Here is a 72,089-nt window from a genome sequence, read left to right as displayed (position 1 = left end):
TTTTGGTCACTAACGTTATCGAAATTTAATATTTTGGTCACTCATCTATTAAATAACTAACAAAAGCCTTTTTTATTGGCATAATAACAATATTAGCGCTCCAATGTTTACAGATTCTATCAATTTTATCCAATTTCTAAAAATTCAACAAATTTAATCATCAACTTTACAAATTCTGTCAATTTAATTTTGATTCTTAAAATTTTAAAAATATATATATTTAAAAGTTCATTTTTCGATAAAAATATATAAGATGTTATAAAAAAATACATACACAATTATAAATAAATTAATATCTATTTTTTCTACTCCTCACCAAATTTACCAAGCGTTGGACATTGTCTTCACCAACAACCTCTAGCACCAATAACCCTTATTGCAAATTCCTCGATTTTCACATCCTCCGCCATTGCACCATCCAACTAAAAATCAATTGTGGAGCTGTCGGTATGGCCTTCCATCTAATGGGTCTTTAAGACTTTATCCTCACCTATATATCCCCAATTGTGCCCACCACTGGGCTGTAGTTTTGACCCAACTTGAACGTAATGGTCTTTAATATTGAAAAAAGGGAAGAGTTGAATATGCTTAAGTTTCTTCCTGGTTTTTCCCTTAAATTGGTTTATTTATAAGATTATTATTTTATTTATAAAATTATTATTTTAATAAATAAAATTCATGTTAGAAAAATAGAAATTTGGTTATTCATTTGTTTTTAAATATTTTTATAATTTTGTATGTACTTTTATCGAAAAATATATTTTTTTAAATATTTAAAATTTTAAATTTTTAAAATTTAAAATTTAAATTTTTTATTTTTGAATGCTTAAGCATCAAAACTAAATTAACAAAACAAATAAAGATGAGGGATAAATTTGTTGATTTTTTTTAGAATTAGGATCAAAATGATAGAATCTGTAAATATTAGAGGACTAAATTTGTTATTATGCCAATTAAAAAAGGTTTCCGTTAGTGATTTAACAAATGAGTGACTAAGATATTACATTTTGATAACGTTAGTGACTAAAATAGAAACTTTAAACCTGAGTGACCAAAACAGAAACATACTAATAATTGGGTGACTATTTTTATAGTTTACCCTTAATTTTTTAAGTTTGCCCATATTTTTTGACTTATTCCATAAATTGATACTTAAACTATATTTTTTTCCTAAGTTGGTACCTAAATTTTTTTATGTTAAAAGTGATACTTGATATGCTCTAGAGGTGCTCATGGGCCGGGCCGGGCCGGGCCAAAAAATTTTGGCCTGGGTCTTAGGCCCGGGCCCAGCCTGACCCGAAATATGGGCCTAGAATTTTGCCCAGGCCCAGCCCGGGAAATTCATAAGCCCGAGCCGAGCCCGGCCCGGCCCGTTTTTTAAATAAATACCAAAAATTTATTTTAAAAATTAAAATAAAAATTAAAAAAAATATTTTAAAAATATTTTAAAATTAAAAAAGTATTTTTAAAAAATTTAAAAACTTTAAAAAAATTAAAAAAGTATTTTAAAAGTATTTTAAAATTAAAAAAATAAAAAAATAAAAATATTTATTATATTCGGGCCGGGCCGGGCATGGCATGGCCCGGACCAAAAAAGTGGTGCCCGAGGCCCGGCCCGTTTTTTAATCGGGCCTCGTTTTTTTGTCGAAGCCCATATTTCGGGCCTATATTTTTACCCAAACCCTCTCATATTTCGGGCGGGCCGTCGGGCCGGGCCGGGCCGCCCGGCCCATGAGCACCTCTAATATGCTCCATTACTCAATTAAAATTGTTAGCTCAAATAATCAAATTCAAATTGTCAAGAGTAGGGGTGAATTGACTTTTAAAAAATTTGTGAAAGCTAAAGAAAAAGGATAGAAAATTTTGACATAAGAATTTAGAATGGTTCGGCCCTAATTGCCTACTTCACTACCTTAGCTTTTCACTACTAAGGATTTTTCCAAATTCACTAATTTGATAACCTTTGAAGATTTGAATATAGTATTTAACCTTAAAAACTCCCTTAAGGTTTCTACCTAAACCTTAAGATACAAACCCTTTCAAAGAGATACAAAGAAGCAAACAAAGAAATAATCCTTACAAGATCAATGCGTTTGCAAATTAAGCTCAATTACAATGAAAAACACTTGAGCAAATAGAATGAAAATAAATCTCCCAAGTGTATGAAAAAAAAGTATGGAAATATTTGGCACAAAGGTTGTTTGATTGATTTTTTTTTCGCTTGAATCTGTTTTCTTGTTGTTGTAGAATATTTAGAAGTTGGTATTTATACCCCTTAATTGATTTCCAAAACCGTTGTGGTTGTTGGAGATATGAATAGAACTATTGGGATGTGAAAACCAGTGCATTTAGTTCACTTACAATAGCGAGTATCGATACCAGATAAAATGGTATCAATAATTTTTACATTAAATGCAAAATTTAGTGACTGTTGGAGCTAAAATATCGATACCAGACAAATTATTTCGATATCATATGAAAAATATCGATACCAGATTGATACTTAGATGAATTTGTGAAAAATAGAATGTTAATTTGGTATCGTTTTTAAAAAGGTATCGATATTTTGAAAATTATCGATACTTAGCCAAAAAGTATTGATACTTTTTGGTTTGGAGCTATACTGACTTGTTTGAAAAATAGTTTCAATAGTTAAAAGAATTTTTACTAAAAGAACTTTTACTTGATTAAAATCATTTTAACTTGATTTTAAAGTTGATTAAAAAATTTTCTAAGAGTTCAAAGTAATGATTGAAAATTTTATCTCTTAGACTTTATTTGAGAAATCATTTTTCAATTTTGTTCAACTTTAACTTTTATCCAAAAACACTTTAATTTGTTATATCAAAATATATTATCAAATAAAACTTAGTTTAAGAAAAACACATCACATCTTTTTTGTCTTAAAAAAGGGGTTAACTACCCAATTGGTCACCTAACTTTTAGGGCACTTTCATTTTGGTCACCTAAAATGAAATTCTTACAATTTCGTTACTCAAGTGTTAAATCTCTAACGGTGGTTGACTATACATGCCACATCATGTTTATACTTTCATTTTGGTCATCCAAAAAAAATTCCTTTTTAAGTATTATTGAGGTAAAAAAGAACATTAAGGATTAAAGTAAAAAAGTGGTAGAAACAAACATAATGCATTAGAATAACTTTCGAATTGTACTTGTTTAACCCCTTTCCTAAAGTTTTGAATTTCTTTTTTCTTTCGATATTGAAATTTTAAATTTTAGAACATCAAAATCAACTAAATAAAATAATAATAAAAAATTATCCCTTGATAGTATTAGCTAATTTGTTATTATAATATTGAAATAATTAATTTAATCTCCTTCTAAAATTTTAAATTTTATTTTATATTTTTAAAATAAAATAAACTCAAATAAATCATATTTAATAATTTCAGTATTATAATAACAAATCAATTGACATTATGAAGGGATAAAATTTTTTTCAATAATTTATCTATTTGATTTTGATTTTTGAAATTTAAAATTTAAATATTGAAAAAAAATAAAGAACTTTTAGCAAGGGACTAAACAAGTACAATCTGAAAATTTTTTAATGCATCATTTTAGTTTCTATCAATTTTCACTTTAATCCTTAAATTTTTTTACCCCCGATCAATACTTTAAAAAAATTATTTTCTTGTGACCAAAATGAAAGCGACTTGGAAGTAGGATAACCAAAATAAAAGTGTAAACATAATGTGGTGTGTACAGTCAATTGTTGTTAGAGATTTAACGCTTGGGTGACTAAAATAAAAGCGTCCTAAAAGTTGGATGACCAACTAGGCAGTTTACCCTTAAAATGGCTAAATTAGCAAAAAAAAAAGCCAATTTTTTTTAAAAAGTAATGGAATGGGTCGATTTCTGTGATATTTATTGGAATATGCTAGTTTTGGAGAGAGAAGGTGAAAATGCTCCAGTTGGACCTATTTTCACCTTCTTTCTCCTCGGGCAAGTTTAGGGTTTTTTAAAGGGATTTATGGTTTAGGTTCGGAAATATGGGGAGGCTGATTTAATTGTGTTATAGTTTGAGGTAGACATTGTGAAAGTTTAAAGGTATATTAAGTTGACAGTGATGCGATAGCATTGGGAGACCTATACATTTCTACTGTTGTGTCGGGATGGAACCATTGCCTTAGAAACCCATCGTATTGAAACTCAAGCTCTGAGTTCGCGATGCTTATACGGTCATGGGTTGTAGTATAACAAGGGCTCATAGTTAATGGATGTTAATGTGGGGTCAGGGTTTGGAGTATAACTTGGGAGTCCAATTGGCAGTGATTATGTGGTCACAGGTTCAAGTTCCACCTTACCAGAAGATGATGGTTTGTAAACCCGATATAGAAGTTTGAGATGATAATCGTAAGGAAAAACCCAGGGACTTTCTAGTATAACCAAGTTATAATTTTTCTTCGTCACCACCAAAAGCAAGATCCATAACCTTCATATTGTTTGAAACAATGACAGAGTTGGATACAAAAGATCTGTCAGGGGGTGAGCGACAATGGCGGTGGAGAGAAGCTGGAGGTTGAGTCCGGGTGACAATAGTTGTAGTTATTAATGAGTGATTTAATCACAGCAACCGCTATCGACCCAAAATGGACTCTAACTTTTGTCCGACACGACAATCATTCGCCCCCTGACTGTGCACTTCCCCCCAACTTCATCACCGGATTCAGATAAGAAGGAGATTACTAATACTGCCTTTGGTGGTGATGAAGAAAAAGAATAAGTAGATTATACTAGAAAGCCATTGAGTTTATCCCTACGATTATGATCTCAAACTTATGTATCAGTTTTACAAAACTTGAACTTGTAATCGAATAACCATCATCAAGTGGGCTCTCGAGTCATACTCCAACCTATGATCGCACATTAACGTCTGTCAACTAGGACTTGTTGTTAGACTATAACCCATGACCGTATAAGCACCGCGAACTCAGAGCCTAAGTTGCAATACAATGGGCTTCTAATGCAACGGTTTTGTCCCGACATGATAGATGAAATGTGTGGGTCTCGGAGCGCCACCACATTTCCTGAACTCAAACACACCCTTAAACTAGCACACTATCTCCCTCAAACATAAATAAATTTGTCTGTTGAAAAAATTAAACACTTGAAAGTAAAATATAAACAATGGTATACAAAAGTTTTTACGGGTGAGGGGAGGTGGTTGAGAGAGCTGGTGGAGTAAGGGGAGTAAAAACTCCCTCTATATAGGCAACCAGGTGGGCAATGAGTGAAAAAGAAAATATAAATGCCTCGGTTAATTAGAAAATATCATTAGATTCTTGGGATATTTGAAAAATAAGTTGAGATTTCCAGGTTTTGGAAACTTTTTAGGCAGTGAAATTGGAAGGAGGAAAACACCCCACTAGGCGCGCGCTTTTGGTGATATGGTAGAAAGATGCAATGAAAGCGCACCCTACCGGACACATTTTCAGCTGACATGATTGAAAACGCGCACTTAACGGGGCATTTTCCTTCTCCCAATTTTACCGCTTGAAAAGTTTCCAAAACCCGAGAATCTCGATATTTATTTTTCAGATATCTCGAGAATCTTGGGGATTATTTTCAGACATCTCGGTCTACATCTGTTGTTTTTATTTTAAAACGCTTCTAACAACACATCTCTCAGAAGTGTAATTTCTAAACTATTCTAGCCATGTCAAGTTATGTTCGATATCCAGGGTAGTATTTGCTATAAAATGAGTGGCCAATCTATTAAAGACGTTCTAACCTGGAATTTCGAGCAGACTATCACTAGAAGGATATTTGCGTAAGGATAAGGTTGTTTATGTGAAAGAATTGAATTTCATAAATTGACCAAAACATGTAATTATATCAATTAAGTTTCGTTGTTGTTGTTAATGGATAATTAATACTCTACTTTTCTGCATAATGTTTTGGTTTTAAACATGTGAAACAAGTTATTTTGTTGAAAATGAGTAGACGAGTTAATGTTGTTGTTTATTACGACGGTGAAATTTGTGACACAGACCTTGTGTTCATTTTTTCATCAGCCTACACAACACAATTGGCTTTCAACCTAAACATTCAATTCTCAAAGCTCTGACCTGCCATAAATTGTAGTGGCAGCTTAGGTACTTTTTGGCACTTAACGAGTTTGTTTTCTAGCTATTTTAGTATCTTTTATTGCATTTTCAGTTTTCTTAACTTAGAATTGAATTATTGCAAAATAAGTGTTTTTGTGTAATATTTTGTGTTAGTTGACCCATTGGGCCAATATCAGCCTTAAGGTAGTTTTAATACTTTAATTGAGTGTGCAAGCCATCAATTTTTAGGCTCAAAAGTAGCAGGAATCATAGCCGAGTCGCAACACAAGCTTCCAGAGTTACAACATGATCTATCGTAATTTGATATGTCAAATTAGGCTTCCCCATTATACTTAAAGAGATTTTTTTCGAGTAATTTCATGTATTTTTCATAGTTTTTAGGTTTCAATTGAATAAGTGAAAATTGCCTTCTTTTACTCATATTTAGACCCAAATTAGCCAATAGTGCCATTGGGGGCCTTAATGTTCTATTGAGTGTTGTAAATACGTGCCGAATGCCCGAAATCATGCGAAAATATCACCAAAGCAAGGGTACCATGACATCAAGGCATTGTAATTGTAATATCCCCATCAGTCTCAGGATTAAGGTAAGCTATAGTGGTATTGCGATATCCCCCTTGGGTATCGCAATATCCAAGTGACAAGAAGACTCCCATTTCAAGACTGAAAACGATAGCGTGATATCACTATCGTCAGAGGACATAAAATGACACCAGGGGTAATGGTTGTCCAACTGAAGCACCAATCAGGAGAGGCTAGTTCAAGGGCATTTCAATAATAATTTTGGGTTAGAAATTGTTGTTAAATCAGCCAAAATTGGCTAAGGAGAGAGGAGGCCACACTTAGGATAGTTTTTTCTTTAGTTTTTTTAGATTTTCTCTTAGTTTTCTGTTCTTCTTTTCTAGGGTTTCATATTTTCTATCTTCTTCCTTAGCTAAAGAATTAAAATTTTTGTAATTTTCTTCTTGCTTTAGTTGTTCTTCTTGTTAGTTAAGTTAGTTATTACTATATCAAGGGTTTGTTTACACTTTCAGCCTATTTATTTTACTTGTATTGACATTTTCATCTTTGTTTAATGCATTTAAAGTTTTATTTTGTAACACCCTACACCCGATCCAATCATCGAACCCAAGCTATAGGATGCTACAATAATAAACCGGAACATTTACAAGCAAATTATTCAATAATATCAATAATCAATAAATACAAGTTAATTCCATGTTAAACATGTATTACAATCAAAATTGAGTCTTAATTGGGCTTACGAAAGCCTTTGAACAAGTTTGGAACTAAACCGGGACCAATCTGAAACATTTACAAAATAACAAGTAAAAATGCAAAACAGGGGTCACACAGCTGTGTGGCCAGACCATGTGGCAAGGCATAGACCGTGGGGTGCAGGGACATGGTCATGTGGCCAAACCATGTGGCAGAGCTCAGACCATGTGAAAGAAGACAGGAGGCCGTGTCTCCAGACCATGTAACTAACTGATGCTGTGTGAACCTAAAATTTCAAATTTTAAACACAACACATAACCGTGTTACAAACCGTGAACACAACTGTGTAGGGCACAAGGCTGTGTGGCAGACCGTGTCACAGGTCGTGTGTACCCAAAACACCTTCAAACTCAAGCAATGTCATCCATCGTTTCTTAGAAATCAAGCCATACCATTTACATCTATTTATATAAATTCAAAACTCACTAAAACATGTAAAACATGCTAATTTAACATTCAATCTAAGCCTAACCAATATGCCTTATTTGGCTCCACAAATTCAATCATGCAACAAAAAGCATTCATCACCATTTATATCAAGACAATAATGTTCTAGCACACATATACATTCATCATTTCTTTAGTTAAAATATCAATAAGCAAAGCTATACAATAACCTGAAATATAAGTACCTAACTCATCAAGCAAAACATACCATATTTGCTATTGCCTTTAATCAATTCATATCTCAACTCAAAATACACCAACCTAAACATTTGTATAGTTCAACCAACAATCAAATACCAAATCATGCCATTTCCTAAACATTCAAATAATTCCATTTGAAACTTTACCAACATCATCAACCTACTAAATATCAAATTGGTACCAACCACTTAACATAACCAGATTACATATTTAAACTTATACACAACCATAGTGACAAAACATTTTCATTATTTTCGCAAAGTGTGATCATCCTATATACATGCCACAAGTAACCAGCTATCAAACTTCAAAATTCTACCGAATTGATAGGCTGATCCGATTAACACGTTCTGGACGTCCAAAATCTACAGAAGAGTAGTAACTCGAGTAAGTATATAAAATACTTAATAAAATCATAGAATATAAACAAATATCTTAACTTAACCATTCAACAATTACATGAATCAATATGAAACAAATTCACCTATCATAGTATTCAAAACATCAACCGTAGTAGTTTAAATGCTAGAGACTAGTCAGCAGGTTTTCCTGTTTCGCCTAAGTCAACAACTTGATCTAGATAATATTTAAGATTCGAAATATCAATACCAATCTCATAATACTACTCAAATTCATGCTTGTAATCTTTAAAATTTCATTTTATAGAATTTTCCTGAACTTTTACATTTTATTCAATTTAGTCCCTAAAATAAAATTATCATAACTTTCAAATTTGGACTTCAAACTTTAAACCAATTTCAAATAAATTCAATTACAACCACTTATTATCAAAAATCATGGAAATTACATATCAATTTCAAGATATTAACAATTTAGTCATTTTATTAAAAATTAACAAAAATCACTTTATAAAATAGTCCTTAAACATTTCATAGCTTCCAAACCTACCATTTTCTATCAAGAATATCTAAGATTCATCAATGGCAAGTTTTAAAATCTTTAATAGTTTAGAAATCGAAGATACATGTTTGCTGGACCTAATTGTGAAGATTTCAAAATATAAAAATTATTAAAAACAGATTAAAATTGCTTTCCATGCAATATGATATAACTTAGACTGAAAATTTTGAGTTCTCAACCATGGTGGTTTAGTGGAACAAAGAAACAAAGAAGAAGATGATAAGAGTTTTTTATGTTTTTATGTTTTTGACTTATGTTTATAATTTAAATTAATTAACAAAAACATTATTTTAATTAAAACAATATCAAATACCGTCCACCAACCTTAATAATGGCTTAATTGTCTTATAAGTCCTCTCACAAACTTATGCACTTTAGCTAATAATAATCAATAATGATGAAATTTTGTGTCTTTTACGTTTTAGTCTCTCTTTTTTTATTTAATTAACTATATAAACATTAAAATTTTTGGACCAAAATTCAATATACCTATATAGTAACTCCATAAATATTTAATAAAAATATTCACGTGCTCGATTTATAGAAACGAGGTTCCAAAATCTCATTTTCTAAAACCACTTGACTTTCGGGACAAACCACTTATACTTAACTATTTGTTCAATTAGTAAAATTTAATCAAATCAAAATTCGTTATAAACTATATTTGACCCGTATGAATTAAATAATAATTACGGACTTACTCATCAAATTTGTGGTCATAAAACTACCATTTCTGACACCACTGAAAAATGGGCTATTACATCGTTAAAGCTTTCAACTTTAATGTTCCTTGCTTCTTATTTTATTGTTAGATGCTCATCTTTACTTTATTTTTAAGTTTTCTTCATTAAATTTTTCTTGAGCTGTCATTTAATGGCTGCCATGTTTATTAATTTTATGCTTGTTAGTTTAGTTTTTTTTTTATCATGAGTAACTCAACTCTTAAGGGGGTTGGTTGATGGAGATGTGGGTAAGCTAATTTCTGGTTAAGGGACTAAATTGCAACAAATTGGACTAAATTGAATGAGCAAAAAAACTTAGAATGGATGACCCTAAGGGAATATTTAGGCAAGTGAGACTAAGAGGAGATCTTTTTGAGCACCGATTCTTTAGTCTCGAGTTAGCCGGTAAGATCGAGAGATAAAACCAAAATAATTTTTCTAATTTGGTAAAGTTGAGACCAAGAGGTAAACCGGAAACATTTTACAAGTTTAAGCAATTTAAAACATTTTAAAAGTCAACCGACCACCATTTGTTAGTTATTTGTGAATTTCATAACTTTGCGTCATTTACAATTTAGTGTTTTAGGTAGTACTCAATAGTTTAGTTTAAGAACTTTTTATTTTATGGTTTGTCATAGTATAGTTTTTAGCAATTAGTTGTTTAGACTCCTTTTGCATGCTCTTAGCTTAGAATTGCTCAATGGCCTCCTCCCTTGAGTTCGACCCTTTGGAATACTCTTATCATTTGTATAGGTTCTTGATCAAACATATTCTTATTTATCGATTATACATGCTGAACATACATCAAAAGGTTTTAAAATAATAATCAAACATGCATATGGTCCATTTAACAAAATCTTAAAACTGTTACGTAGGTATCGATGCTCGAGCGAAGGTATTGATACCAAATCTATATTTTGACTTTTTGGATGTCTCAAAACATAGATGTATCGATTTTAAAACTCGATTATCAATACCTCTGCTCTAGACCTCAAAAATGTAGAATACATAAGCAATTAATCCATTCCAATTTAGTTCCTAAACATTATACATCAATTGCTTCGATAATGAATCATTCAACGGCCTAATTAAAAATTCAATATTGCAATATCGTGTTCGAGATAGTAACGTCAATCCCTCATCATGTTCATGAACTCAAGCATAACAATAACATGTAATCCTTATAAACTGAACCAAAAACCAGTAAAATTTTTAGAAGTTAACATGGCTATATACAGCTCTACCACATTGCCTCATTCCCCAAAATGTAAATAAATGTAGAACACATACGAAATAACAAATAGACTTCCTTGGATCACCCTTGGAACCACACCGCTTACACCGACACACAACTAATATGCAATGGTTTAAAAAGAGTGGGTGAGCTTAACAAGCCTAGTGAATGCCTATAACAACTACTATGCAAACAATTCATCAAGCATTAACGAAACAACTATATAGCACAACCTTGACAACTCCAACTTTAGTGTCATAATATACTTACTCATGCATTGTTTTCTAGTTCTTTTACATGGTAAATATATTCACTTTTAAGCATATACCATGTTACACATATAATCACCTAACATACAAGCATATCACCATACTTATATAATCTCATCACGTTTGAGCATATGTTACATTACTCGTAAAATCACATAACATTCAAGCATATACCATAATACTCTAAAACATCTTTATAAATAATTTGCATAATTGTCACATGTCATATAAACATATCACAATACACACATATTCATAAGTTAAGATAATTTGACACTTAAGTTATGAAACATGAAAGTGAGCTCTATCATCACTCATCGGATGCACGGATCTCCAACACACCAAACATAGACTTATAGAGTCAAACATGTCCCAAAAGTGAAGCATAAAGCTAACATTCTCCTTATTTCCCCTCTCATGTCCCGTTGAATGGAGCTTAGCTCACATTCCCTTATCCCTCCAACATGTCTCAGGGCTTCAACGACCAAAATCACTGTACATATAGGTGAGTACTCACAATCCTATGGCATACCAACTATATTAACGATTTCAAGATCATAAGGCCAAAATATCTGAAATTAAACACATATCACTTACCGATTATCCCTGCACTATCACTGCATATTTGCATCTTTAGCAAAACACTGTCACTAACATTTAACATATACATATCATGTACACATTTGCGCTTTCACAACAATTAACCTAACCACATACTACATGTTAAAAAATCTCATCTCAATTCACATATTCATAAATGCATAAGTACATTATTCACAATATAGCAGAGGTATGAGAAAGCTTACACTCGGAATTTAGAGTAGGGGTTTAGCTACTACCAAATTCCCAAATAACACATTGAATCATGTGCACAAGCAATTACTCCAAACACTCGCCGATTATGCTTTCGCCTAAAAGTCGAAAGCTCAAACTAGCTTTTCCTTACTTTTATCTCTACTTGTAGAAGGTTTTATTGGATCCGAAACTTCAACACAATAAATTCACACAACAGTACATCCAAAAATCAGCCAAGGACTCATTACAAGCATACAAAACATAAGTCTAAACTAAGTTCTCATGTAACCGAAACTTATAACATAACAAACTTTAAATTCGATATCTTGATCTATACTTAATATTTTCACCTAAAACCAATTCTGTTCATCTTATAAATTACCTATGACTAATTCCCAACCTTTAAACTACAATAAAATACTCAATTCATGGTATCAACTTTTTTGACATGTTTTATGACTATTTTCTGAAAATTCATTAAAACTCAAGAATTCTTTAACAAAACGTCAAAGTAAATTTAGAAACCTTTGAATCATGTTAAAAATAATTAAAAAACACTTTGAAACCACGTTTTTATGCAAAATCCCGAAATCCACCATTAACGACTCAATTTTCAGCTTTTATTCAAAACATGCAATTTAATGGTTAACACTTGGTTTTAAAGACTAAATAACATTTAAAACTAATAGGAAGATGAATCGTTACCTTAGTTAACAAAAAAACTGAGCGTTTGATTGAAAACCCAGAAAACTCGAAAGCTTGACAATTGAGAAAACTATGATATTCTTGGGTATTTTTCTTGGTCTTTTATAGAGGTTTATAACTTAAGTGATTATAGAAATCAAAAGGAATTAGGATTTGGAGTTCAAAATTGATTGAAATAGCAAGAGAGAACAAGGGATGACTAGAACAAGTTTTGGGGTTATTTTTACATGAAATAACTTGGAGAATAGAGGTATTTAGCTTGGATTTTAAAATCTGGTTAAATTGCTTCATAAAAACTCTCAATTTTGACTATTTTACAATTCAATCCTATTTTCAAAATCAAGGATATTTAAAACTCGTTTTCAGAAATTGATTTGATTTTATGAAATCCATTATTGAAAACATTATTGGTTACAAAACATTATTGATTACCAAACTTATGAAATTCTGAGTTCATGTAGGCCAAAATTCCTAAAATACCCCTAAAACTCTCAGGCCCTATTTGGGGTGTCACAGTTTAAAGTATTTTTATATTTTTCTTTCACCTCTTAATTTTCAACGATGAAATCTCACTAGCAATTAAAGGATTTTGTGGGACCAAGCACATCCAGTTTATCAAACGAAAAAATTTCTATCCTTCATTTATTTTAATTTTTTTTTGTGTGTTGTGCATAATTGAATTGATTCTAGGGAATATGGAAATTGGATTCATGAATAGCTAAGTCCTTTAGGGAGATTAATGAGTGGATGTGAGAGTGATTAGAGGAAGAAAAAAGGTTTCCCATATGAATTAGTTAGTAAAAATTAGTAGAGGCTGACAGGTAATACTGGTTAGTTAATAACTAATTCTCTAATAAATCCCGAATTCTGAAGTTAATTGCAACCACTAAAGCGAGTTGATCTTCTACTTGTTATTCGACAGTTTTTCGTTTGTCAATATTGTTTTAGTAATTTAAATTTTACTTTATGCCCTTAATTGTTAGCATTAATCATCATAATATAATTTTTAGTGATTAATATTTATTCCTGCTACTATAAATGATATTTTTAGATTTAATCTAGCCTCCATTAGTGCGATCCTCGAAATGCTTACCGGTGTTCCGTTGTAACACAAAACTATATTACAATTTGACCTGTTCGCTTGCAAATTCCGCATTCCATTGGATATTTGATTTGCAAAATTTTTACTTTAAATGTTCGTACGTTTAGAGGCGGTCAAGCTCTGGGCAACAATTAGGTGAAAAGTGGGCAATCTGAGCCATAAAATATCATCATTGAAATATAGATGTTTAGCGTAAGAGGACCTCATGAAATATGAAGTAATGCTGGAATAGAAGAGGAAGCTAAAAGTCCAACCACAAGGTTGTGTGGTGCGTTAACGACTTTGTTACAAAGCTCCCATTATGAAATCTCAGAACCATCAATGAGAAGACATTCATATGTTTCAATCCAAGATTTTAACTTTGGCACACTGTACATCCACCAATCGGGGCTTGTTCGTAAACAGAACTTCGACACCCTAACATGACATTTTGTTAGTGCTTTTGATTTCAACTTCCAAACTCAGATGTTCTACGTTGGAAAGACTTATATGGGTACGCCATCAAGTTACACCAGTAGGCAATCCGCAAGTGATTTTGGTTGTAACGATAGGTATACAAGAAGGGATGATGTACTCCCTACAACCTGCACCGACGAAAGGACATTTGGCCCTAGACATGCGACTAGAGTTGAGATTGAAGAGGGCACTGAATTCGAAAATGATCCAATCTGGGAGTCCAGGCCTGATGGTTTGAAAATTGAATTATTTTTTGAACCAGGGTCAGTTCCAAATGAACCAAAAGATGGTGGTTTCAATCATGAAGGTCTTGACAATGCTGGTACAATCAATACGCATTTCAAGGCATACATACCTCCAACCCATATACATAATGTGGACCTCTCAATTGAAAGTGGATTAGAGTTTCCAGAACTCCCTCGCAAAAGATTGGGGCACGCGAGTTCTTCGTTAAATGTGGGCAATTTACAAGTGCAGATGGAGTTTTCCTCGAAAGATGCTTTTGTCACTACAGTGAAGCGATACACCATAAAGCACGGGGTAAACTTTTACATTGTTAAATCTTGATCGGAGAAATTGAAGGCCAAGTGCGCAATGCGTGACAGTAGATGTCTATGGAAAGTCAATGCATCTATGAGAAAGAAGACAGAGTTTTGAATAATCAAGAAATATATCGCTTTGCATACTTGTGTTGTCACAGGTACGTGACAAGATTGTCTGACCTGAACACACAGTGGCCTTATGTATGATATTCAAATACTAATTTTGAAATACTCATGTTGTTATAGGTATGACACAGGATCATCTGAAGTTGGATTTAGACATGATCTCATACATTATATTACTTATGGTGAAAGCGAGTCTTAAGATTCTCGTACCAGTTATAATTGCTAATATTCATAATTAGTTCGACTACAAGGCTTGGATCGCAAAACAAAAGGCCATGGAGAATATGCATAACGGGTGGAACAAATCGTATAATGATTTATGGCAATGGTGTCAGGTACTGCTTTAGTACGTGCCAAGTTCCGTAACTGATCTATAAATGGAGCATACATACTTCCGTAATCGTTTGGTCAATGGAAAAATAGTTTTCTATCATTTCTTCTTGACTTTCAAGCAATATAGAGAAACATTTCAGTACTGTAAGACATTGGTACAAATCGATGGCACCTTCCTTTACGGAAGATATGGTCATCGGTTGTTGTTGGTTGTTGCATAGGATGGTAATAAAAAAATCCTACCAATAACCTTTGCAATATGTTCGCGATATTCAAATGATGTGCAATTGGACACAGTCGTAAACAAGTAATAATAGTAAGTGTAGAGTTTTCATCTCTATAGGGACTGTATAAGTAAATAAACAAGTACAAAGTTAATTATTAACAATTTAGTGAATAATAGAGATTATTTTTTGAAGATTTAATTATGGACTTAAACTAAATAAAACTAAGTAGGCAAACAAATTAAATAAGAACACAAAAGAGAATAGCAATGGACAAGTTTAAAACAAAGTTTAACAACAATGACATGAAAGGTTAGAATAATTATTTCTCTTTAACATGCAATTAATGAGGACAGGCTAGATTAATTCGTGGCAATATGATGATTCATTAATCCAATTTCTTTAAGCTGTATGCTTCTCTCAAAGTCCTACATCAATCTTTTAGTTACTTAACATATATCTATGCCAATTTAACATCAAGATCACCTTCTTAGGCATCGTTTATAAGGACTATGCATGCGAAAATTATCTCTAGATATCGACATCTACATGCACCATTCAAGTTGTGTGTCTATCAATTATTACCTCTTCTCAGATTAAATAATTAATTCATTTTACTTACCAATGATGGCCATGCATTTGTAAGTTGACACATGTAATTACTTGAATGAATAAACAATCATAACCACAAAAATTAATAACAAAGAATCAATAATAACATATCAAAGATTCATAATCATTCTAAAGAGACAACATTAAGTCATGATCATTAAATTGAAAGTAAGAAGACAATTTGCAATCATGTTCATCAACACAACAACAAGACAATAAATAAAATAAAGGAAAGATGAAAGATGAATAGCCAATGGTGGTTTTTCATGGCTAACTTCTACTTGCTCTCTCACGATGGTTCTTCTTCTCTCCTAGTCATTGTTTTCAACTTAATGCTTTCAAGCTTTTGCTTTTCTTTTCAGCTCTCAATTTCTAGGAGAAGGTAAAACCCTTGTAGAGGTTTATTTTAAATAGAAAAACAACATCCTACTTAGAGTAAGAGAGGAGTGAATGACTCACTCTTGTATTTCTACTAGGGTTGTCACCCCTTTCATGTTATATAAAGGTTTTGGGCCTCTCTCACATCGGGTCCAATTACGAGTACTTCTTGGGCCTTTTTGACCTAGTACTCTGTAATATTATCCAACCCGATTCAGTTCTTCTATTTCCCAAAATAAACTTTAATATTTACATGTTAAATAATTTTCTCATCCCAATTTTACCCTAGTAAAATTTTGTAAAATTGTTACAATTTTACTTTCGATAAAATTTCGAGAAAATTCGTTCAATATGTCACAACTCAACATGTTCACTATGATCGAATGATTTATTTTCATTTTCAAGCTTCAAAACAGTCTAAAACATAAACTCATTCTTCCATCATTTTTTAAGTAATCCTATATTGGATTAGAAGTTTCCATTTTCATTTCCATTTTTGAAAATTTACATTCATCTCCAAATGATTCCGTTTCTCCATTTTGGAGAAAACCATAATCATTCTTGAATGTTTCCCATTTCTCTTTTTCTATTCATTTCGTTGATTTCTATTCAAGCACGCAATTCAATTCTGGTTTCAACGAGCTAGTGAAGGGACAGATTGGACAGATGTGGTTGAGGCTCAAGTGATTTATAATTAAGTTTTAGCTTTTTTCCTTTTAATTATAAACTCATTTAATCACGAAGTCATTCCACTATAGTATTGTGATTGAGCTCTCTTCAACGACATACCATTACTAAAGCAACTATTCAGTGCTCGTCATAAGTGTGTTACACTCATACTTGATCTCTTTGGTATAATATCTTTTCTCCCAATATGATCCTATTTTATCTCATGGCAACAATTATATATTTATGAAAATTCAATCATTATCAAATAGTTATCAAGTCATCCATAAAAAAGAAGAATGACTCGTGGCTATGAATTCTACTATTGTGAATAATGCTACATACTGCAAAATTCGTACACCCAACGCACCAGCTTTTGATTCCTTATCTATTTGAACTCAAGCTTTTACTTACATCAAAGTGTACGAGTCACGCATACATAGTCCACCATCCACTCAAGATTTAGGTATGCCACATTGTGAACGTCACAAATGAATAAATCCATAAACATATTTAGGAGCTATTCTACCTGGGTCATGTCTAATGTACTATTAGTCCAGGCAGCCACATCGATGTCTCTATCTTCTAGGAGTCATCCGCTTCGATGCCCAAGACAAGACATCTCCCTAATTGGACTTGATAGATGAAATATTAGTCTTTCAATCGGTTTGCTCATTTTGGATTAAACTAAGGACATGTTTAGATTTGTCTACTAATATAAGTTGTCCCGTTGTAACACCCCTAACCCGCATCCGTCGCCAGAATAGGGTTACGAGCATTACCGTAAAATCATAACTTAAAATATTCAATTCCAAACGTTTCATAAATCATAGCATAATTCATCTAAACACATGTATATCGTCCTTTATTCGAGCCCCCGGGGAGTTAGAAGCACTTTAGAAATGATTCGGGACTAAATCAAGAACATTTAGAACTTTATGGAAAAAGATAGAAAATTTCATACTGTAGGGGCCACATGGCCGTGTGGCCAGGCTATGTACCTCACACGGCTGAGACACACGCCCGTGTCTCAGGCTGTGTAACAATCGAAATAGGGACACACAGTCGTGTCCTAGCCCGTGTCTGTGCCCGTGTAACTCTCTGACTTAGGTCACATGGCCAAGCCACAAGCCCGTGTGCCAAGTTATGTAACTTTCAAAATGGCCTCACACGCCCGTGTGCTAGGCCGTGTAATTGTCTGACTTCCAACCCTTTAAGACTTGCAGGGGACACACGGTCGTGTCACATGACCGTGTGTCACACACGGTTGAGACACACACTCATGTTTTTGGCTGTGTGGAGAAGAAATAGGCCAATTTCAAGCCATTTCCTTCACCCTAATCAAGCACACACCTACAAGCCATTCACACATACAATCAAGCCTTTAAAACATGCCTAAAACATGCATAATGAGTTCAATTCAATAGGTCATTTATTCATACAACCAATATGCCCAAAAGGCACCTCAATCACAACAACCAAATATACTTAAACATTTGCATAATTTAGTCATTCACCATCCATACATTTCTAACCTATTTCCATACCAAAACTTACCACAATGACTACATGCCAAGTTGGTCATTCAAAACATACCAAGTTGGTCATTCAAAACATACCATCATTTGACCATTTCAACACCAATCATCAAATCATCAAAATGCCAAAAGTTTATCAACCATAATACAACATTTACAAGCCAAACATGACAACTATCTCATCAAAATAATTCACCTATACATGCCATTATAACCATGATGAAAACATCAAAATATATCAATATATTCTCTAGATAGTGTGATAGGTCTTCGACGAGCTTCGAAATCGATCGAGCTTCCAATAATCTATAGAACATAGAAAAGAACAACAACGTAGGCATATAATGCTTAGTAAGTTCATAAATCGTGAACATAGCTTACCATTTCAATGCATAATCTTAAAAATAGACATGAATCAATCCAACATAGCTTGGCACAAGCCTAAGCATCAACAACAACACAAGTTAGTGATTAAACACATAACTTAGTAATATCATCACAAGGTAAGGTATAGAACATGAGCATAACATCACTTAAATCATAATTTTCTTAGTCATGAATAATCATACTTTGAATCATCAACAATTCATACCTTTTCATGAGCTTTTAACTGAGCTTTTGGTACACTTACCGTTCTTTCCCTTTTCATGGCCGTTGAACCACTTAGAATAATATCAGATACGCGGGAAACTCACACAAAGTGTGTTAAACACATGGTCGAAACCATTTCTTTCGTTTCCTTTACATAGATGCTCACTTTAGCCATAAATGGATCTTCTCACACAAGCTGACGATCAAAATGTACCTACACAATATTGCTCACACAAGCTTACGAGTATTCGCAACAAATGCCAAAACTCAGCCATCAGTAGGACATTCAGGACTAGCACCCAAAACATGGTAACCTTAATGACATGTCATTTGTATCCTATATATTCCTGAGGTTCAAACGGGATTCGATAGTCGTCCTAATGTTGTTGGATTTCTATTGTGACATGGTATGATGAATAACATAATAAAAATTAAATCAAATATACTAAAATTCTATTTAAACATACGAACTTACCTTGATCACAAAAACGACGAAATAGGATCGACTAGTCCGATAGTTTATCTTTCCCTCGACCTAGATCCATATGAGGCTTAACTTGATCTAAATAAGAAAATTCAATCCATTCAATATTCGTTCTATTTAATTCAGTCCAAAATACATACTTTTGCAAATTTACACTTTTACCCCTAATATTTTAACTTCTTTACAATTTAGTCCTTAAGCCCGTCAATTGAAATTCATGCAATTTCATCCACATACTAAGCTAGTCAAATTCACTATAAACCCTTGGCAACTCATATAAACCATTATTTCACCATTTCACCATGAATTTTATACATTTTACAAATAAATCCCTAATTGACACTTTCAACAAAAATCACTTTACAAAAGTTATTTATTTAACAACAAAGATCCATTTTCTTCCATCAAACATAAAAAATCATATGCACACATTCATGGAAAAACCCTAACCTTTAACAGTTTTGTAAATTAGTCCCTTGGCTAGCTAGGTTAAGCTACAACGATTCTGAAAACATAAAAATCAATAAAAACGGAATGGAATTGTACTTACATGCATTGGAAAACCTTAGCCGATTATACAAGCTCCTTCTATGGAGTTTTTCACTCTTACTTTCGGTGTAAAAAGATGGAAAAAACAAGATGACAACTTTGTTTTCATTATTTTACTAAACTTATTTAATAATTACGTTTTTAACCTTTAATATTGACCTTTAAAATCACTTAATTCATGCCCATATATGTCCACCCATAATAAAAATGGTTTAATTACCATTTAAATCCCTTAATCATTCAATTTCATAACCATTTGGTACCTTTAACGTATAGAACTCTAATTTTGCATCTTTTATGATTTAGTCATTTTTACCAAATTAAACATGCAAACGTCGAAATTTCTTAATAAAATTTTTATACGACATTACTAACATATCGTAGACATTAAAATAATAATAAAATAAATATTTACATGTCGAATTTGTGGTCCCAAAACCACTATTCTAATTTCACTAAAAACGGGCTATTACATCCGTACTACAATCCGACCACGTAATATCACTTAGTATCAGTTTAAACAAAAGAAAATCAATGAGCAACATTTTCTTCTATTTTTCTTTGCGTGCAAGAACCATTTGAGGAAAATAATACAAAGTATATAAATCGTAATCAATGAATTTATTTTATTAACTAATTTGTTTGAAAAATTACAATTGTATATTGATGAAAATACTCAACTTAAGGCACTGGATCCAACATGTTCCTTGATTCATGGTGAAGTTTGCTTGATTTTCTCCATGATGATTGGCGGCTGTCGAAATTCCCTCATTTGTGGTTGATAGTTGCTTGATTTTCTCCCATGTAGTTGAGGTAGGTGTAAACCAAGTCTTCCTACCCTTTTGTGGATGGTTTGGGTTGTCCAAACTCAGTGGTCCTCTCCAGCATTGGGTTGAGGAGTATTCTGATGTCCAACAAGCCAATTTGGGGTGTCCAAAGATGACAACAACTCAACCCAATCGTGTAGGTCCTATGTTGCAGTTTTACTACGACATTGAACATCAACATGTGGTCTTCAACTTCTTTTTTCCTCTGAGTCCACCGGTCACCTTTATGGATGAAAATTTCCTTTACTAGTATATACATCAACCAAAGTGAAATATTCTAATAACAAATTAAAATTAACATAAATTAGAATAATTACAATAGAAATTATTATCAATCACCTTAAACTTGTATGAAATTAAAAGGTATTAAAATTACTCTATATTTTAAAGTTGTCATAATAACGTTGGGAGAAAAGGCAGATAATTGAGATATCTTTCTGTCTGACTTGAGAAAAGGTATAATAGAAATTCTTGTAATTATTATCAATCACTCGGAATATTGGCCGCAATTGAACAGCACGTAAGCCTTCGAGACTGCACACACTATAAGTATTGTCTAAGGCATGTAGCTGCTAACTACCACAAACAATACCATTTGGATAGTCAACTGACACAAGTCATTAGCATGAGTATGTTGTCGCCATTATTCAACTATCATGCTTTAATTGCTCGGCAATGTTAGTTTATTCATGGATGATAGCACACGATCTAAAATATACATGCTTGAGTTAATAATAAATTACATTTAAATTTCTAAGAATCACAACTTTGGAGAAATTACTTTATCATTCATAAAATAATATCATATATTCATTCACATACATTCCCCTAAATGTGCATACAATTACAAGAATACCATATTTTATCAAATATAATTATACATGAAGAAGTGAGAGAATTTCGGTCTCGGCTTACACTATAAACATAAAACAATCATAGCTCTGATACGAATTGTTGGGAAAAAAATCTAGTTCAAAAATGATTTTCTTGCACAAAGAAAAATAAAAATTTTGAAAACTAACCCGGTTTGTGATATTTATAGCAATAAACCCTAGACCGAAATCGCACATGTGTTTTAAGATAGATGAATCCTTGTCGTTCTCGGCTTTCAACGAAATGATCTTCTCCTCTATTATCATACCATGAACTGCTTCGAGAGTAGGCTCGAACAAATCGAATCAAACATAGAAACTAGAAATAGTTTTCTTTTCTTTTAGGGTAAAAACAAAAATTCTCTTCTCAAATAGAAACCGAAAAAATTTTTATTCCAAATAAATAAATTTAATAGTTAAAAATAATTTCTCTCTGTTTTTTGGTAGAGTAACAATATCTTAAATTTGTGTTAATAGCCCTATCGGTGTCATCTATTTATAGGGAGAGAAGATAGAACTCTTGTTGGATCAGAGAAGTTTATTTTAACTAGAAAAATGAAATCTTAGTTCAAATAGGATGTAGAGGGTGGAAACCCTAGTTAATTATATGAGGGTTTGCTGTCTCCCATTAGTACATCTTTTGGGCATATTCCAAATCAAGTCCAATTACAAGTACTTCCCGGGGTATTAACCCAATATTTTATAATTTGATCCAACCTAGTATTTGTTTTTCTATTTCCCAAAAATAAACTTTAACATATTTCCAATTAAATAATTTTCTCAACCCAAGTCTAATTCCTTTAAAGTCATGACACTTTATTGTAAACAAATCTATGAGAAAATATATTTAATATTTCTGCATTCAACGGTTCACTAAGATCAAATGATTTATTTCTATTTCCGAACTTTATTTAATTCGGAAAACATATATTCATTTTTCAAGTCTTTTTCATTTTTCACTTTGGAGAAAACCACATTCATTTCCAAATGATTTTATTTCTCCATTTTCATTTTCATTTTGGAGAAAACCATAATCATTTCCAAATGTTTCCTATTTCTCCATTTCACCATTTCTATTCGTTTTTGTTCATTTGATTCAACATGCAATTCATTTATGGTTTCAACGAGCTAACGAAGGGATTAATTGAACATATGCAATTGAGGCTTAAATGATTTATAGTTAAGTTCCAACTTTTCACCTATTAATTATAAACTCATTTAGTTACGAAGTCATTCCACTATAGTATAATGACTGAGCTCTCCCCAATGGCATACCATTACGAAAGCAACTCAATTAGTGCTTGTCTAATGACCTTATCATGAGTGTGTTACCCTCATAGGATATCCTTAATCTTTTTGGGATAATATTAGTTCTCCCAATATGACCATATTTTATCTTATGGTAACCATTACATCTTCCTTCATGAAAAGTAAATTACTATCAAATAGTAATAAAGTAATCCATCATAAAGACCAATGACTTGTGGCCACGTTTACTTTTCATCAACCATGTAATGTCATTGAGAGGATATCATTTACCCATGTCTTGGGCTATGATTTCCATTATTGTGAATGATGTACATACTAAAGAAGTCGTACAACCGATGCACTAACTTTTGGTTCTTTATCTATTTGAACTCAGGCTTTTACTTACATTAAAGTGTACGAGTCAAGCATACATAGTCCATCATCCACTCAGGATTTAGGTATGCCGCATTATGAATGTCACAAGTGAATAAATCCATAAACATATTCAGTATCTATTTTTCTTGGGTCCAGTTTGATGTACTGTCAGTCCATTCAGTCACACCTATGTCTTTATCTTTTGGAAGTCATCCGCTTCGATGCCCAAAACAAAAAACTTCCCAATTGGACTTGATAAACGACATATTAGTATTTCAATAAATTTGCTTATTTCTGATTAGACTAAAGACATGTTGAGGTTTATCTACTAATATAAGTTATTTTTCTATATTACGATCCAATCACGCAATACCACTTAGTACTAGTTTATACGTTAGACAGCCAATTAGTAACATTTGCTTCTATTTTGCTTTGGATGCAAAAACCATATGAAGAAAATCATACAAAGTATATTAATGTAATTAATGAATTTGTTTTCTTAACCAATCTGTTTGAAAAAATTTTAAGTTTTCAAACAAATATATTACACTCAGGGCACCAGATCCAACAGTCTTCCACTTGCCATAGTGAAGTAGATGAGTCATGTTACGCATTCCCATGCTCTCTATGTGTTTCTCAAAACTTCTAGCAAGTAAAGTCTTTGTAAACGAGTTCACAAGGTTGTCTTCATCGTCTATAATGGCCTCCTTTATGATATGATACTTCCAATCAATATATCTTGTCCTCTTGTGGTTTCTCGTTTCCTTGGTATTAGCTCTTGTCGCATTGTGGTCAGAATATAATGTTATAGCTTTTCTTATACTAGGAACGACTTTAAGATCTATAAAAAAACTTTCGAAGACTCAAAAGCAGTCACATATTCAGCCTTCATAGTGGAGTCAGTAGTACAACTTTGTTTTACACTTCTCCACACAATGGACCCACCGCCTAAGACAAAAACAAAGTCGAATGTCGATATCCTTGAATCATGACACGTTTGGAAGTCAAAATCAATATATCCTATGGAGTAAGATCTCCTCCAGAATACACAAGTATTTAGTCTCTCGTTCTTCGTGAATATTTGAGTATATGCTTAATTGCTTGCTAGTATCTTGATCTTGGATTCGCCTGATATTGACTTACCAACCCCATTGCAAAAAAAATATTTTGGTGTGTGCATAACATAGCAGACATGAGACTTCCTTCTGCTAAAACATAAGGAACCTATCTTATGTTCTCTTTTTCTTCCGCCGTCTTATGACAGTCCTCCAAAGAGAGATTAAATCCCGATACGGAGGCTGATTTACCTTCTTTGAATTGGTCATTGCATAACGCTTCAATTTCTTGTCTATGTACGAAGCTTAATATAGTGCTATTACTTTGTTCTTTCGATCCCTTAGAAATTGAATGCCTAGAACAAAATTAGCTTCTCTAAAATCCTTAATGCTAAACAGTTGAGTTAACCACAGTTTATCCAATGATAATTTCCCTATATAATTTCCAATGAGTAGAATGTCATTGACATATAGAACGAGAAATACCACCTTTCCATCACTTAAATGTTTATAAACACAAGGTTCATCTATGTTTTACTCAAATCCAAAAGTTCTGATTCCTTGATAAAATCTTTGATTCCATGAGCGGGATGCTTGCTTAAGTCCATATATGGATCTAAGTAGTTTGCAAACTTTATGCTTGTTTCCTTTAGCTATAAATCCAGTGGGTTGCATCATATAGATATTCTCTTTAAGATAGCCATTTAAAAATACTGTCTAGACATCCAGTTGTCAGATCTTGTAATCGAGAGCCATCGTATTAGATAACAATGTGTGGATTGACTTGAGCATGGCAATCGAAGGGAAGGTTTTTTCGTAATCGATACCTTCTTTCTGAGTATAACCTTTTGGTATAAGTCTAGCCTTATAAGTTTCCACTTTTCCATCCGAATTTATTTTCTTCTTGTAGATCCACTTACATCCTATGGGTTTTATCCCTTTTGGTAAGTCTACGAGTTCTCACATTAAGTTGAAGTCTATAGAGTCCATCTTAGCTTTCATAGTTATTTCCAAGAGCTTGGAATCAACACTTTGCATCTCTTCATCATACGTGAGTGGGTTATCATCTTCCTGTTAAGTAGACTTAGTGTTAAAAACACTTTCGCCAAATTGAAAGAACTCAGGCCTACGAGATACCCTCCCATTGCGACGAAGCATCCTATGCTGCTGATTGTTTGCAAGTCTAATATTAGGAGTTGGTTCTAAAACTTTTTTGTAGGGTTTTGTATATTTCTCGAAAGTTCCTCGAGTACCTGTTTACTCTGAGGTTTGAAGTCATCCATGTAGCTTTCTTCAAGGAAAGTAACATGAGTTGACACTATTATAGTTTGCTCTTTTGGGTTACAAAACAAACCACTCTTTGTTCCCTTTAGATATCCTACAAACATACACAATTCTATTCGTGAATCCAACTTCCTCACATCTTTATTCAATACCTGGGTCAGGAATCATCAAATCCTTAAATGATTAAGTTTTGGTTGCTTTCCGTGCCACAATTCGTATGGAGATTTTGATGCTGCATTAGTTGACATCTCATTCAGAATATAGCAGACCGTTTATACCGCATATGCCCAAAAAGAGATTGAAAATTTTGAATAACTTAACATCGAACGTACCATATCTGACAATGTTCGATTCCTTCTTTCTGCCACGCCATTCTGTTGTGAAGTGTCCGATGCGGTCAACTGGGATAGAATCTCATTCTCTACGAGGTGCCCTAAGAACTCATCAGATAAATATTCCCCACCTTGTTAAAAATTAAATTTAATCTTTTTAACAACTTAATAATGAAATTAAATAAAATTATAAAAATTAGAAATATTTTCTTACCATTTGCAAATGGACTGCATAAATGTGATTATCATCCAAACAAATAAGAGCATTTGCCATTATAAAATTCAATTAAAATGAATAAAATACAAAATACAGAATTAAAACAACAAGAATTTGATAGAAACTTAATGATAATCTTAGAACTAAAATCTTAATAGAGTTGAGGGACTTGAGAGTTGAGAGAATTGATAGAAATGGATTTGAATGAAAAAATGAGGACAAGACTTGGGTTTATATAACAATAAAATTAGCCATTTTTGTAGTCATTGGGCAATTTGAATATTGGGGAAAAACGCATCTAGTGGGGTGCGTTTTCCTGTACAATCAGAGTGAAATCATGTTCATGTGTTCAGTTGAATGCATTTTCACCTTCTCTCTACAAAATTGACTTACTCAAGTAAATATCACAAAAATCAGTCTATTTCATCAATTTTTTAAAAATAAAGTGGCCTTTTTGGCAATTTAGCCTTAAAAAACTCTCTCTCTCTCTCTCTATATATATATATTCTCTTCTCTTTCTTTTGCTCCTTACGTCTTTAATGCTTATTTATGCTCCTTTTATACATGGTTTTACCGAAGAAAAATATGTGTAATCTAGGTATTATTTTATGATCAGAAATTCATTTTACAAGAGTTGACTAATTCAAATTCAAATTGGCATTTTACTTAAATTTCTAGGGAAAATAATCCAAGCAATTGGAATCAGACATCTCAGTTCACATTGGGCAGCAAGAAGTAGAGACAGCTTTGAGGGTGTATATAATGGAGATTTTAATCAACTCAAAAGTGTGATACGAGCTGGGGCTAATTCTATAAACTAGATTAGGATGGAAAATTGAAACTTTTAGGTTGATCTTTAAATGAGTACTATTCTAATTCTCCTTTGTTGAGACCTTCAAATCATGCAAAGATGCATTTTTCTATTGTTGCAAATTTTCCAAACAATTATAACTACTTATTCTTTGGCATAAAGCTATGAGTTTGCAATGGTTCTTCATTTTATGGTCCAAGTATCCACCATCCATGCACCTTAAACATTTAACCAAATGGCTGGACTGAATTACATAACTAATTACAAAAGTACGACAAAGAGAAATAGGGTACAACAACATATATACCAAGCAGGTGTTTTTTTTAAATTGAAAGAAATTTCTCTATTATTTTACTGGTGGAATAAATATAGTGATTAACTAGTCAGTGAGTAATCTATTATCTCCAAATGACTAATGGGTAAAAAATAATAAGCATGCAGGAAATAATATGATAGATAGAAAAGGCTGAAGGAAAAGGGAAAAAATGCAAAAGAAAAGAAAGAAAGAATAAAAAATAAAATAAAAAAATGGCTTGGCATGCTTTAATTGGTTGGGTAACAAAAAATAGTTTATGTATCACTTTTAACTAGCTGGGCGTGCTTTCTCTAACCTTTTTTTCTGCTGAAAGTTAAAAAAAGTTGCCTTAGAGAAAAAAATTGTATAATTGATGCACGTTTTGAGGTGCCGAATACTATTGGGAACACTATTTTGATGAAATTATATAACTTCAAGAATGCGTTTTCGAATAATACTTTGCATTTCATCATCATTGTTGGACGAATGTGTGTATTCCTCAATGAATTTCGAAGCACATATTCCCTCTTTCACTGGCATTTTTTCCTATTAAAGGGATTGTATAACTTAGGCACGCGACAAATTAATATCAAATATCAAAATTTTAAGTTGTGGGAAACTTGTGTACTTTTTTCAACAAGCCTCTACTTAATTTTTTTTGGTATTGTTAATCCAATTCATGACCGATATTGAAATGAGTCAATGAGTGAAATCTGTTATTTACTATGACGGTCAAATATATAATATAGAGATCGAAGTAGTATTTGTAGGAGCAAAGTCTATGAAATTGGCATTCAATTGTACCATTTAATTGCATGAGCTACGGACTAGAATCAAGAGGAAAGTCGGAGGATCAACCTAGGGAAAATTTTTTGAGGTTGCTATGTAGATATCTTGCTTTTGTTTACCCCTATAGGTAGACCTATTTGATGTGAATGGTGAGCTCCAGCTCGAAATGGTCATATCATAGCACGTTTCAAGTGGAAGTGCTATAATGGAGTTATACGTCGAGTTTACCGAGGCTGATAGAACTGGCCCATCTTCGATCATCGTTGTGGCTAATGTTGGAACCGAAGCTGAGACAGAAAGTCTTACTACACGATTGTGCGGTAGGTTCACTGGCTTATTACAAAGCACACTCTACGATGTCTTTGAAACATCTTTGGGCAGACAATCATCGGTCTCCAGCACAGATCTAAACTTCGAGAGCCAGTACCAACCGGGGTATAAGCATAACCCTGATCTCAACATTCAGGTTTGAAATTCAATCAATGCGTTCGATTTCAACTTCGGTGCGAGCTTGATGTCATGGGCCTGATGCACTTATACCGGGGGTTCTTCAACGTACACCAAACACCAAACTAGTGCAGATTTTGGCGAGCACATGGGTTATAGATGAATCGATGACTTACTCTTTTCGATGGGGACTGACGAGGGTACATTGAACAACTTTCTTGAAGGGGACAATGAAGGTGCAGATGAGGAAGAAGATGCGACCGAGGAATAAGATGCGATTGAGGAAGAAGATGTAGGTGAGGAACAAGAGACAGTAGAGGCAGTTGATGGGGAGGAGTCAGACCCTGAAATAATTCAATAGTACGGGCCTGGTGGTTCGGAGGTAGAACTATTTTTCAAATTGGAACCGGTTCTAATGGAGCCAAAATCTCACGGTTTGACGATGATGGCACGAAAAATGCTCCGGATCTAGATCTGCGATACAGGGCCTTTGAACCTCCACCCCAAATGACCAACATCGATCTATCGGTCGAGGGTGGTTTAAAGTTTCCGCGTCTACTGTACAGAACACCTGGCAATGCAAGCACATCGCGTGATGTATGAGTACTAAAAATGGGTATAGAATACCTAAACAAAGATGCTTTCCTTGCTGCACTGAAGTGGTACAACTCGCCCAACATTGATTTCATGAAATGTTGAACAACTTCACAGTTACGGTATGACATACCTTGCCAAATACCCTTCAAATAGTGGATGCAATCATGTGAAAAGGGTTTACAATACGAGTACATGACGTCAAACTTAGTTGAGTGTATCAATTTTGTAGTAAATGGGACACGTCATTTACCGATAACCTTGGTTGTGAAAGAAACATACTTTCACCTGGCTACATTGTTTCCAAAGAGAGCGACGATGTGCGCTAGATAGATTGAGGGCAACCATACTTGGTGTGAGGATGTAATGAAATAAATCAAATGAAATACAACGAGAAAAAATACTATGTACACTAGGCAGGACCAGGACATATTAGGGGCACATATCGTGTCGACCTAACAAGAGGGACTTACGATTGTGTGAGGTTCCAGGTAGTTTAGTTCCCATGCGCACATGTAATTACCGCATGTGGGAATCAAAGAATTGAGTACATGCATTACATCAACGATGTGTATAGTCTAGAACACATCCATAGAGTATGGAGTCTTGAATTCCCACCCATCCCGAATGAGAGTATGTGGCTACTATTGTCCAGCGCGTCGTACGAGTTGGCATCGAACATGAACCTACGTCACATTTTGAAAGGTCGTCCGAATACCACCCAGATTCAGAATAATATGGATATTTGGAAGAGAGATAGTTAATAGAGGTTATGCGGGTATTATAGGAATCTGTGTTGAGGGGTACTCTGGGACCCCATCGAGTATCCTCCACTCCACCGGTAGGTGATTACACCAATGACCCACCTCAATAAAATAATGATACGGGCGATGTTTGTGTCACTATCGGTGTGTAGCTATAAGGTGCCATAAAATTGAGATATGTCGGCCTTGACCCGTGCATCGACACTGACATCAACGTCTGTATCAGTGTCGTCATCGGTGAAGGTGCATGCATTGGCCTCTGGCCCAACATTTGGGTTTGCATTGATGTCAGCATCGGGGTGTAAAATACCGGGGACATCAATGCCCTAAAATATGGACCTACGGGAACATAAGAATCTGGGCACGTGCGATGGTGGTGTGTAGTGCGGTGCTTATAAAAAAACACGGGGTTAGTTAAATGAACATGAATTATTAGAGTGAATTAACTGGGATATTACATAGATATAAGCGGTACTTCTTCAGGCGGAGTCGATGACGAACCCATCATACGATTGCGTCTGGCCCTACGCTGCTATTAGGGCGGTTGTCGTTGCCTCTTCTGATGAAGTTGCCTACTCCTTGCTTCCACCGATAGTAGATACGACTTGCCGATGACTCTAAATCACGACAAGTACTTCAAATAGGCCATTGTGTTTACTGAGAAAAATGGTTCGCGGATGGATAAGAATTTCATCCTACGATCCCAAGCCTCGATGTAGTTCTTGTGCATCTCTCGCCAATAATCATCATTCTTCCCTTGCATGTCCACCTTGTGCAGCTCTTTCAAGTCTCGCAGTGCCCGTGGAATTTTTTATCGATACCCGAATTGTCGCATCACCCGTTCCAACTCGTGCATTTCCACCGTCGCGTATATTATCAACGGCACCTTCGCGTCCCACATGCCCTACTTGCGCAACACTTCCTATAGGATACAATATATGATAACGATGTCGGCGTATGACATCCATTTAAACTAAAATGCACAATTGTAAATTCCATTATGCACAAAATTTTAGTTTACAAATCATTTTGTAATTTATAGAGGTTCGAAAGAATAAGTAACTAACCTAAGCTTCTGAGCGTTGATCTAACAGCAGCCTAATATCTTCCAGCTCCTCGGGTAGTCCCATGTAACTCAGCCCATGGTTCCACCTGTAAAAGTGATATGTTAGTTCAAACATATAATAAATGAAAACATTTACTGTACAAATTACGTATTTATTAATAAATGATTTTTACCTTGTCACCAATGGAAACATGTATGGGGTCGTTCACTTGAGGATGTGGAAATGGTAGCCACCACCAGAGCCATGATTGTAGTAGGAGCAGACAACCACCGATTGACATCTTATCCGGTTCCATGGCCGAACACAACTCCCGGTATAATGTGGCCAACATGGCTGATTCTCAACTAAGTTTTTCGAATTTTTTGAAGTCTAGTAGGTGTAGTAGCCACCTTATGTGTACCAAATTATGAGATTTATCAGGTATTAAAATGCCCCCGATTAATTAAAGGATTAATGCTCAGGCGTATTGTTCTTTGATGACCTCGGTCGCATCTGCAGGAAGCTTATTGAAATTTTTTTCCAACCAATTCATCGATATCCGGCCACCATCAAACTTATTCGGGACGTTCTCTAATAATGTCGTGCAGATATCCTCTTTACTCGGAACGATCGTTTCTCTCGTGATGGCCGACCCACCACCGAGAGACTAAGTTGTAATGCCACATCCTCCAGTGTGATTGTACACTTGCTGCATGGAAGATGGAAAGTGTGTGTCTTGGGCCTCCATCTTTCCACCAACGTGTTGATAAGTCTAGGGTCGAGTTTTCATCCCCCGAGCATACGAGACGTATGAAAGAATCCCACGTCTTGCAAGTAACCACGAATTTTGGTGATTAGAGGCTTTGCCAAATTATGTATGAACGCCTCCAAAACACGATCATCCGCCTATTTATAACAAAAAATTATTTTAATTTATAAAAAAATAATTTAAATTTAACTTAGTCGAAAATAATGAAAATTAAATTTGTCTTACCATTACTACTTGAGCAGCAGAAATGTGATTGCCGTCGAAACAAATTAGAGAGGTTGTCTTTCGTGAAAACTTAATCCGAACAAATAAAATACGGAATAATTAAAAAAAACTAACACTTTTAAACGAGAATATCAAAAAATTTTAAAAAGAATTTGAGAAAATTGAGAAAGTTAAGAGAGTTGGGAAATTAGAAAGAATTTAGAGAATAGAATGTGAGTGAAAAAAAAAATTTAGGGGGGTATTTATAGGTAAAAGATGACCGTTGTCCCTTTTAAATTTTTTTTCCGTTGCACGACTAACGTTCAAATGATCATTTCTCTCTCAAAAAAACAACCTACTTCTCTAAATTAAAAAACAACTTACAAGCATAATTTAAAAAGAAAAGAACGGTATAATTGCTTAATTTGGCGGATGTATACTTTAATTTTTTTAAAAAGTGAGGGGTTATTGGCTTCTTCAACGCAGCCGGAGGTGCAAATTTATGATACTGTATATTATGTATACACAACAGCAGTCGAACCATGGGTGGCTGATAGTAGACACACTCGATAAGCCGGGAAACACAAGAGTAGCAACTATCAAAAACAACCAACTATGTAAGCATGAGCTGAACACAATCTTTAAAATTTGTAACCATGGTTCCTAGAGATCAAGAACTTTGTACAGATCCATAATAAATAAAGTAGAAATATTCTGTGCTGAACCCAAATTGGAAAAAAAAACCAAACCCCTCAAAATTTTATATAATTTTAAAAAAAATCACGGTGAATGATCTAGAAATATGGTTGTTTAGATTCACACAGAATATGTACAATTATATGTCCGTATTTATTTTATACTTAAATTTAAAAAATATGTACAATTATTTGTACAATTATTTGTACAAATTTATTAATTTTAAAAAATATATTTTTTATACTTTAAAAAAAATTTTAAGTTGTCTATATTCATTCTAGACATTTAAAATATTTTTATTATTTTTGAAAATTTTTAATTTTGGTAACGTGACGATTAAAATAAATTAGCTCATAGCATTTGAATCTCCTTTTAGGATCATTAAGCTATTCTAACACATGTCAATTAATTCATATCCTCTTACCCCCTTCATCTCTCTTTGTTCTTTGTTTCATATGAACTTGCAACACTCCTACAAAGGAAGGAATAAGGAGGGAAGCTGGTTTTTTTAAAGCTACTATGCCTTTGTGTATGTGATTAGAAAGTTAATCAAGTTTGGTTTATGATATTTATGTTAGAATATTTTCAAATATTTATAGTGTTCCAATAACTAGAAATAAAATGGTGTAATTAATTAAAAGTTATATATTTTGATTATTGGTCAAGAGTTATATCACTTGATTTTTGACAAAATTATAACTATTTAAACAATATTATTTGAATAGCTATAATATTAAATGAATAATTATGTGTTTTTTAAAGATATTATTATTCAGAAAATATACCTATTGAAAGATGTTTCTATGAAGAGACATGAAAATTCCTATAAATAGGAATGATATTTCATTTGGAAAACACACCAACAAGTTCTAATATTCTTTCTACCCCACCTCCATTCTTTAAATATTATTATATTATTCTATAAAGAATTACTGCAAATTTTTTTTTGTAAAAATTGATTTTCTTGTTATACATTGTTTAGTGCTTAGTGGACTATTCTCGTAAGTGAAAAACGCAAATAGTCATCAGCTTCATTGTATCCTCAAGGTTAATTTGCTTTAAACTCTTTTGCATAATGAATATAGGCGGGGAGAATATAACAGTAAAGATAGTGGCTTGATACACACCTTGGAGCCTTGTCCTATTCCTTCATTTTCTATTCGAGTTCCGTACGTGTGTTCAAAATTTTCCTCACTGGATATTTGTACTAACAATTTTAAGGTTATATTTCATTAGACTACCACAACACATGAAAGTGGAACACTAAAGGAGTTGGCTTCCAACTTTGTCAAACTTGATTGTTTTGATGATGGCAATTTCTGATGATGGCAGACAAAGATGCACTTCTTATTAACAACTTTGAAGATTGCCTATGTTTTGGATACTCTAAGATCAGAAGAGAAGGAAAACGAATCTGTTGTTGTAACCCGAGAAAGGAAAAAATGGTACAATGCTGATTACATGTGCATATGCCACATATTGAATGGTTTATTCGATGGTTTGTTCGACACCTACCAAAATGAGGTCATCGCTAAGGAATTATGAGACAAATTGGAGACAAGATACATGACCGAAGATGCTACTAGTAAGAAATTTCTTGTCAGTCATTTCAGTAATTATCATATGGTTGATGGTCATTCTGTTATGGAACAATATTGTGATATTGAAAAAATGTTGAATCAATTGAAGCAATATAATATAAAATGGATGAAATGATTTTTGTATCCTCCATAATAGACAGACTTCCTCCATATTGGAAAGACTTTAAAAGAAGTATAATACATAACAAAGAGGAAATATCTCTTGAGGCTTTAGCAAACCATCTTTGTATTGAAGAAGAATATCGAAAGCAATATCAGAACCTAGATTTTGAAAATACTAAAGTGCATGTTACAGAGGAAGTACAAACTACTAAACCATCCAAGAGAAATTTCAAATAGACTGATAAAGCACCTAAGTTCAAAAAGAAAAAAAAAAGGGCTTATGCTATCATTGCAGTAAGCCAGGACATTTCAAGAATGAATGTCGATTTTTAAAGAAGGAATCATCTTCTAAGGCTGATAATAACGAATTATTGCAATGATATCTAAAATTAATATGGCACAAGGAGATAATGCATGATGGATTGATACCGGAGCAACCAAACATGTGTGCAAAGACAAAAGCATGTTCACTAAGTTCACACAATATAAAAATGACAATGTTTTGTACATGAAAAATTCTTCCATCGTAGCAATTAAAGGCAAAGGGTCTTTTGAACTGAAATTCACTTTTGGAAAAGTTTTAACCTTGAATGATGTATATTATGTGCCAGAAGTTAGAAAGAATTTAGCATCTGGAAGTCTATTGAATAAGTTTGGTTTCAAACTTATTTTTGAGGCAGATAAGTTTATTCTGTCTGAGGGAGGATTTTTTGTAGAGAAAGGGTATATGTCTGAGAGCGTGTTCAAACTCAATATTATTAATAAGAATAAAAATACTATTTATGCTAATATGGTTGAATCGTCTTGTTTATGACATTATAGATTAGGTCATTTGAATTCTAGAAAATTGAATGACATGCATAAGTTAGATTTGATCCATGTTTTTAATAATAATATTGAAAAATGCAATACATGTATGTTGACTAAAATTATAAGAAACCATTTCCCTAAGGTTAAAAGGAAAACAAAGTTGCTTGATTTGATACATTGTGATTTATGTGACATGCATAATACTCCTACATTAGGTGGAAATAAATATTTTATTACTTTTATTGATGATTGTTCTAGATATTGCTGTGTATATTTATTACATTTAAAAGATGAAGCGTTTGATGAATTTAAAGTTTATAAAGCTGAAGTTGAATTTCAGTGTGAATCATTTATTAAGTGCTTAAGATAGGATAAAGGTGGAGAATACTATAATCCAAGTTATTTTGAATCCACTAGTATTGTCCATCAAGTTTCAGCCCCTTGCACACCACAACAAAACAATGTAGCTAAAAGGAAAAATAGAGTCTTAACTGAAATGGTAAATTCAATGTTATCATATTCAAGTCTTGGACAAGGTTTTTGGGGATAAGCTATTCTAAAAGCTTGTCGTATATTGAATAGTTTTTTAATAAGGAAACTAAAATAACCCCCTATGAACAATGGAAGAAAAGGAAACCAAACCTTAATTCTTTGAAGGTTTGGAGCTGTAGAGCTATTGTCAAAGTTCCAACACCTAAATGTAAAAAGTTAGGTGAAAGAGGAATTGAATGCGTATTTGTAGGATATGCACATAATAGCAAGGCATATAAGTTCATGGTAATTGAACCAAATGATCAATTTTAGTTAACATTGTTATTGAATCAAGAGATGTTATTTTTTCTGAAAATATATTTAATTCTATTTTAAGACAATTACATCCACAATAATTAATTCATTCTTCAAATGAGAATGAGATCCCATTGGAACAAATTTATAATCATGATGAATCTTATCAAGAATTAAAAAGAAGTAAAAGAGTTAAGAAGGTTAAAGATTTTAGGACCAGATTTCATTATGTTCCTTATAGAAAGAGAATGTAAAAGTATATGTAATAAGATACATTATTGTTATAATACGAGATCTGATCCTATTACATTTGAAGAGGCAATGAAATCTTAAGACTCTGCCTTTTGGAAAGAAACAATAAATGATGAGATTGACTCAATAATGAGAAATCAAACTTGGAACTTAGTTGATCTTCTACCAGGTTCCAAACCAATAGGTTATAAATGGATCTTCAAAAAAAAATGAAGGTCGATGGAACCATTGATGAATTTAAAGCAAGGTTGTTAGCCAAAGGTTTTACACAAAAACAAGGAATTGATTACTTTGATACCTATGCTTCGGTAGCAAGAATTGCTACGATTAGACTCTTAATATCACTTACCTCAATGTATAATCTGGTTGTTCACCAAATGGATGTTAAAATTGAATTTTTAAATTGTGAATTGGAAGAAGAAGTGTACATGGAACAACCGGAAGGATTTGTTGTTCCAGGACAGGAGCATAAAGTATGTAAGCTTGTTAAATATCTATATAGACTTAAATAAGCACCAAAGCAATGGCGCAAAAAGTTTGGAAAAGTTGTTTTAGCTAATGGCTATAAAATAAATGAATTCTATAAGTGCATATATAACAAATTTAAAAATGAAAAAGGTGTCATAATTTGCTTATATGTAGATGACATGCTCATTTTTGGCACGAATTTGGAACAAATAAAAAACAAAAAGAAATTCTTGTCAAACAACTTTTCTATGAAGGATATGGGTGTAGCAGATGTTATTCTTGGGATTAAAATAACTCGAAAGGAAAACACTATAGCTTTATCACAATCACATTACATTGAAAAGGTGTTTAAAAAGTTTGATCTATTCAATTGTATACCAACATCTACACCCATGGATTCTCAAATAAAATTAGTATCTAATGTTGGTAGGAAATTTGATCTATTGAAATATGTAAGTCTAACTGGTTGTTTTATGTACATAATGACTTGTACAAGACCAGATATTGCTTATGTTGTTGGAAAATTGAGTAGGTACACAAGTAATCCAAGTAGTTTGCATTGGCAAACTTTGAATAGGGTAGTTAGGTACTTAAAGAAACTATTAACTATTGATTCTATTATAATGGATATCCTTCAGTTTTAGAAGGGTATTCGGATGCTAGTTGGATTACAAGTTTAGAAGATCATGCATATACTAGTGGATGGATCTTCATTCTTGGTGGAGGAGCCATTTCTTGAGGTTCCAAGAAACAAACATGTATTACTAATTCCACCTTGGCAATAAACTTTATTGCATTAGCCACAACATCTAAAGAAGTAGAATGTTAAGAAATTTGCTTTATGATGTACCTCTATGGCCTAAGCCAATTTCACCTATTTCTATCCGTTGTGATAGTGAGACTACTCTAGTAAAGGTATATAGCCAAGTATATAATAGAAAGTCTAGACACATTGGATTAAGACATAACTATATCCGACAATTAATCTCTGATAGAGTGATCACTATTAATTATGTGAGGTCAAGTGAAAATTTGGTGGATCCTTTGACCAAAAGTCTTGCTAGAGATATAGCCAACAGGACCTTAAAAGGGATAGGACTCAATGTCACATCCCGAAATTGTGCCAAGAAGTTTCGAGCGTAATTTAGGAATTTTGGCTTGGAATGAGTTTGAAAATTTTGAAGTGTGGTACACTAAAAATATATTAACTATGACTTTTGAAAACTAAATCAATTTGTGAAAATAATGTAGAAAAGACTTTCAATTTTAAAAAGAGGATTGTTTCGTAAAAGGGTGTATTTAAGAGTAGTTTTAAAGAAAATATATCAAGTTTTAAAATCAACCCAATTTATTTCTTTTAAACCCTACTTTTGACGTTTAAAAAAAACAAAACAAAAACATCTTCATCTTTTTCTTTATGTCGTCCATTAGAGAGAAAAACCCCTAAACTTCATCCTTCAATTTTTGGTCTTCATTACTCCAATCTTTTTTTTCTATCATCTTCTAAACTTTAAACCTCCATAAAATTACAAAAAGAGCATCAAGAACACTATTGATTTTGCTATTGATTAACTTGTGAGTTTTCTAAGATTTGCACCAAACATTCATTTTTCTCCTAACGAAGGTAATGTTTCGTTTTCCTATTAGTTGCTAATGATATCTAGCCTTTTAAATTGAGTTTTTTTATCTATTGTATCAAAAGTTTTGAATAAATATCGAAATTTGGGTCGTTAATGGCGAAATTAGGGATTTTGAATGAAAATGATGTTTCAAAGTTTTTTTCAAATTTTATAAGGTGATTACAAGGTTTCTAAACTTTCCCTAAAGTTTCGTTGAAAGATTCTAAGGTTTTATTGAGTTTTTGTGAAAATGACTACTGTACGTCGAAATTTCAGAACCATGAATCTGTGTAGTTTGAAGGTTGAGAATCATTCTTAAATAAATAATTAGATGATTGGAATCAATTTTAAGCATTGGAAACGAGTAGGAATTAAGATATTTGATTTTTGAATTTGCAAGTCGAAAATTTCAGTTCCAAGAGGAAGAAATCTTATACATGTATTTTTGATTGTTTGGGTGTGTCTATAGCTGTAAATTAATTATATTTGTTGTGTGGTTAATTTTAGTGAAGATTTGGAACTGTTGGAGCCTTCAACGAGTAAGACAAAAGGAAAGGAAAAGTTAGTTTAGGCTTTCGACGACTAAGCGAAAGTGCGAACGATGAGGGTTTGGAATCACTGCTAGTAGACATGATTTATAGTGTTAATTAGAAGCTTAAGAGTAGCCTAAACCCTTACTCTAAGTTTCGAGTGTAAGCTTTCTTGTACCTCTCGTTTAATTTGTAAAGTGTGTAATTGTGTGATGTGGATTGAGTATTAAGTTGAGATAATGTGACATGTTATATATTGTGATAGCTCTTGTGAATGTGTTAGTTGTGGACGTATTAAACATGTTGAATAGCAGTAATGATGTTGTGTTAGTGATATAAATGTGCAGTGAAAGTGCGCAGAAAATGGTAAATACATATGTGTTGAATTGTAGAATGTGATGCTAATATGACAGGTAAAGTAAGTGAATATTGGTATGTAGTGTGTGATAATCTGATTTTTAATGCATTCATATGTGAATGGATTTGTGATGGCTTAATGAGCATAGTTGTGACACTTAAAGTGCAATTAAACGTGAATCTGATAAGTGTGCTATGTGTACAAATTGTGATTTGAATTGATGTTTATGAACATAGATTAAGTGCATGATATCAGTAATTAAATGTGTGTATTGTGAATATTTTGGCCTTGTGATCTCGTGAAACCGTTGGATATAGTTGGCATGCCATAGGATTGTGAGTACTCACCCTTGTGTTTTATGAATTGGGCATTGAGGCCCCGGGACAGATTGGAAGGATAAGGGAATGTCGAGTTGAGCTCCATCAACCAGGATATATTGGTGTGTTGGAGGGTGTTTAGCTTTATGCTACACTTATGGGATATGTTAGACTCTTTGAGTCATTGGTGTGATGGAGATCCATGTATCCAATGTGTGGTGATAAAGCCGACTTTTATATTTCATGTTTCCAATATGCCAAATGATCGTTAAATGTGATTTTATAAAATGTGACGTATGCTTAAATATGTGATTGTAAAGTTAGATGAGTTGGTAGATATTGTATGAGTATTTTTATAACACCCCGAACCCGTCTCTATCGCCGAACTAGAGTTGCAGAGCATTACTGTACAATCGGAAACATTTAACATCATAATATTTAAGTAAATTACACATATCATAAACCATTCAATTGCATCCATTCTATCCCTAATTCGAGCCCTCATGGCCATAAAAATAGCTTTGAGGCAATTCGAGACTAATTTGAAACAAAATAGAAAGTTTAGGAAAAAATTGCAAAAACTGAAAATAGAGGTCACACGGCTGTGTGAAATCACCCCAGGTCATGTAACCTTTTAACAAGGGACACACGACCATGTCCTATCTCGTGTAACTCACTGAGTAAGGTCACATGCCCGTGTGCCAGGCCGTGTGTTAGGATGTGTAACTCATTGACTTGAACCCTAAGAAATTCTCAGATGACATATGGTCATGTTGCCAGGCCGTGTGTCTCACACAATTGAGTGATAGCCCGTGTCCAAGGCTGTGTGAACCCAAAATTTATCTAATATCAAAGCATTTCATACCCAATTCATGTTAGAGTATGCCCAAAGATCAATCATGAGATGGTTGTAATAACATACTTGATTTATCATGTTTATTAATATAAGGCGTTACCATTATTATTTCAGTTTCTTTTCTGTGTGTATAAATAAACTGTTTTCTAATAATGTCCTAAGAATAATATGATTATTCTTAAAAGATCCTTAGTCAAGTATTATTGTTGGATAGGACAACAATAATGCATTAAGACTAACATGTAGTTGATTGATGATAAAGAGTTATCATTGATATGGAATATCAGAATCAATGCATGAATATATGTGTTAGAGAACAACATATTGGACTGACCCATTATGAGTATGTTTCTTGGATTATTATGTAATTGTCACGACATTACTCATAGTGATTAATATGTATATGATCCTCAGACTTGAGATCATCATAATCCCAACATCGTGAGTAGTATATTTTGATACAGTCAAACGTACACCGTAACTGGTTGTTCTATAAAGGCTAGTGTTGCATATACCACAATTGATGTAGAGGGATATGGTTGGTCGATATAGAATAAGTCCCTCCTACATAATGGGAGTAATATCTTAGGCCACTTGATTAAGTGAGACTAGAAATGCATGGCCATGCTCAAATAAGTTGATATGAGATGTCATACTTATTTGTATATCGTAGTCTGCTTAAAATATCAAGGAACATGGAATGGACTATACAAGTGTGACTATTCCATGACTTGTGTCCAATCCAGAGATAAAGGACTTAAGGATTATTGCATAAAAGGTTAATCATAAAAGGTTATGTCGAATCATGATCTCTTGTGACTTAGGTAGCAATGATGCATTGCTAGATGCCACTCATTGTTTGTAACATTGGAATCGTTCTAGTATTACTGCTAACGTTACAAGAACCTACAGGGTCACACCCTATAGTTAAAATGAACGGAATAAACCATAGTTGGTATTGTTTTTAGGTGTCACTTGAATTAAATTAATTATAGAATTAATTTAATTCGATTTCCAACACATTATGTACAAGGTTGTTGTACACATAATGAGGTTAGCATATGAATTGAAATAAATATATGGTTTACCGAAATTATATTATAATTAATGTAATTATAATTTTCGGTTTAAAATATTATTATATTTATTTTAATTCATAAATAAAAACCCTAAAAAATAAATAATAAGGATATAAGTATCCCGTTTTTCTTTGTTTTGGTCTAGCAGCCGTCAAAGAAAATTCACTCTCAAAACTGTTTTGGGGATTTCTTCCGTTCATAGTCAACTGGGTGGATCACGTAGAGGTCGGAGTCTCGATAGATTGCGGCTTAGTTTGACTGTAGATCAGACTACACGTTGTTGAGAAGTTGCTGTCTACTCAGAATAGCATTAGGTAATTTCGTAACCCTTTTCACCCCGATTCGTTCCTCACACATGGATCCGTGGTTAGGGTCGCCAATTATTAAATTTTTCCGCTGCGCCGTAGGGGTGCCGGCGATCCAACAATTCATGCATAAACAACCCATTTGTGTAACTTTTAAGGAACTAAAGCATCATTCAAAAACACATAATCATGCCATTTCAAACAACCTAATTCACCTATCCAATATGTCATTCAAAGGCACCACAATTGTATCCAAACATCATTGACCTAAACATGCCAACATTACCTTATTTCATGCATAAATCTAGTTCAATTATGTACCCAAAACATGTCACAAATGACCACTTCCAAACCATCATCAACTTACCAAAACACCATACATTTTAATTACATAAAAGTAGTCAAAATGACCTTACTTAGAAAGCATTACAAGCCCATCAACTAAACATAAACTTCAAAGACATAATCACACTAAACCAACCATTTTATACATCCATGAGCCATCAAGACAAAAGACCTATACATGCTATTATTAACCATGGCCAAAATACTTAAAAACTACCGAATTGATTGTTGGATAGTGTGTTAGGTCTTCGACGAGCATCCAAATTGATCGAGCTTCCAATAAACTATAAAAAAAGGAAATAAACTATGTAAGCAATGAGTGCTTAGTAAACTCGTATAAACTAAAACATAACTTACCATGTCATTTATACAATTTAAAGATTAAACATAACTCATCACCAATGCCATAAGCTTAGTAAAAATCTAAACAACATTACCAATTCATATGTTAGTATGCTTGTCCATGATATAAATGAAATTAACCATAAGATATGCAAATTTCCATATGTAATATCACCATTTAATTCATAAATCCTTTTATAAAGTCATGATTCAATTTATTTTCATACTTACCATTTCGTTCCCTTTTCTTACCCTTTGAACCATCTAGAATTACATCAGATACTTAGGAAGCTCACACATAATGTGCTTTTACATATAACCGTAAACTTTTCTTTATATCAATGCTCACACGAGCTGTGAAATGAGCCTACTCACATGAGCTGTGGGTCGGAATGTAAGTTACACGATGCTGCTCACATGAGCTATGGAGAATCCGTAACAAATGCAGGACCTCAGCCATCGGTAGGACATTCAAGACCAGCACCCGAAACATGAAATCCCTAATGACATGTCATTTGTATCCTAAGAATTCTTAAGGTTCAACCGGGACTTGATGGCCATCAATTCAGCATAGCATTGATACATTTATATAATAATTCATTTATATTAAACAACATAGTAAAAATTCAATTTAGCTATCATTAAAACGATTACAGTTCATACGAACTTACCTCGATAATTAGGGGCGTAGTAATTTAGTCAAGCTAATTCGAAGCTTTTGCTTTTTCTCGATCTAAGTCCGTATGTGGTTTATCTTGATCTAAATAAATATTTTCATTCAATTTAATTCAAACCTAACCCATGCTGTAAGGGACCTTAGAACAACTCATATTTATCAACAATTCACAATAACACTTATGGATTTATACATTTAACAATTTAATCCCTATTTCCAAAATTAAACAAAAATAACTTAACAAATCTTGTTGATTTTACAACAAGGATTAATAATCTATCAACTAACATCAAAACACATTCAAGAATATCCATGTCAAGTCCCTCAACCTTTAACAATTTTGCAAATTAACCCCCGGGGTAGCTAGATTAAGCTAAAATGAACTCAAAAACATAAAAATTATTAAAAACGGGGCTTGAAAGCATACCATGAAAGAAGAAATCAAAATTGAAGCTCTCCCCCCTCTTCAATGGTGAATTTAGGTCAAACAAAACAGAAATGGGGAAGATGATAGGATTTTCTTAGTTTATTTTAAGCTTAATTTACCAATTTACCAATTTACCCTTTAAAAACTATTAAAATTTCAATAAAACCTAATTCATAATTATCCACTAATTCATTAAATGGTATCTTTACCATTCAAGTCCTTTATTTTAAGACTTCAAAGCTATTTGATCCCTCTAACTAATAGAATTCAACTTTTACACATTTTACGATTTACCCTTTTTCACTTAATTAACTATATAAAATTTAAAATTTCTTAACGAAATTTTAACACAACCTTAATATAATCTCATAGACATTAAAATAATAATAAAATAATATCTCTCTCATCAAAATTGTGGTCCTAAAACCACTATTTTTGACATTACTGAAAATCGACTATTATAATTTTAGTATGCCATTATAGTAAATTATGTATGTAATTGTGCTTTCGTGTGTAAATGCATGTGAATATATAAGCTAGACTTGTGGGTCATTAAGACATGAATACGTTGTTTTGTTTTGATGAATTATTGTTAAATGAATTATGTATATACGAGTTGAGTGTAATTACATGTGAGAGTATATGCTAGTTTCGTGATTTAATGAAGCGTGAATATGTTATTTTGACTTGGTTAGAATATGGATGTGAATGTGTTGTAGTATGCTCTTCTTTAACTTTTGATGTTGTGTATACTTTGTGGATATCTTGACATTCACTAAGCTTGTTTAAGCTCACCCATTCTTTCTAACCATTGCAGATATTTAGCGTTTGTGGTGTGAGCAGTGCAAAAATTCCAAGAAAGTGATCCAAGTTAGGCTTTAGTATTTAAGTAGGTGATATTATCATTATTCGTTAAATTGTGGAAATAAATGCAATATGGTTAGAATTTTGGCTGGTTATTATTATGTTCTTGTTGGTTTAGTATGATTATGTACTTCTAGAATTTTTGCTTGGTAATTATTACTATCTTTATTTGTTATCACCATGATCTAGATCGACAAGGTAAAGATGTAGCGTTAGAATTTGTTTTAGGTAAATTCGATGCTTGATACTGTGATGATTAATGCATGTTAGAATAGAGATATATTGAGCATGTTAATACTCTGTTTTACTGTGTTTTTGTGAATCTGAGCAGAGGTATCGATACTCAGGACATAAATATCGATACCTTGGAGTTGAATTGTATCTTTGTGAAGTCAGTAGCTTAATTTGGTATCGATACCCAATCACGAGTATCGATACTCGGGGTGAAAATACTGATACCTTTGCCCATGTATCGATAAAATGATTTTGTTTAAAATTTGATAGAATGCTAGTTTGGTATCAATTTTCTTACTAATATTGATACTTATCTTTTAAAATATCGATACCTGTAATGGCATATCGATACCTATGTGGGTTTTTTTATAATTTTATCTAGTGGTCCTTAGGCATGTTTTAAAATTATTTCTACTGTTAACTAAGGTATGTTAAGTCGTTTTAAACGTTGTCTAAGGTGTTTAAGACTCATTACTCCTCTAAATATTTGAAAGTGACGATGGTTGCATGTATTTGAGACTGTGTGAATATGTATGAGTTCGATGTTTAATGTAGCGTCCTGTTACTCGGGCTCGGTGACTAGATTGATATAGGGTGTTACACTCAAACCCATAATGATAAGAGAATGATGAGTGTTATAATTACGAGAACACTCTTGATGGGATCTACCTATGTGAGTGGAAGTGTAGCCACTTCTAAGAGCTCAATGGCTTGGCTCTGACAACACTCATGAAAAGAGGACACAAACACATGGCCATAATAGTGTCCCTGGATACTATGCATTGACCAATGTTGAAATCATTGTGTGAGATGTGCTCGGTTAATCAAATGGAATAGCTGGTTCAAAGCTTAGTCTACCATGCAATTTCGATTAACTTTAAAATTTTTTCACTAAGTGAAGGTTCAATCGTAAGACACCTTCATTATGCAAATTGATTTTCAAGAATATCAAAATCTAAAATATTTTGAAAATGGGAGGAGATTGTTGGAACATTTTCAAATATTTATAGTGTTCTAATAACTATAAATGAATAATTAATCAAATACTCAAGAGTCATATCATTTAATTTTTGACAAAATTATAATTATTCAAATAATATTATTTGAATAGCTATAGTATTAAATGAATAACTATGTTTCTTTTTAAAGACATTATTATTTAGAAAAAACACCTATTGAAAGATGTCTCTAAGAAGAGACATGAAAATTCCTATATAAATAGGAAAGAGATTTCATTTGGAAAACAGACCAACAAGTTCTAATATTCTTTCTATCATCCATCCATTCTTTTAATATTAGATTATTCTATAAAGAATTACTGCAGAAATTCTTTGTAGAAATTGAGTTTCTTGTTATACATTGCTCAGTACCTAGTAGACTATTCTCGTCAGTGCAAAATGCAAATAGTTATCAGCTTCATTGTATCCTCAAGGTTAATTTGCTTGAAACTCTTTTGCACACCGAATATAGGTGGGGGCGAATATAACCTTAAAAATAGTAACTTGATACATGCCTTGGAGCCTTGTCCTATTCCTTTATTTTCTGTTCGAGTTCCGTTCATGTGTTCAAGATTTTCCTCACTGGAGATTTGTACTAACAATTTATTATGTAATTAAAAATAAAAATGAGATTTTTTCTGAATCTATTTGAAAAGAGTTGAGAATTGTTGCAGTTGGTCATATATTTATAATTATTTATACTCATAGCCATTGTTATAAGTTACAATATATTATACAAAACACAAATATAAAATAGTTAATCCTAGACGGAATCGAAGCAAGTGTATAATACTCGTTCAAATCTATAAATTTTATTTAATTTATGGATCTAAATCCTAACAGTAATTTGTTAAACCTTAGCATATTAAAAGGAAAGATGGGAATGTTGATGATCTGTGCAAACATTCCATCCTATTATTAGCTCATCCTTCAACATTACTGCTGCTGCTTCAACGTATTAGACCATAGAAGAAGTCATGATTGAACCCCAAGTCGAGGAATCCCAATCCTAGAAGTGCAATGGCCCATGATTTCTCAACTTTCTGTTTAACCAAACAACATGCTCCTAGAAAAACACATTAGAATCAATATAAAATGCGGTATTTTAAGACTCCACTAATCATATGTTGCTACTTCTTTGACATTGTTTTATGTTATGGGAATCATGTTTGCTTTAGACCTCAAAACTCTTACCTTGGTTTTTTGAAATCTCTTGTGATTTTATGAGGGTCATCATCCTCGGGTCTTTTTGTTTTAGGTCATCTATAAACAATCTTCTTTGAGATTTCGGTCTGCACAGATTTAGTCTCATCTCTTGTGGTGAGGATTGAGAAGAGGCATCCATGTCTTCCTTTCCGTATACTTCAGTAGCCATCACTTGTTTGTGGTACTGTTCCGGCTCCAATGCTTGGTTTGAAACACCAAAAATTTCTTGTGAGTTGCTGATTCTATCATCCGGAGAAAGCAGATAACTGCTAATTTTCATCATGGAAAGGTTGGGGCGGTGTTCAGTGTCTTCTACTACTTCAACCATGGGTGTTCCATAGAATTCATCTTCATTATCAATGAAGTGTACTGATCCATCGCAGCAAGAATCAGGTGGAGAAAGACTGCCACCTTGACCGTACTCTATCAAAGAGCCATCAAGTGAGTCTTGTTGGTGACCTGTTGACAGGCACATTGTTGGTTGAGGTGGACAAATGAAACTAGAATTAGATTCCTCAGCAAATAAATCCTTTAGTGTTGGTGGTTTGTCTTCCACCCTTTGAGAAACAGCTACCACCGAAGAAGCTTTCTTCTGCTTTTTAAATACCTTGTCATTGCATAATATATGTGTCTTTTTCACTCTATTTGACCTATGTTTCTTCTCCGGGAGAGGAATGTCTGAAACCGATTTATTCCTTGGAACAGAACCACTAATGCTAGCTTCATCCTTATGCAAGGTAAGCCATTGATCAACCTTTAAAACTTTAGTGGACTTGCATTTGTTTGATTTTCTATTTGTGACAACCATTTTTGTATCACATTCAGATGTGTCTTGGCTGTAGACTGTGACATTATCTAATTCCATACTAGTTTTCCTGTTCAATTCCACTGCACATGTAGATCTTGAAATGCTACGGTCAGAGTTGCACTCTGAATGATTCTTCACTGGGAAACTCACTGACTCGGCTCGCTGAGATGATGGTCTTCTCCTTCTCCTTGAATGAAGTGAAGTTTGATGCTCCATCCCAGTTTTTGTTCTACTGCTAATAGTTGATCTCATAAATCTAGGCAGCTGTGATCTGACATTTCCAGTCCTGTTCTTGGTAAAGTCAAGCTCGGAAGGTGGCCCTAGTTCAGTTGATAAATCACAAGCCTCTGCTTGCTGTTCCAAAGGTAGACCTCTCCTTGTCAGTTCTTCTAATTTGTGGTTCAAAATTTGGATCTTTCCTCTAATATATCGTCGTTCATCTTCAATCTTTTTAATCGTCTGCTGCAGGTTTTTCATAGCAGCTTCCCTCTGGTTTCTTACTTCCTGATTTTTAATATTTCAGCATGTTAATGGTAAATCACCAAACTTGTCAGGTTTTAGATTTAGTTGTAAATACATAAAACTTCTAATATTTTTAGGGGATTTTTACTATTGGATTTTGGTTGAGATTTTCAGATGTTTAAATTGTGGGATACTTGTCCTACATCACTTACATTGGACTCCTCATGCCCCAATTGAACACTTTTCACCCTTGCTGCAAAATTTAATGAACATATTGTTTCACAAAGATCTTCTTCTTTGGGACTCACATGTACTAGCATCAGTGTTTTTGAATCTTCACCTAAAGATACCAATTTGAGAAGGTTAGTGAAAGCAGCTAATTTGAAGACAACAATTTCATTAGGTAAAGAGATTAGGTGAATGGAAAATGGAAGTGAGCAAAGAAGAATGGTTAGTTACCTAGGGAATCTTTAAGAACTTGTGTCAGCTTGCTGTTCCTGTAGAAAAAGGTAGGTAAATGTATGATAACTAAATCAGGTGAAGTCCAGTTATACTTAGTCTCAGGATGGTTTACCTGTATGGTATGTGGCTTTTTTTCCTTTGAAGAGCATGTATTACATCTCCAAGAGCAGAAAGAGACAAATTGATGGCTTTTCCTTCATCAAGTCTTCTCCCCCATGCCTTGGTCTTCACCACTCGCTCACTTCCTCCAAGGTCAACTAACCATATTTTATTCGTTTCTCGTCGCCTCTCAGGAGCATCGAAGCAAGTCATCGAAATGCGAATCATGCTAAGAGGAGCAACAAACACAACATACTTTACAATGCAATAAAAAGAAAAATGATCCTATATATACCCAATCTGTGTGGTTTTGTTCCACCAAGGGCATCTCACTAGTAAGGGTTTAAGCCTCAAAAGGTGCTGCATAATCGAATACTAATATTACTTGAGATAGGTAAAAGCTAGTAATTACCAGTGGGATCTACTTGAAGTTGTGTTTGAATTTGTTGAAGCAGTTGACCTGAGTTGGCATCCTAATCTATACAGCTTCAAAGCTTGGTTGAAGTCGCTAACTTGGATGGAAACCAGGTTCTCAATTCCAATTCCTCCCTTTGGATCTGTTTGAATTGAAAGGCTGTACAAAAAAAAAAAACCATCTGCATCCAAATCAGCAGGCATTTTCACAGAATGGTAGTTTGCATAGTGATTTACCGACCATGGTGGCAAAGGATCTGTTGCCCTGGTAGCTTGCGGTACAAGCAAGTCTTTGAGATTTCCTAAATAAATCTCAAGCATACTGAAAGTGATAAGGAAAGTATGGTTACTATCCAGTGCTTGCTTGAACAAAGTCTCGATCGTCCGTGGCACTATTCCTGGGGAATCCAAAGTACCTTCCTGTAATCAGCAGATTTGAAGCAAGCAGTGGCTTAGTTTACAAGGTGAAATCATGTTATGTTAAGTTGTGATAGTATCAATGAGTATTGTGGTGAGCAACCATTGTGAAGGTTTTCCCGGTTCCTGTTTGACCGTAAGCAAAAATGCTGGCATTGTAACCGTCGAGGACTGACTTGATGACTGGTTCAACTTTAGAGAAAATTCCATCTGAAATTCGAAGTCAATCATCCGTTGTAAAAAAGGAGATGATGAAGAGAGAGGGTAGAGTAGGTACCTTGGGATGAACCCTGGAACACATTGTCAAATGTGTATCTTTTAGTTTTGTTATCACCAAGTTTTAAAAGGAGGTTACTTGTATCCAAAGCTACTACAGCTCCTATACCTCCTCCTATACTTTCCTCCAACGTGAATGGTCGCACTCGGCAAAATACACGGATGTTCCCTGCAATATGCCATGCTCCAAATTATTTTAACAAATATAATATTTTAGGTAAAAGGCTGTCTCTAATCACTTTCAATTTCGATATTAAGTAGATTAGTCTCTGTGAATTTTAAAAATGAGTAATTAAGGACAATTAATCAAACATTAATATTTTTTTGTCAATTTGATTGGTATAATAGCAAATTTAGCTCTTATAATTTACACATTCTATTAATTGAGTCATGATTTAACAAATTTAGCCCACAATATTTTTGTAAATGTTCAGGCTAAATTTCTTGAATTTTTTTAAAATCAAGACCGAATTAACAAAATATGTAAACATTGAAGGCTAAATTTAGTATTATACCAATCAAAGTTGACATGTATTAAATTGCTCTCCTTTTTTTAGAGACTGACTTGCTCAATTTCAAATTTAAGAATAATTAGAGAAATCCTTTTACCAATATTTTGTACCTTTTACAAATGATTAGCGTGACGAAGACACACGAGTAAAATTATAAATAATAAGATAATTAATAGAAAAAATATAATAAAGATTGTGAAATAACTGGAATTGACATTTCTTTTAAGAATAATTGAAAATAAGGGTGTATAATTTATTTAAAAATAAGTTTATAATTTTTATTTATGGTCTATTTCTTTACGTATTTTTCTAATGAAATTGGTGAATCCTTTATAATAATATAAATTTCATTAACATGTATTATATGTTTACAATTAATTTTATTTTATTTAAATTAATAAATTGAATTCAGAATTATTCAGATAAATCAAAACTTGAAATGATGAAAATTGATTCAAACTTTCTAAAATTCAAATTGATTCCAACCTTTTAATTCATTAAAATTGAATAAATTGTATGAACCCATCAGAAAATCAATTCATATATTGCTTTAGATCTAACGGCTTTTTATTAAAACTGCACTCTAATGTCCTCTCTTTCTTACCTTTTCTTCTCGGAAAAAGCAGAAAATTTACGGGGCCCAATGTACATTGACAAATTATTAAAATATATTAAAGTTCAAAATATAAATGTTTTTTCACTTCTTTTTCTAAACAAAATCTTTTGTTCACTTTTTTCTACTTGGGTGACACCGTAAAATAAATTTAAAAAAAATCCTAAATTTAAACAAAAATACATATATTAATAACGGTTTTAAAATTTTACTATATTTTAAAACTCATACTTTTATCAATCACTAATTTGATGGGTGTGGGATTTTAGTGTTAAATATATAAAAATAGAGTTAAAATTAGCATGAAGATTTCTATATTAAAAGTTGGATTAGAGTTTACCCCTTTATTAAATAAGAGTAAATTAGTTCATGTATGTTAGATTAAAGAGCAAACGAATCATTTTGTTTAAAATTTAATCTATTTCTACTATTAAAAATTGTTCTTTATACGTCAACATGAGGTACACGTGGCACATCATGTATTACTATCTAGTTATTTTGTCAATCACATCTGTTTTTAACCATACAAATGGATGAAACTTTTAAAAGGAAGGACTAATTTGTTTTATGATCTAATCTATAAGGACTAAATTGTCCATTTTTTAAATAGAAGGGACAAAAATGAGAAATCTCCCGGGTACATTTACGGAAAATAGACTAACCTTTCAAGTCCAACAAATCATGCAACAACTGCCTCCTCTGTATGTTCGATTGGTTTATGCAGTGGGTTAAGGCAGCCATTTCTTCTGTTCACCGAAAAAACAATGGGTTTGATCAAGCATGGCAGAGCAGTTAATTCGAATAACCCCCTGGAAAAATAATGAAGTACCTTTTATCTTGGAAATTTCTTTTGCAGCTGATTCATCATCCTTTTCGTTCCCACTTGGTAATTTCTTTACTATCTCACAAACTGACTTCACCCAAGTTGAAGTTAGATGTGACTTAAATCCCAGCAGTGAATGAATGGTTTCCCCCAGATTCTGAATTGATTTCTTTGAACTCATGGCCTCAAACACAATAAGTAGATTAAAGAAGGAATATTATTAAAAGAGAATAAGTCTATATACTCACTCCCATGCTTGAGATTTCGAAGCTCCTCCACCATTAAAGTCCAAGAGCAGCCCTTTTTTAAAGGCTTGGTGCCCACTTGAATCCGCTAAAAGGAAGTGTAATTCCTTCATATAGTATAGCAGATAGTAATCAGTGATTGAGTGTAGCTTCTTGGCAAACTAAGGGGCCTACCTTCATCTTCTTCATGAAATGAGTATAGGGTGCTTGAGGGGCCAAGGAGAATGATTCATATTATTCAAGGCTTCTCACTAATTATTATAATAATAAAGAGTCCACAATGGTTAGAGTAAAAGGGTCTTCAATGTGATAACGTGTATAGGAGGCCAATTTTAGGTACCACACCAAACTTCAATTTTGTGTAGGAAGTAGGAACTGGTCCAATCTAAGGTTGGGACCTGTCTTTGATTTTGATTAGATGGTGCATACAAATTTATGTGTGCAGACTACGGCAGCATAGACCAATCAAATGAAGTGGAAAATTCTGTTCCAACTTACGATAATGACTCGAACAACAAGAAATTAAGGAAAAAGAAAAAGGTTATGGAGATTCACTAAACTCAAAGCCACCTCCGTTGTTGTATGAATATTTAGGGATGAGAAGAAAATAAACCCGACCGGTCACAATGGCCATTGGATGCCACCCTAATAATTTAGGATTCCAAAAATAGTGAAATGACAATCTGGATAAATTAACCATTTCTATTTAGGAGACATATCTTGGTGCATCGGGGCCTGGTTTTATATACATGTATCCGGACAACCTATGATTATAAAACTAATATTTACAATCAAACTCTAATCCTTTATATCTTCTCTTCTCTCAACATTGCAATCTTAATTGCTTTTATAAATATACTACCTACTCTTATTTTCTTGGAAATTTTATTTATACAAATAGAAAAGTAGCTTCACAAAGAGAAAATGAATAAAAGAATGAAGGTTACCTTACAAATTCTTGTAATTCAACTATATTTATATAAAAGAAAATGAAATTTAGTTGTTTGGAGACGGAATAGATTAACTTTTTCAAAATCATACCTCCCCTTAAAAAACTATTTCTTAAGAAAATTTATTCTTAAATCGCTTGTAACACATAAGTAAGAGATAAATAACATTAAATTTGAGGATTGATTGGACAATCCCAAACTACGATATAAGTCAGGAAAATTAAGACTATTGAGTTTGTCCTTTTCAAGGATTGAACGCAATGAAACTAAGTTTGTGGAAATATGTATATGACCATATTATCAAGTTCATATTTTGTGTTATGAGCGGTTTGGTTCTAAAAAACAAAGGTCAGCATCAAAACGGCTTAAGCACTGAGATTGGTGTAGCACATAACATTATTTCCAAATCACCCCAAATATAAATATTATCATCACCACTTTATGTCTCCTTCTCTCACTTACCTTATTTCTCCAAAATATAGGAAGACACTATTCAATATTCATGAGTATATAAGCTAGCAAGATTGTGCATTATGAAGCAAAAGGAGTTCATTTTAAGCTCAAGAATATTTTAACAGTGAAGCACATTTCACAAATGAATCCCTCTTTTTCACTCCTTATGCTTTTCACTCATTCAATGCTTTTTAACCTCATGCTATGCTTTTATTCCTCACCTTGCTTTTATTCACAAATTTTTTTCATTTAAGCACTTGTTTAAGCAAGACCTTATATTCACTCTATCAAATCGTTTCTTCATTTCTCTCTCAAGTACATAATCATTCAAGACCAACAAAATGTATCTACCTAACTCTCAATATCTATGGCCTGATGTCCAATTCAAAGTATGACCGCGTCCAAGCGTGCACACACTAGGCCTTAGAAAAATGCAATTAAATATGAGTGAAGTGCGGTGTCTGCAAGTGTACAGGTCAATTTGTAAAATAGTAAATTTACAACGAAATACTAGAAGTATTCTAAGGATCGTACCCAAGGAAGGAATGTCTAAATTGAATTGACAATAAAGACTAACGTGCTAAGCTAAGTCTAAACAACTACTAATCTATTAATTATATTACGGCTAATTACTAAAATTATGAGTTTAACTACGCGAATAACTAAATTGCATAAATATAAAAATTAATAAATTATCAATCAGAAGTAACAAGCAAAAAATTGATTAATGTCCATGGTTGCAATTATTCTAAACTTGGGAAATTTACCAATTAATTAATATTTAACCTAATTAATACTTTTCAACCTATAATTAAATTAACTAATAGGCTTAGTCCAATTATCTTTCGACATGATGGATCTAAACTAGGCTAAATCGAACTAGTGCTAAGTAGAATACTCTTTTGGTCTCATCTACCTAAATAACTTCCTAGAGTCATCAATTCTAGGGTTTAAGCATTTTCAATCTAAACCAATTAATTAATGTGTAACCTTAACTTTAGACTAATAACACCCACTTCAATTAACCAACCTCCTAGGGGTTTAGTTACGCCTAATTCTAAATGCAATTAATCTACTTGAATTGTGAAGCATTAAAATAACGAAAACAATAGGAAAAGAGTAAAAGATGCTCAGAAAATTTGAAGACTCCAAAGCGTGAGATTGATTGGGCAACAATGTAAATCCGTGAAAACTTGTGATTGGCATACTAAAACAATTTATACATGAAAATAAAATAAAAGAACATAAGGAATAAAAAATTGGAAATTGATTAACTTAGAAAACTGAAAAGAATAAGAACAAAAGTGAAATCCCTAAAATCTATCTAAAATTATTAAACTAAACATAAACGAACTCCTTAATATAATGTTTAAATGTTATATTTATAATCTACATGCATTTTGACCAAATTAGGTATACTAAACCCTTAGTTACAAGTTAATTTCGATTTTATAGATGAAAATACCCTTACAGATTTTGGGTTTGTCAAGCATCAATGTCGCGACTTTGTAGATAGCTTGCTCGAATCTCTAGAGCAAGGTTGAATGTCACGACTTTGCTGAAATTTGGAATCAACTTCCATCTTCAAGCAACTATCTCAAATGTTGCGACTTCCACAAGTCAATGTCACGACTTTATAGCCCAATGTTGCGAATTTGGTTTTCTAATGTCACAACTTCGAGACCAGATTTCTTGCCTTGTAGATGTTGGTTGAAAATTTGTCTAAGTGTTGGAGCAACTTCAATGTCGCGACTTTAATGTTTGAATGTTGCAACATTCGGTCCAGTCCGCTAACTCCTTTGGTTGTTTCCTGCACACTTCATTAACTTGTTAGAACTAACTTAGGCTTGAATTGGCCTACTTGTTCACGAAACATCATAAAAAGCTCATTTTATTCAATTGAAAATAAAGACTAAGTAATTCTTAAAACTACTGAAAATAAAATGAAAATGTTGGATTACGAGTTCCTTAAGTAGCAAGAAGGATCTAATTTGTCATAGCAAGTTATGACAAATTTAATTCCCTTACATTTAAGTCTTTGCTTCTTCTCAAGCAAACACTAAAACAACATGATGCAACTATGACAACCCTTGAGCATGCTTGATGAAGAAATTTAGTTTAGGACATAAGTGCCAAGAATGCCTTCTTTACCATGCTCTTTCAATATGATATATAAGACATTCACGACTTCTAGGATTAAACATGATAGGTCACTAGATTACAATATGAACAAGTTCAAAGGTGATCAGGCATACTACTCCATCAAAATACACTATGTAGAAATGACATTTATATTAGAAGAATATAAGAAACTATATCTCATACGACTTAACATGATATTCATCCATGAATTGAATTGTCAAGTTCACACTTTTCGGCTTGTAATGTCCTAAGGCTCAAGGTTGGTTTGATTTTAAGGAATGGGCACATCAAAATGGTTCAAGCATAAAAACTAGTTTGGCACATGATGTTCCCCCTAATCACCCCCTAATGTATCTTTTTGGCTCACCTCCTTATATGTCTTTCTCCCACATTCCTTATTTCTCCAAATAAGTATGGGAAGACACGATACAATATTAGAGAGTACAACAAGCTTAGCAATTCTAGTACACTGAATGAATGAAAATTTTCTTAAGCTCAAATGTGAATTTTCATTTGATCACATTCTAAATGTTTCACTCTTTTTCACTCACACTGCTTTTAGCTCGTTCTATGCTTTTATTTTATCGCTTTACTTTTAACCCTCACAATGCTTTTGTTCACTCCACTATTTTTCATTTAAGCATGGTTTTGTAAGAGTCCTATACTCACTATATTTGTGTCGTTTCTTCATTTTTCACTCATTTATTTTGAAGCCTTCATTGTGTTTCTACTATCCCTCAACATTGATGGCTCGACGTCTAATTCTGTACGCATAAAGAAAAATGAGACAAAGATGGGATGAGTGTATACTCAATTTTTAGTTTAAGGCTTCAATGATAAAGCTAAGCAAGAGAAATCAATTTTAGGCTCAAATATAGGTACTAAGGGTATATAGCATAGAGTTAGTTCTTTTAGGCTCTAATTTGACCAAATAATGCCTTAAGTCATCCCTAGACATTTTGAAACTTATGGATCCAATCATGCCATTTTATGAGTCTATACTACTTAGGGTTCAAAACAAATATATATGTGGATTTTTAGGAAATTTAAAGAGAAAAATAAAAAAAAAAAGCCATGAAAGGGGAAGCAATAGCAAGATGAGAGGGCTAATTGGGGTTGGCCTTCATGCTTTCTTTCCCTTTCAAATTACCCAAGTGGGCTGAAAGGCCCAATTCCAACAATTCCAAGCCCATATTTTAAATGATAGTGGCCCACTTACATTATCCAAGTTCTAAATGTACAAATTTATTCTATACATTAAATAACCCATATAAACAATATTTTTACCATAAAATTTTTGAGAATTGAAGAAAATACCCTTTCGAGGGTAAAATTACTGTTTTGTCTTTAAATACAATTTCTTCACAATAACAAAAAATTATCAATTCCAAATCTCAAAATTCACTTGTATACTTTAATATAAATCTACGGATGATTTAAATTACATTTTTCCTCTCTTTTTTTCTTGATACAATTGGAAATTTTATAATTTAGTCCCTATTCTATCAAATATTTCCAATTTGATCTCAAAAGTAATTTTTATCACACTTACATACAATCCACTTAATTCTTATCCAAATTAGTCAATAATATCTCACATTTCCTTTTTGGTCAAATTTACATTTTAGTCTTCAAACTTTTTAATTTTTATGATTTAGTCCTTAAATCACATTTTCTCACCTAAAATTCTTGAATTTTCATATACAAAATCAACTTTATTCTCATTATAATATTTTTTTTGACTTTTTTTCCAAACCATTTATAAATTTTCTAATTCAATATTAAAATAGTGCCATGTCTGTAATAAAAAATTTGGGGGCATAACATAAAACCTTAAAAATATATAATTTATATTAATTTTCATATAATATACATGATTATTAAATATAAATATAAATATTTAAAAATGATTTAATTTAAATTTGAGATCAGAAACATTAAGGACAATATTTTTATCTAAGCCTACCAGGATCAGATCTGGCCAAGTAAAAAGAAGCATTGTTTTCTTCTTTGATTTTTATTCTATTAATTTGTAATTTAATTTAGGAAGATATTAAATTGAGAAATTCAATTTAAAGGTTAGAGATTATGATTTTCTTTTTGGAATTAGAATAAAATTTAAATGAATTTCTCAAGATAAATACATTAAATATTAAATCTTAAGCCTTAATTGAATTCCTAATATCTCTACCCAGGAAAAGAAGAAGCTTAGATCCATGTATCCTTAAAAAAAAAAAATTCTATACCCACTAATTTTGGAAGAAAATAAAATTCTATTTTGCTAAAAAGAAATTGTTATATCCACACATATTTCACATCCATTTGATATTATGGATGGATTTTGGCACAAAACTCTCATACCATATACCGACTGAGAACCTTTTACAAACAAAACTTGTATTCGAAAATTGAAATTGATTTGAAGAAGATAAAAGAAATGAAAGAATATGGATGTAAATAAATAAATGATTAATAATTATTGAGACATTTGGCACTTGGGAGGTAGACCTTGTGGAAATCTGTTGCCATCACTACAGTAGTTGTAGATCATGTAGTTCTTCTGCACCCATTGTAGTCTTTGTTGTCTTGTTCAATCCATCTCCATAAACAAACCATGCATTGTTGGAAGAAGATGGGGAATTTGATTTGCAAGAAGATACTCCATTACTCCAAACACATGCATTCGCATTGAGGTTCCTGTATAAGGCTGTGAAAGGAGCTTGAGTCCAGTCTATCTTCACGAAACCACCCCTAGTAGCCTAGTCATCTGCATTCCACAAGCTGGAGTAAATTCTCATGGGTTGATTCTTTGGAAATGGGACACCCTTTGACTACATGTTTTTGAATTCTCTAATGGGTGTTCCGTCCACTGTGAAGCTGCAACGCATCAATCACAATATTTTGTCAATCAATCAATTCGTTTTACCATAAGAAAAGGGCAACATAAAGTGCATGTATACTCACATGATACGCTAGGGATTCCGAAGGATAGAATAATTCTAAATGCAATTATTAATTATTAATTTCCTAAACTATCATGCATATGCACATCGCTACCATCACTCTTCCGATGATCCTTCTGGAAAATATACTTGCCAAACTATTCACCTTTCTCTTATATACTCAAAAATCCACTTCATTTTCTCTGTAACACCTCGCTCTCGACCTGATCGCCAGATCCAAGATATGAGATACTACATTTGTTGTCGAAGTAACTACAAACTCAATACAGTATGCAATAGATGAATCATGTGAACAATTAAGTCTAATCATACATTTACTAAAATAAATTAGTTTGACTACTTCTAAACGCATTATTAATTGAAATACAAGTTTCAAATAAGCTTATGAAAACTCTCACGAAACAACGGCAACAAATGAGGGACCCAAACGTAAAAAAAACTAAAACAAGAATTTTGTTGTGACATCAAAAGATGAATGTTGCAACACTAAGGGTAGTAGCATGATGTAGCGAGTTCAACTGAGATGAGTCGTGACCATGAAGTTAGTAACTTGACATTACAAGTTCAATAGGGGAATGTAACACCCCTTAACCTGGTTCGGTCGCCAGACCCGAGCTACAGGATGCCACAATAGATAACAAAACTTTTCATTCATTGTACTTACAGTTGATACCAACACAAAGAATTATAAGCACATCTATTTAAATCTACCAATTCAAGTCTCATTCATGCCACCACATCAAACATATCTAACTACCATTGCACTTCCATTTCAATCAAGCTACCTTACCTAAATTCTTACACCACATCAAATGCATACTTGTCATATACTTTAACCATTTAGACATCAGACTACCCCTTTAGCATTTCAAAACATATTAAGACCAAAAGACAAGTCTCACAACCATCACCAGCATTTTATACATTACATATATATTTATAACAAGAACAATCAAACACAAGTTCAATCTTAAAATTTCATAGAGAAACCATTTGCACCTATTTACATGCTACTTGTTAAACAGATAGTGTGAGCTCTGACTTGATTTCCAACCGATTGTGCAGTTTTCGATAACCTACAAGAAATCAAACAAAGTAAAAGTAAGCATACACAATGCTTAGTAAGTTCGTATAGAATTTAACATAACTTACCGAACATTATCACAACTTAAGAATTGAACACATATATATATATATATAGATATGAAACATGGTATTCTTTGATACCCTATGCAAATCCACAAACCCAAGGTTAGTTCCTTCACAATTAAACATTGAACATATTCCATGCTTTTCTACCACATACAAACCAAACATACTTGACTCATATAATACCATTACTTAATAATTAAACCATACTACCATTTCCATTTCATAAACAATTTTTTCACCCGGAGAACTATAGTGAAATAACCTTAGATGCTCGGGATAGAGTTGCTTACACGAGTTGTGAATATAAATGCTTACACGAGTTGTGAATATAAATACTCACACGAGCTGTGAATATGGCTCTGCTCATACGAGCTGTGGGTCGGGATGATAACTTTACTTGATGCTACTCACACGAGCTGTGAAGGATCCATAACACATGTTAGACCTTAACCATCGGTAGAACATCCAAGACCAACACCCTATACCTTATACACCCTAATGACATGTCCTTTGTATCCTAATCCCTTTGAACATCATCATATACACGTATATACAATTGTATAATTTCCTTTTTCAATCACAAGCATTAATTATATTATACTTCACAATTTTGTCCCTCTAACAATAAAAATTATTATTTTATAGATATTCAACTACAATTTATATACATTCCAAATCAAAAAGGAAATTATAAGTCTATTTAAGTATTACATGAACTTACCTAACCAAAAACAACAATAAACACAATCCAAAACTATTCAACAATTTTGCCTTTTTCGCGTTTATCGATCGGTTGATCCATTTCTTGATCTATATAATAGTTTAATTCAATTATCAATGTAGCAAATTAAAATTTTTACGAACACTAGTCGAGGCGATTATTGAAAATTTGAAAAAAAAAAGAGTCAATTTTTTTTTAAAAAAAATGAGTCGCCACCGATCCTTTTTTCTAAGTGTGATCAGACACCTATTAAATTCTCTTTTTAAATGATTTTTTTTGAAATTCCTTTACAAAGGGTCGATTTTAGGTCTGCGTCAAAATCTAGAGAAAATTAGAGTTCGGGAGTCAGTTATGCCCGAGGAAGGTATCAGCACCCTTGTGACGCCCAAAATTAGTATCTCGTAAAACGTGTGTTGTCTTAATTATCAAAAATATAGGTTCAACTTAATATTTAATTGTGATCTGATCAAAAACTGAGAATTTTGATGAATTACGTATTATTATATTCTATGTATACTTCAAAATGCAATTTGATAAATTACGAGTAAGTACAAAAAAAGAAAATAAAGATTTTCTTAAAAAATAATTTTTTTGAATTCCTCAATTTTAAAAAGGCGCCCCATATTTAACATAAACCAATGATATTCACCCAACATAGCGATGAAATCAATAGCTTAATGTCAAATCGATTCGTTGCGCATTAAAATTATTTAAATTAAAAATTGTAAAGGAAATATTTCTAAAAGACTATTTAGAAAATGTTAATTTAATTAAAATGAGACAATATTTAAATACATGGATTAAATAAAATAATAATAAAAAAATCAAGATTTTACCAAAAACCCAAAGTTATGGGCTTGATCCAATGGGCTACACAATTCAAGCCCTTTTTCTTTTTTTGGGGGGGCTGTGTAGATTGGGCCACTGAGACTGGCCTGCTGCTGGGTTGCTGGGTAGGGCTACTGCTGTTGGGCTGACTGGATTGGGCTACTGCTGGAGTGGGTCTGTTGTTGGGCTATTGCTGTTGGGCTGTTGCTGTTGAGCTGCTGCTGTGATTACAGCTGCCCCTCTTTTCTCATCGTTGTGAAACAGGGATAGAGTAAAGACTTAAAAGCACTGAATTTTGTTCGATTGTCCAATTTTTCTCTATTTTTTTTTTGAAAAAGGCACTTGACCCACAATGCAATTTTTGAAAGTAACGATTACTTCGAAAAAAAAGCATCCACTTGACAACGAACTGGAAATTAAAAACCTCGGCAAGAAATAAAAAAACTGAAATGGATTTGGACGGAACCAGAATTATGAAAACAAATAAGACTGAAATTTAAAATACTTCCGCGTGTAACTCGAAGCTCAACTTACCTCTTGGATTATGAGTTGATATTTGAAAAAATAGAAATTGAAAATACCTCGGCGTGCGAATCGAGGCTCAACTCACCTCTCAAATTATTTGTTGATTTTTCAAAAATATAATTGAAAATACCTCGGTGTGCGACCCGAAGCTCAACTCACCTCTCAGATTATGAGTTGATTTTTGAAAAACAAAATTAAAAATACCTCAACGTGCGACCGGAGGCTCAACTCACCTCTCGAATTATGAGTTGAATTTTGAAAAATGAAATTGAAAATACCTCGACATGCAACCCGAGGCTCAACTCACCTCTCGGATTATGAGTTGATTTTTGAAAAAAAGAAATTGAAAATACCTCAGTGTGCGACCCGAGGCTCAACTCACCTCTCGGATTATAAGTTGATTTTTGAATAACAAAACTGAAAATACCTTAGCGTCCGACTCGAGGCTCAACTCACCTCTCGGATTATGAGTTGAATTTTGAAAAAGGAAATTGAAAATACCTCAGCGTGCGACCCGAGGCTCAACTCACCTCTCGGATTATGAGTTGATTTTTGAAAAAAACTGAAAATACCTCAGCGTCTGACTCGGGGCTCGACTCACCTCTCGGATTATGAGTTGAATTTTGAAAAAAGAAATTGAAAATACCTCAGCGTGCGACCCGAGGCTCAACTCACCTCTCGGATTATGAGTTGATTTTTGAAGAACAAAATTGAAAATACCTCAGTGTGCGACCCAAAGATCAATTCAGCTCTCAGATTATGAGTTGATTTTTGAAAAACGAAATTGAAAATACCTCAGCATGCGACCCAAGGCTCAACTCACCTTTTAGATTATGAGTTGGTTTTTGAAAAATGAAATTGAAAATACCTTGGCATACGACCCGATGCTCAACTTACCTCTCGGATTATGAGTTGATTTTTGAAAAAGAAAATTGAAAATACCTCAGCATGCGACCCGAGGCTCAACTCACCTCTCAGATTATGAGTTGATTTTTGAAAAATGAAATTGAAAATACCTCGGCGTACGACTTGAGGCTCAACTCACCTCTCGGATTATGAGTTGATTTTTTTGAAAAACGAAATTGAGAATACCTCGGCGTGTGACCTGAGGGTCAACTCACCTCTTGAATTATGAGTTGATTTTTGAAAAACGAAATTGAAAATATCTTGGCGTGCGGCACAAGGCTCAACTCACCTCTCGGATTATGAGTTGATTTTTTTTAAAAAAATTGAGAATACCTCGGCGTGCGACCCGAGGCTCAACTCACCTCTCAGATTATGTGTTGATTTTTTTGAAAAATGAAATTGACAATACCTCGACATGCGACCCGAGGTTCAACTCACCTCTCGGATTATGAGTTGATTTTTTTAAAACAGAAAAAAGAAAAGGATTTTTGAGAGAATCATAATTTCGAAAAAAATATCTAGTGAAACTCGAAAGCCTTCCTTTTCATTGATTCAGTGCAGCTGCCACCAAAACCTCTTAATCTACTGGAATACCTACATATGTCATGTATGATGTTATTATGATATGCACGTGTTTGTCCTAAATGCTTTTATGCCTATATGATCATGTCGTGCACTTGGGTTGTTTGTCACACTCGCCTAGATGCTCCCTTTTTTTTGGGGGTTATGGTTTTCGTGAGGGCTCACATTCTTCTCTATTATTACCTCAATCCTTGAATTTTCTTTCAGGTTCTGTACCTCTCCTCATGTTCTTGTGATTAACCCATATTTCTTCGTATATCACCCTCCTACCCCTTGCTGAACTTTTTCCTTGCTTCGAGGCCCTTGTACTTATCAAGTTCTCATCCCAGTAATGCTCAACATTCCTTTTGTTTAGAGTATGTCACTTTACTATTTATCATTTAAATAAACCAAACATGAGATGCCTGAAAATGACGAAGTGAGCATGAATGAAATACCTCACGTTCATATTTTATTTCAAGAGTAACAAACAAAGAAAATCGACAAGAGATAATTCAATAAAGAAAGTGTCTCAAAGAAGGGAACAAACAAATTTAATATCCATGAATGCCCTAGATATCCAACGCATGAACTTTTTCACGTTTCTTCATTAAGGATCTTTTCGAGCATTTTTTGGACATCTTCAAGTATTCTTCTAGCTTCAACAGCGTCCACGCATCTCAGGAGCATTTGATCTTTTCCTCTTTTGTATAAGATATCCCCATCAAGAACAAATCCAATCGCCATTCTCCTGATCGTTCTTTTTTCATTCTCGTTTTCATGCTCGGAATCCTAAGAGACGGGGGAAGCCTGTCCCATAACGCGTCCAGCGCGAGCTTCGAAAGGGAATCGAGTTAAAATTCTTGAACTGGGACGCGACGGCTGACGGCAACGTTAGGGAGTCTGGAGACGTCGGTGGGGACCTCGGGAAGAGTTATCTTTTTTGTTTAACGGCTTGCCCACCCTGGAAACGGCTCAGCCGGAGGTAGAGTCTAGCGGTCGGAAGAGCACCGCACGTCGCGTGGTGTCTGGTGCGCCATCAAATTGTAGAATGTCAGCATCGATGAGACCTTGAACCTTTTTTTAAAGGTAAGATGATTTTCTCTAGAATGCCACTGATTTCCAGCGTGATACATGCAACTAGCATTAGGATCATACCATTTGGGGTATGGGGCTTCAAGGGTGCCATATAATATGGGGATATTAATTACTTCTCCAATAGTTTCAGGTATAATTCTCCGTATGACATGGGAATTGGGGTGAACTGAGGTTTTTCAGAATTGGGTTTCACTGGTCCTTGTTCATTTTTGGGTTGGCTTTGTATAGGCATGGTGTTTGGTAGGAACATGGTGAACGATCTTTGGTTATTCATGGAGTAGACGAGGTAAGGAGGAGGTGCTTGGCAGTAAGGACCTTGGGGAGAAAAGTAGAAGTTTGAAGGTGGGCGATAACGAGGTCGCGATTGGGCTGGGTACGGATTATAGGTATAGTGGCTTTCAGTTCCATCGATATGTGTAACAGCCCGATTTTAGTTAAATCAAAATAGTGGTTTTGAAACAACAAATATGAGGTCAAAAAATTATTTTAATATTATTTTTTGTATTTACAGCATGTGAATATATATGTGTGAAAGTTTCGTAAAGAAATTTTACTGTTTGAATGCTTAATTCGGTAAAAAAGACTAAATCGCGTAAAGTGTAAAAGTTTTGTTTTATAAGGTAAAGGTGTCTAATAGCTATAGAACATTAAAGTAAAGGTTCTTAAGTAGTAAATAGGTCATTTATGAGTTAGTGGATGATAGTGGAGTGGCATTTGGTGTAGTTACTAATTTTTGAATGGTAAAATAGTAAATAAGTAAATTAAAGATAAAATAAATAAAAAATTTACCAACCCATTTGCTTCATCTTCACCAAAATTTTTTGCAAAATAGGGGTTTTTGAAGCTTAAAATTAGCCACTTAATTCCTTTGCATGTAAGTGATTCATTGTTCCGTTTTTGTTGATTTTTATGTTTTCGGGATCATTGCTTTGTATTCTAGTTAGCCCATGCTTTATTTTTTGAATTTGATGATGATTTTATGAAATGAAATAGATTAATTTCAAAATTTTTGTTGTTTGATGATGAAAAATAAATATTTGTTGATAGATTATCATATTTTATTAAGCGATTTTTGATAAAAATGCTTATTATAGATTAAATTATGAAATTTGTAAATTGGGGGGGTTAAAATGTGAAATAAATGGAATTAATGGGCTGTTAGGGACTTAGGGAAGATTTGGCTATGCTTTGGTATGATGAAGTTTTGTTTATTTTGTGTAGTTTTGAAATATGGACTAAATTGTAAAAATGTGAAAGTTTAGAGGCAAATGTGTAAAATAACCCTAATGTGTGTTTTGGATTAAATTGAATAAATAGCTGATTAAATAAGCTGATTTTGATAATATATAGATCAAGATAAGTTGAGATTGGGATTAGATCGGGGAAAAGGAAAAGTGGACGAATAGTCGATAATTTCCATATGAGCAACTCGAGGTAAGTTCGTATAATTAGAATCAAAATTTTATTTAATTGCAATTGTATGAAATGAATATGTATATACGTGTGAATTGAATGGTTAAACTAAACGATATTGAATTGCCTAATTTGAAATGTATTGAGTAATACGAGTGACATGTCGCTAGGGTTACCGTTTTGGTCAAGCTCCTACATTTGTTGTGGAATCACCACAGATCGTATGAGCTTACTGATATATCAGCTCTTATGAGCTTACCGTTATTTATCTCAGAATGAGCTTACCGATCATGGCTCGAAAGAGCTGAAATGATAATGAATTGACGGATTACCGATTAATGCACATAGTGTATATCACCTGAGTATCCTTTGATGTTTCATTAGGTTCAACGGGTATTATACTGTTACTGATTATATGATTGAGAATGAAATGAAATATGATATGTGTCATGAGGACGTATGGAACTGGAAACGAAATTTTATGAAATGTATGAAAGAGTAAAATTTGCAATAAAATAGTTTTGGACAACAGCAGTTGTATAACTTTGAAAAATCACTAAAAATTGTGTGAATCGTATTAGAGGTTGAATAAGATATGAACTTAAATCTTATTGAGTCTAGTTTCACATAAAAGAAACAGTGTAAGAAAAATAATATCGTATTATGAGATATTTGAATTTTTGTGAGATAAGGTTAGAATGATTTTAGAATCCCCTATTTTGACTTTGAAAAATCATTAAAAATTATATAAAATGAATTATGGGTTAGAATTTATATGATTAAAATTCTTAATAAGTCTATATTCAAGAGAAATAAACGAGAGTATCATATGAATCCCGTACTAAGAGATAATTAAATTTTAGGGAAGAAGGGTCGGAACTATCAGACAGCAAAATAGGGACGAATTTGAAGAATTAACTGTACTTATTGGCTAAACCAAAAATTCTAAAAATTTTATGGTAAGAAGATATGTGAGTCTAGTTTTGGGAAAATCAAGCGGATCTTAATTTGGAGTTCCGTAGGGCAATATATAAATAATTTAGTAACTATAACTATAGTAGACAACTTGATGTGAACATGTGTAAATAGTGGAACTATGTGCAATTTAGATTGTATTATCTTGAGAACATGTTATGAGGATTGGTAAAAGCATGTTAACAGATTGCTTATTATTTACATATCAACTTACTAAGCTTTAATGCTTACTCAGTTTATTTTTTCATGTTTTATAGTGGTTCGTTAGCTAGCTCGATTCGGACGACGTCAGAGATAAGTATCACACTATCTAGTCGATTTCTCGATACTTTTGAACTCATGAAAGTTGTGTAAATTTGGCATGTATAGGCTAGTTTATGGAAATATGTTTTAGGTTACTTTAGCTTATTGTATAGTTATGTGTTTTGATGTTCTTAAGCCATGAGATTTGGCTTAGTTGTTATAATGGTCAAATGTGTATAAGATGATATGTTTTGGCAAGTTTGCTTATAAATGACTGATAATTACTGAAATGAAATGATATTTGTTAAATGTTTGATGAGTTACCGATTTGAACTGAGTTGAAAGTCTGGTAATACCTCTTAACCTATTCTGGCGACGATTACGGGTTAGGGGTGTTACAATATGGGTTTCTGCCTCCTTTTTCCTTATGGGTACTGCCCTTTTTGAAATCTCAGGGCCTCCTATCCTCCCGCTTTTGATGGCATTTTCTATAAGCTCATTGGATATTACAATGTCTGTGAAGTCCTTCGTGGCGTTTCCTACCAACTTATCATAAAACGGCGCTTTTAGAGTGTTGATGAAGAGAACTGTTATCTCCATTTTAGTTAATGAGGGTTCCACTTGAGCCGAGATATCCCTCTATCTTTGTGCATATTGTTTGAAAGTCTCCGTCGGCTTTTTTCCATCATGTGCAAAGTTAGTCGATCAAGTACCATATTTGATACATGCTTGTATTACTCACAAAATGCTGATGCTAAGTCTTTCCATGATCGGATCCTTTCTCTACTAAGCTGATTATACCATCGAGGAGTCGATTCGACCAAACTTTCTTGGAAGCAGTGTATCAACAATTTATCCTCATTCACGTAGCTAGTTATCTTCCAGCAAAACATGATAAGATTCGCTTTTGGACATCTTGTCCCATCATATTTTCCAAAATCTGGCACCCTAAATTTCGGGGGTAGAACCAGATCGGACACCAAATTGAGCTCTTTGGCACTCAACGCAGAGAAGACTTCAGTACCTTCTATTGACTTGAGCCTTTCTTCTAGGATCCTATACTTATCTTGAGCGTTATGATCATCATTTTTCAACCTTGCTATTTCTACAGGATCGTCCAGATCTGGAACAATTGGATCTGAAGGATTAGCCTCGGGGTTCGATATGAATATCCCTTACCCTAGATAAGTAGGTGATGTAAGACATTGCTCCAGGACTGTAGGTTCCCCTTTAGGATATCCTCTTTGCGTTGTATGGGCGTGAGGTGGAGTGAATCTAGGTGGATAGAGTGGATCCTGATCATTATTATCTTTTAACTGGGGCTCCATGATATCAGGGCTCTGCATGGGTCCCTTTCCTTTGACCAAAGCTCTCACCATCTCCATCATTTTGGCTATCTGATCCGTTTTGTAACACCCCAAACCTGACCTAGACGTTATGGTCGAATCTGACGATGTCACAGGGTAGTGCTTTTCGAAAAATATGTCGTCGCTAAATTCCCTTTTCTATTTAACCATTTTTCATTATCTTATGTTAATGTCAAATCGTGTCGTTCGTTTCCAAAACATTATTCATTTACAAATCGTTATTCAATTTCAAAATGTTTTTTTATTACGGAAGCTTTTAAACGGTTTGTGCATCCGTGGTATTTTTGATAAAATATTAATTTCATTTGAAAACCCGAGTTTTACCTAACATTAATAGATTTAAATCATAAAACTGTATAAAAACTAAATTTAAACCAAAATCCGTAAAGGCCATAATTACAGCAAAATACTCCCAAATAAGAGTAAAATCATAAATAGGTAATAAACAATGTAAAAGAAGTCGTGTGGCCACCACTGAGTCCTCCGCCACACCAATCCGCCTATATCTGGGGATTACCTGTATAGATTAAACATAAGGGGTGAGTTTACATAAACTCAGTGTGCAACCCCCATACAAATGTACAGACAGTAAACAGATAATCACAGTCTAGGCTTAAGCCCTTTTCAGTATTAGTATCAGTCCAATTTGGGCTAAGGCCCATCTCAGTACAAGTACAAAAACAATCATGCAGTAGGGCTTTAGCCCATCACATTATTAGTAGCAGTAACAGATATGCAGTCACAAAAATCCTACCCATCCAGCCTCTACACACCATCTCCGTCCAACCCTACATTCCATGTGGGGATATAATCTATCCACCCATCCCTACACTTCAAGTAGTACAGAGTGCGGCACTAGACAGTAGTTTGTAGCTAAGCTGCCAGTAAATTAGGCTCGAGGCCTTTCAGTACACTTCCCCCGAACTTTATAATCCCCCAACCCAATGTAATGCAATATACAGATATGACATGCTATAACATAATATCATGCATGTAAACAGGGCATACAGTATCAAATCAGTGGGACATCATTAGGCTTAATCATATCAGTCATACAGTCATTTCAGTCAATTAGTGGTCTAGGTAAACTTACCGACCCTACATAGGTTCACAGTCGACTTGAGAGACTCATGCAACCTTATCAGTCAAACAGTTAAAATGGGCCTACAAGCCCATGATGTTCGCCCGTGTGGGCCCACACGCCCGTGTGGCGCAAATGACCCAAATTGGCCTTGGTCTCATGATCCATTTTAATGTAACCCGTGCTAGTTAATTATTCATATGTGTTTCCACTATTTACTCATATGATCCTTCAAAGCTGTCTACTTGAGTCACTGTTACTAAATTATTTGTATCTTAAGCTACAAAATTATGAATTAAGATCCGCAAATTTTCCCTAAAACCAGACTCACATATCTTTTTACCATAAAATTTTCAGAATTATTCGTTTAGCGAATAAGTAGAGTTTATTCTTTAAATTTTTCCCTATTCTACTATCTAACTATTTTGACCTTTCTGCATTAACAATTAATTATCTTTTCATACAGAATTCTGATGATGTTCTTGTTTGTTTCTATTGAAAGTAGACTCATTCAGGATTTTAAACATATAAATTCTAACCCATAATTATTTTTATAAAATTTTTAATAATTTTCCAAATTCAGGACAGGGGATTTTGGAATCATTCTAACCCTGTCTCACTAAAATTCAAATATCTCATAATATGAAATTATTTTGCTTACTTCGTTTCTTCTATGAGAAACTAGACACAAATATCTTTAATCCCATATTTTTCACAATTTATGGTGATTTTTCAAAGTTAGTCTACTGCGGTTGTCCAAACAGTAAGCAATTCCAGCTTTTCATCGAATCCCTTATTTTTGTTTTTCGGGTACACACCTAGTTTTGTTTCGTAGCAAAAACACTCCCAAGCACTCCAATACCTAAAATTAACCAAAAAAATCCCAGAATTAAACACTTAGAATGATATTAAACTGAACCAAAAGTGATGGAAAACTCACTTAAATCGACTAAAATCTTCCATTAGGTCGAGCAACATTAATCTGCAAGTTTAAAGCGCTGACTAGGAAACCCCAACACCTTGATCTTCTCATAAACAGAGAATACATCGATTAACGACCATAAACTAATGTTGATAGACCCCAAACCAAAGGAAGAAAGCCAAAAGAGATCACTTACTAGATGAAAAAGGGCCACGAACGCAAGAGCGATGATTGACTGCGAAAATCCAATAGGAAGCCGCAAAAAATCAAAGAAGAAAAGTGAAGAATTAAGTCAACGTCAGAATTTTAGAGAGAGAGAGAGAGAGAGAGAAACAAATTTTGAAAAGAATACAATAATAAAAAAACAAAAATAATCCTGATAACTCCCCAAATCCCAAATCCCCTATCTTTCTTCAATTAACTACCCACTAACAATCCACTGCTCAAAATCCTTCTTCTGCACAACTCTTCCAGGAAACTGAGTAAAAAAATTAACATTATCGCTTGTGCAGAGATTCGAACACAAAACCTCCAACACTCCAACTCCCTTAACACTTGAACCAGCAGGCTCATTCTGATATGATTTTACAAATAATTAAACTTAAGGCCACTGAACAAGGATAAGACTTTAATTAGAAAAAAATCCAAAATTTCACCAAAGGCATGGATTGAACTTGAGACCTTATACACACACTTAGAACACTTAACCACTGAAGCAGACAGATATTTGTGTCAAATTTTTACAAACAAAAATATACATTTTTGGGGCGTTACACCTTTGCTCGAGTGATTTCTCTCGAGATCTTACCATCTGATCTCTCGCCTTTTGCTGTGACTTATCCAGCTGCTCTTGCAACTCTCTTTGGGTCCTTTCCATCCTTTCAATTCTTTCGTTGAGTTCAACATCCATAGCTCTAGCTCTTAGATGCGTCTTATAAGAATGACATGATTCCAGACTTGTAGTGCCGTACCTGTGGATTATACGGTTTTAGCCTTAGTGAATGATTAGGGTGATATGTACATGCAATGAATGAATAATGAATATTGGTCATGCGTAAATATGCAAAAATTGGTGTTGATTTCAAGATAGCCCTATACTTAGGCATTTCATTGATCAAAAGAGTCCATTACAAAACATTTTGCTATCTCTAATTTAACAGTTACACAAATTTCCTAGTCATATTGCCTTGTTTCCTTACACATTCTAGGAACCCCGACATGCTTGATTTTTGGCTTGGAGGGAATTGGCAACTAAGAGCTTCTGTTACATTTGATAATTACACTATTTGCACAGCCGCCTTGCGAATTTCATTGACCAAACTGCCAATATGCATATCTTTTTCTTGGAGGGCTATTTCGTATGCATGAATGTTTCTATCATGCTGACTGTTCTTCTCTTCTAGAGCTCTTAGGAGGTCATCCAAATGTTGCTATGAGCTTACAGTGTATTTTCTAAATCTTGTATCTTTTTTTTAGCTCTTGACGCTTAGACTGACTAGTCATTAATTCTGCAGACATGGTTTCAAATTCAACATTCTTCTTCCTTAACTCTAATCATAACACGTGCAGCTTTTTTCTCTTCCTTCTTCG

The 72,089-nt window shown here is 33.4% G+C and overlaps 1 protein-coding gene across 5 annotated transcripts; it reads right to left on the bottom strand.

The window, feature by feature from the left end:
* Positions 1-46,545: 46,545 nt before the first annotated feature.
* LOC107954718 (kinesin-like protein KIN-14T) lies at positions 46,546-52,449 on the bottom strand. Of its 5 annotated transcripts, none has more exons than XM_041099942.1 (12): positions 52,203-52,449; positions 51,961-52,138; positions 51,794-51,877; positions 50,008-50,175; positions 49,834-49,940; positions 49,555-49,733; positions 49,312-49,473; positions 48,913-49,128; positions 48,798-48,835; positions 48,551-48,678; positions 47,057-48,380; positions 46,546-46,905 (listed from the first exon to the last, which is right to left on the bottom strand). In XM_041099942.1, exons 1-12 carry the CDS (start codon positions 52,206-52,208, stop codon positions 46,898-46,900), a joined length of 2,598 nt encoding a protein of 865 aa, XP_040955876.1. In that variant the 5' UTR covers positions 52,209-52,449; the 3' UTR covers positions 46,546-46,897. The 5 variants fall into 5 exon arrangements, with proteins under 5 accessions (XP_040955876.1, XP_040955875.1, XP_040955874.1 ...); XM_041099941.1 differs by having other exon boundaries at positions 46,546-46,928; positions 51,794-51,874; XM_041099940.1 differs by having other exon boundaries at positions 46,546-46,928; positions 52,203-52,448.
* Between the last annotated feature and the right edge of the window lie 19,640 nt (positions 52,450-72,089).

The sequence above is a fragment of the Gossypium hirsutum genome, chromosome D08 (genome assembly GCF_007990345.1).
Source record: "Gossypium hirsutum isolate 1008001.06 chromosome D08, Gossypium_hirsutum_v2.1, whole genome shotgun sequence".
NCBI classification, from domain to species: domain Eukaryota; kingdom Viridiplantae; phylum Streptophyta; class Magnoliopsida; order Malvales; family Malvaceae; genus Gossypium; species Gossypium hirsutum.
Note: the sequence above shows the minus strand (reverse complement) of the source record. Positions and strands in the feature narration are given on the sequence as shown.

Coding starts and splice junctions, on each gene's coding strand:
- LOC107954718 (XM_041099940.1), bottom strand. Junction 49,941..50,007: donor GTTCCAGGGTTCATCCCAAG/GTACCTACTCTA, acceptor TTCGAATTTCAG/ATGGAATTTTCTCTAAAGTT. Junction 49,734..49,833: donor CCGGGAAAACCTTCACAATG/GTTGCTCACCAC, acceptor TGCTGATTACAG/GAAGGTACTTTGGATTCCCC.